Source organism: Callospermophilus lateralis, unplaced genomic scaffold (assembly GCF_048772815.1).
Source record: "Callospermophilus lateralis isolate mCalLat2 unplaced genomic scaffold, mCalLat2.hap1 Scaffold_181, whole genome shotgun sequence".
Taxonomy (NCBI): Eukaryota; Metazoa; Chordata; class Mammalia; order Rodentia; family Sciuridae; genus Callospermophilus; species Callospermophilus lateralis.
The window spans coordinates 2,066,411-2,137,835 of record NW_027512846.1 but is presented as its reverse complement, the minus strand read 5'-3'; the positions used below and the strand labels follow the sequence as shown (position 1 = coordinate 2,137,835).

General features: G+C 44.9%; 2 protein-coding genes across 2 annotated transcripts; both read left to right on the top strand.

Moving 5' to 3' along the window:
- The first annotated feature begins 15,965 nt into the window (after nucleotides 1–15,965).
- Nucleotides 15,966–41,390, top strand: LOC143389322 (palmitoyltransferase ZDHHC19-like). Its single transcript, XM_077108162.1, has 6 exons — nucleotides 15,966–16,096; nucleotides 16,445–16,566; nucleotides 17,113–17,252; nucleotides 18,011–18,183; nucleotides 18,634–18,741; nucleotides 41,345–41,390. Exons 1-6 carry the CDS (start codon nucleotides 15,966–15,968, stop codon nucleotides 41,388–41,390), a joined length of 720 nt encoding a protein of 239 aa, XP_076964277.1.
- Nucleotides 41,391–41,407: 17 nt separating this feature from the next.
- Nucleotides 41,408–52,631, top strand: LOC143388037 (palmitoyltransferase ZDHHC19-like). Its single transcript, XM_077108161.1, has 6 exons — nucleotides 41,408–41,538; nucleotides 41,887–42,008; nucleotides 42,555–42,694; nucleotides 43,453–43,636; nucleotides 44,087–44,157; nucleotides 52,581–52,631. The coding sequence occupies exons 1-6, from the start codon at nucleotides 41,408–41,410 to the stop codon at nucleotides 52,629–52,631; spliced, it is 699 nt and encodes a 232-aa protein (XP_076964276.1).
- The last annotated feature ends 18,794 nt before the right edge of the window (nucleotides 52,632–71,425 follow it).

Here is a 71,425-nt window from a genome sequence, read left to right as displayed (position 1 = left end):
CGCTGGCTGTCCCCCTGCCATCCTGCCTATCCCCCTGCCATCCTGCCTGGTTCAGGTCTGCACTCATTGGCTCCCTGCCTTCAGGTATACAGGGCCTCACTCAGTCTCAGGCAAGGGCCTTTTAAGTCCTAAGCTAGATGTGACACATCTCCTTGACAATCTGGTCCTCAGTTTCCCCACTTGAAAAGGATGTAATTTCCCTCAGATTCTCAAAAGAGGACATGGCCTTTCCAAAGGCAAAGACTTCCTGCTCTGGGATGAAGATTTTAGGTGTGTCCGCGCCCTGCCCCCAGCCTAGGATTCCTAGGATTTCCTTAAGAAAGACCCTTGGATCAGGCTCATTGCTTCTTGAGCATTAAGTGGGACATAGAACATTCCTTCCTTTGACGTCCTCCACCATACCCTCTACCCTAAGCCTTGGGCCAGTCTTGTGACTCCTTGCCAAGTTGAGAGGACCCAACTGGGCTGCACCCCCTTCCCTTTTTGCCCCCTTCTCATTTCTGCTGAATGTGCCCTTGATTCTCAGACATGCCCCACCCAATCCTTGGCCCATGGATAAGGCAAGGGGTGTTATAGGGGACCAGTTATGGGGCCCACTGTCCACCTACCCAGGAAACTCTGCCATCCCTGGGCCAGAGCCAAGAAATGGCCCCCACGCCTGCAGGGCTACCAGGTGCCCACAAGCTCCTAGAACAGTAATGCCAGATTCGTGGGACCCCAATAGACCTCCAGGAGCCGAATCTGATGCAATTACACAAGAGTCTTTATTGCAGGCTCGCGCCTGGACTCTCAACCCTTTGCAATACAGCGGTCCTGAGTAGTGAGTCCCAACCCTTAGTTAGTGAGAATTTATAGGTTTTGGGGGGATACACTATGCATCACAACATCACACAGAAAATCATTTTATACCGCGGGAAAATCAAACAACAATTCTTAACATTGATGAGCACATTCACTGGCCAGAACAAGTTGGGTAAGGGTAGTGGGTGAATTCAAATGGTGGATATATTTGAACTGATTGGTTTAGGCCCGGAAGGGTTGCAAGAGTCTCTATGCCAAACTGCAGGGTTGCCTAATCATGTTATACATCACGGAAACTACTGGGAGGTCACCTGACATTTCAGATATTTTTCCTGTCTCCTGCTGATTGGTGGTTGCTAGGGGGTTGCTATGGGTCCACATCTAGCTTAACTGAGTCAGGGTCACCTAGCACCACAGATCCCTTTTGTTAAACAACTCAGCAGGGTGGGTATGTGCCTAAGAACCTTCTGTGGGTTTTTCCAAGGACAAGAGTCATGCCCCCTCCCTCTGGACAGGCCTTGAGGTAGAAGCTGATTTCTCAAAAATGGAGTCACATCAGTTTCTCAGAACCTGGGATGGAGAGCCTAGCATCTCCAGACCTTTCCTCATGGGCCTCTTGGGAAGTCAGGGCATATAGGATGAGACTCAACCTAGTCACCCAGCTCTGCCGCCAACTAATGTGCCACAGGAGAATCTGTCTTCCCTTTGCTAAAACTTGGAGTCCTCAAGGTAATCATAGATATCACACTGAGGGTCACAGACTCTTAAGTCTTTAGGGAGGGTAGGGACTCAGGGATACCTCATCCAGCTGTCTGGCACCCACAGTTTTGCAGATGGGGCTCTTAGGTCCTGCAGAGGGAAGAGTTTGCCCAAGATAACCTGGTGGCATCAGCCTGATGGCTTTCTCTGGTTCCCAGGGGACCACTCTCATTCCTGCTTCCAGGGCCATTCCAGCAGGGGAAGGGCTTGGACAGTGACCACAGGGCCCCACTCTCTAGGCAAACTTAGAGCTGGCAGTGAAGTTCAGCACAGGGCTGTCTATTGAAAAGGCGGCCAGTTTGAACCCCTCTCCAACCCTGCACTGTGCCCATAGTGCTCCTGCTGCCTCTGGCTCAGCCCTGTCCTGCTCTGGCCTGAGGGCCCCACCCAAGAAGGCCTGCAAGTGGCTGAGGGTGAGGCAAGGCTAGGACCCCTGGGGCAGAGGAGCTGGTTGTCTGAGGAAGTGGGGGTGTCCTGCCCCTTTTACACACTTTAGAATTCCTTTGTTCTCATGCCTTCACTTCCTCACAACCTGCTTACTTGATCTAAAAGATGGAGTGATCCAAGGGTCAGAAGGAAGTGGATCAGGGGTCCTGGCAAGAAGGGAGCAGCCTAGGAGGCATTCATTAACAGCCCCTACAACTCCCTGCAGGGAGGAATAATCCCTGGAGGCTGGTAACCTTGGCAACAGGTGGAAAAGGGGAAGTGCTCTAGAGGTATTAACATTTTATTACTTTTCCTTTCAAACCAGCCTCCATTTTTCTGATCTGACCCATTATTTATTACTTGCACTGTCCTTTTGTCCCCACCAACAACACTTTCTGAATATGTGTCCTATGAAGACAATGAAATTTGATTCCACGGGTACAGACCACTGATTACTTCAATTTTCCTTACTTCCAATCACCTCTCCCCGTACCTTCGACCTCCCTGCTTCGTTATCATAAATATCCCTAAACCTTATGGGGGAGAGATCTGAGACTTGATCTGTCTTCTGGGTTGGCTGCCTCCTAAATAAACCTTTTCTCTTTGCAAAACTGGTCATTTTGAGATAGTAATTTGGGAAGACAGAGAGACATACTAAGTGTCAAAAGCAGCGCAATACACCGCTAAATGTGAAAGGCTCCCTCCAACACTTGCAACTTTGAGGGCAATGTGCAAAGGAGGGTGTAAAATTGTGTAGCTCTACCCTGCCTCCACCTCTAGACCAGCCCCTAGCTATCCTCCCTCTGCAAATACTAACACCCCATACCAACAGGTTGCTGTCTGTCTCTCTGGAGATAGCCTGCTTTTCCCCAAAGGGGTCTCTCTCTTAAGATAAGCCCCCATTCTTCCTTGAATATGTATCTACTTCACAAATAAACCTCTGTCTCTGCCTTTGACTGGTGCATGGTAAAATTCTTTTCTGTCATGTCTGCAAGAACCCTGCTGGCCCTGAGTCAAGTTCTCCCTTTCTCTGGAAACTTCTCAGACCATTCTTCAGAGAAATATCTTCTCCTGTGACAGGTTCAGTGATTGGCATGCCATCTATGGGAGGCGGGTGGCCAGGACCATGCCTAATTCAGTAACTGACTGTCATGGAGAAGAGATCTCTTCCATGAAGGGCAGCAAAGAATTTCAGCATGAGTCTGGCAAAGGCAGAGACAAAGGTTTATTTAGAAAGTAGATACACATTTAAGGGAGAATGCCATCTGTCTCAAGATTGAGAAGCCCCTCCTTGAGTTGGAGGTCCAACATTTGTAGAAGGGCCATAGTCAGGGACAGGACTGAGGTGGAGACAGGGTGGAGCTGCACAATTGTAAGCTCAGTTTTCCCTGAGTTTATGTATTTCCCTCATTTTACAAGGACATGAGCCAAGAGCCTGTCAAGATTTTAACACAGTGACTCCCACTGCTTGCCTGTCCTCAAGCTTGTCTCTTTTGTCTAAAGAAAACACAGAGACCAAGCTAGAATTTCATAGGACCAAGCAAATGGGGAAAGGGCCGAGAAAGGAGTGCAGGTTTGGGGTTTGGGGAGGGAATACTGAGAAGATAGCTCTGGCTGTCTCCCTATTCATTCGTACCTACTCCCTTTCTTGCAGTTTTGGAGAGAATACGGGTATGGGGGGAAGGCTGCAAAAGGGGTGGGGGGAGGCTTTCTTTTTGCCCCAGTGGTATCTGAAGAGCCAAAGTGGGCAGCAGGACAGAAGCTGACTCTCTTGCCTAGCTGACTCACAGTTTTTATTATTTGATTGGTTGTTTTCTTTTGGCTGACTATACCTACCCTCAATTTTGCCTAAACACACACACTGGCTCATTAATTTAGAGGCATATGCTGAATACCCACCAGTGACAAGAGTAAGATGTGACCCCGTGCTCATTGTTCACAGACCTAGAAAGGGAGATGGACACTTAAAGAGTTAGTAAAAAAGATGAAAAGTGCCAAAACAAGTAGGACTGTCTGTGAATGTATTAATCATACCTTTATATTCTGCTTTTTGTTGTTATTGTTGTAGTTTTTAAATAAGGGACTGCTTCTTTGGGGTTATCCATTTCCTAAAGACAGTAAAAAACTGCCTAAGGCACACCTCTTATATGCATACCAACCACTGGGGGTGGGGGCTATACTTCTAACCTCTTCTTTTAGCAAGCTCTTAATGTTCCCTTTACCTAATTGCCCCAGGGCCAGGTACCAGATTGCAAGAGACATTCCTAAATGCTGCAACCTGTTGGAGTTAGCCAAACCAAACAATTCAAAACTTATGCTCCTTTACCCAGTCCTTCCCTTAAAAACCACAATAAAGACTCTGACCTTGTTTTCTGACTGACCTGGTATTTCCCTGTGTGCTCCCCATTCACAGCCTGCAGTGCCTTCTCTTTGTAGGGATCAGTAGTATAAGTCCCTTCTTCCTTCATGACAGTACTTTCTTTGTCTATGTGACTTAACACACATTTCAAACAATCCTGGGATTGGGTATGATGGTGCATACCAGTAATCCCAGCAGTTCAGTAGGCTGAGACAGGAAGATAACAAGTTCAAAGCCACCTCAGCAATTTAGCAAGGCCCTGTCTCAAAATGAAACATAAAAAAAAAGGCTGGGGATGTATGATATACTCAATGATTAAGTGCCCTTGGACTCAATCCATGGTGTCCAAACAACCAAGGGAAAAAAAAAAAAAAAAACAACCACCACCATTTTCTGGTTACACTTAAAACAGTGAATACCTATATCTCCCCTACTATTTTGTTTAGTATAAACAAACATAACTAGATAAGAGTTTGTTCCCCACATGGGTTCTGTTTCATCATTCTCAGAGCAAAGAGTCTACTTATTTGTTTATGAAGTACCTTAGTATTCCTGGGATGCTAAAATAAAAAATAACAAATTTATTCCTCACAGTTCTGGGGACTGGAAAATGTAAGGTCATGGTACCAGCTTTCCTGATTCATAAATAACTTCCTGCTGTGTCCTCACTTACTGAAAGGGGCAGATAAGCCCCCTTGGCTTATTTTGAAGAACACTATCCCATTTTTAATGATAGTAATCTCTGGCAATAGGCATGCACTGTATACAGGAATATAGGGCTCTGCCCTCATGACTTCATCATCTCCCATAGGTCCCACTTCCTGATGCCATCCCCTTGGAGGCTTAGAAATTCAAAATATGAATTTGGGGGTTGGAAGTAGGAATACAAACATTCAGACCATAGCAAGAATTTTTGTTTAAGAAACTGGGTGGGGGCCTGGTGCTGAAGCTCAGTGGTAGAGCGCTTGCCTCACCCGAGTGAGGCACTGGATTTGATCCTCAGCACCACATTAAAAAATAAATTCATAAAAAAAATATTGTGTCCATCAACAACTAAAAAAAAAGAAAGAAAGAAAAAGGGGCTGTGGATGTGGCTCAAGTGGTAGCGTGATCACCTGGCATGCTCGGTGCCCTGGGTTCGATCCTCAGCACCACATACAAATTAAAGATGTTGTGTCCGCTCAAAAAAAAACTATAAAACAAATATCAAAAAATTCTCTCTCTCTCTCTCTCTCTCTCTCTCTCTCTCTCTCTCTCTCTCTCTCTCTCTTTAAAAAAAGAAAGAAAGAAACTGGGTGGGATTTGGAGGCGGTTGCTGGGGAATTTTGAGGAATTAGGAATATCCTATATGTAATGAATTCTTAGTAAGTTTCAAACAAAAACCAGGTAGTCTGACAACTTCTGAATATCAAAGAAAACTATCCATTTCTAGAACTTCAATTGCCAGGCTCCTCTGTGTTTGCAAAGTATCTTTATAGCTAATCTGTCATTACTCACATTACTGATAATAGTTGAGAGATGCTATAAGACTCACTTGGCTTGAAATACCTTGGCCAATAACCTGGGTTTCCTCCTACTCTATTTGGTATAAATTGCCTAGTTATAGCCTCTATCAAAGGGTAATTTAAGTTATCTGGCAGGGGAGAAATGTCTCTCTTTGATGATTTGCAGCTGTTGAAGATTTCTAGTAACTAGCTTGACATAGAAATGTGGGGATGTTTCTCAAGAAATATCAGCTTAGAGGGCTGGGGTTTTGGCTCAGTGGTAAAGTGCTCGCCTAGCATGCAGAAGGCACTGGGTTCCATCTTCAGCACCACATAAGTGTAAAATGAAGATATGGTGTCCACCTAAATCTAAGAAATAAACATTTTTTTTAAAAAAAAAAAGAAATATCAGCTTAGGGTTTAATTCTGCTAATTCTGGGTATTCTTAGATGACCCCTAAAGCTCAAGTGTTGAAGAGTTGGTCCCCAATGCAGCAGTGTTCAAAGATGGGGGTCTTTGAGAACAGATTAAATCACAAGGACTCTGACTTCAACAATGCATTCATTCATTTATGGTTCAGAGTTTACTGGGTTTTGAGTGAGAGGCTTTGTTATAAAAGCAAATTCTCCTTTGCTTCCTAGGCACCACGAGGTCAATAGCTTTGGTCTACCACATGCTCCCTCAGTGATGTTCTGCCTCACTATAGGCCTAAAAGCAACAGAATCAGCTAATCAGAGAATGAAACCTCTGAAACTATAACCCAAATATAAATATTTTCTCTTTTCTAGTTGTATATCTTAAGTATTTTGTCAGTGACACAAAGCTGATCAACAAACTGAATTCCAATCTTTTCCTTGGACATATTACCACAAATCAGTTTGGATAATCACTTTGGCAGACACTGAGACTGACTGGGGCAGGATAGGTGTTCAATAAAATTTATTGCATATTCAGTTGAATGAATGGAAGGTTTACTGCATCAGTTCCAGCTGTGATTTGCATAGAACAGGGACCAACTCTAGTTATACAAAGCAAATAGAGAAATACCTGGAGGGTATCAGGAGTTCATAGAATTAAGGCAGTTATCTGGATTGTGGCAGATTGCAGAATCAAGGCAGTTCCAGGGAGCTGGCACAAATCCACAGGTTCATGAATAATCTGTCCCTAGAATTGCCATTAGCCCCACCTCCAGCATCCCTTCTGATCCAGGATTCAAATTCCTGGGACTTCAATGGTCTAAATTACCTGTTTGAAATAATTAACCCAAAGGAGATAAAAGAAGGGTCTTCAACTCCCAAGATGGGAGGCTGCAATGGAAGACACATACTAAGAATTGTTCCAATAAAGCCTTCACACAATAAGAAAAATTTCAAAAAAGAATATGGTGGTAATAGAAGAGGGGAATTAGATATTGCACTGTGAAGAAAGACAAATGTCATTCACATTGATACTAAAAGAGAGATGGGCTGGGTGGGGGGGGCGGCGGTTACTGGTAAAGTAGGAAATATAAGGGTGTAGTTTCAGAAGAAGAAAAAAGTGACCATCACAGTCCTCATGTAGCTGGCCAGACAGCTACAAGAACCTGGACAATGGGGTACAGAAAATAAGTATTTCATGGAGTTCCCAGGCTAACATAGGAGCTGAACAAATATTTGTTCATTGAATTCACAAGAAAATGGAAACCTAAAACATGCTATTTAGATACAAGGAACTGAGTTTCCTTCTGTTAGCTCAGTGGGGAATGTGTCCCCATAGACAGTGACTCATCCTTAGAACCAGTTGAGACTTCCCATTTACTCTTAGGCCCTTATCAAAGATACTGGGTTATCTTTTGCCTTCTGTGTCAGAAGTATGGGGTCTCCATGAAGTTAGTCTTGGGCTTTCCCAGACTTCAGCTACACTGGAATGACTGCTTGCATGCTCCCAAGAGACATGCTTCTCTTTCTGGGTTTTCAGATAAAGAATCAGCCCTTAACCAGGTGAATGAGAAGTAAAACTCTATTGATACATGTTGTGTCAGAATGCATTCTACTGTCATGTAGAATAGAACAATTTAAAAAAAAAAAAAGAATCAGCCGTTAATTCCTGGCAATTATTTATCTCTTTTTCTATAAGAATCTTTTTTCTAGCCAATCGCAGTGGTGCACAGCCAGTAATCCCAGTGGCTCGGGAGTCTGAGACAGGAGGATCCTGAGTTCAAAGCCAGCCTCAGCAATGGCGAGGTGCTAAGCAACTCGTGAGACCCTGTGTCTAAAGAAAATACAAAAAAGGGCTGGGAATGTGACTCTGCGGTCAAGTGCCCTGAGTTCAATCCACAGACCCCCTCAAAAAAAGAATCTTCTCTGCTGCACGCTGCCCAGTCATCTGGCCCAGCTGACGGTGACCTGTGGACTCTCTGACAGAAGAGTCACCTGGCCCTCGAATGCACCATGTCTTGTTCCTCCAGCGTTGACACTCTGAAGAAGGTGGTTCAGCAGCTCTGGCTGGAGGCCGGACTCAACCACATGAAGGTTTCCCAGGCAGTTGCTGACTTGAAAAAATTTTGTCTGCAGAATGCTCACCATGATCCCCTACTGACTGGAGTATCTTCATGTACAAGTTCCTTCAGACCCCAGAAAGTCTATTCCTTTTTGTAGTCATCTTTCTGAGGTTTCCCAAACCCACTGCTCAAGAACCAGTGAATATTCAAGAGAGCTTAATTTGAAGCCTGTACAAAAAATTTCCCTGTAACACATGTACCAAAATACAATCTTCTACTTTTGTCAATCCTTAACATCTACCTCTCTGAATTTTCATGAATTTCTATTTCACAATGGTAATTATTTTATATACACTGGCAGCAACATACAATAAAATGTTTATTTATTTTTTAGTACCGGGGATTGAACCCAAGGGCATTCAACCACTGAGCCACATCCCCAGCCCTATTTTGTGTTTTTATTTAGAGACAGGATCTCACTGAGTTGTTTAGTGCCTTGCTTTTGCTGAGGCTGGCTTTGAACTCTCGTTCTCCTGTCTCAGTCTCCCCGGCTGCTAGGATTACAGGCACGTGCCAAGACACCTGGCTCAAAATACTTGGTATTAAAAAGAAAACAAAAAAACTTTCTTCTTCCTCTTGCAGAGAAGCCACATAACCCAGATATTGAATCCTGGTGTACTATAAATCTGAATTTCAATCTTAGGTCTTTCCCATATTTGCTGGTTGTCTCATCTTGTTGAATATGACCAGAGCCAGTTCATTACTCTGCAAAACTCCTGTCCTACAGGAATTTTGAGTGAAAATATACTTAAAGTTCCAGACACATAAAATACTGGATTTCTCATGATACCCAGCCATTAGGTCGTGTCCAAAAGATAGACCTATTAAAAATAATGCTCAAGGGCTGGGGATGTACCTCAGTGATAAATTGGTTGCTTGCATGAGGCCCTGGGTTCAATTCCCAGCATTTAAAACAAAAGAAAAGTTCAAGATACCACCTCCCCTCACTCCAAAAGAATATGTTAGACAGGTGTGGTGGCACCTGTGATCCCAGTGGCTTTGGAGGATGAGGCAGGAGAACTGTGGGTTCAAAGCCAGCCTTAGCAACTTAGTGAGGCCTTAAGAAACTCAGTGAGACTCTATCTCTAAATAAAATACAAAAACATGCTGGGGATGTTTCTCAGTGGCTAAGCACCCCTGGGTTCAATTCCCAGTACCAAAAAAAAAAGAAGAAGAATATGTTAGCTGGAACATGAGACTGATCAAATTATGTGCATGCAAGGATATGGTATAATGAATCCCAGTATTATGTAAAATTTTACTAATAAAAATAAATAAATAGATTGCAATTTTTTACTTGGGGGAAAAAAAGCAATGTATTTTCTTATCAACAACCCCAGAGTAAATCTGTAAATCAGATGGCTGGCATCATAAGTGTATCTGGTGGGTACAAATAATCATTTTCTAGAAACCCATTATTTTGTCAAAAAGCAACATTTCATTAGGTACTATCAGAGCTTGAATAAAATTTCCCAGTAAAATCTCTCCATTCTGGTCCAACGGTGTCATTCAGTGATGGAGCAATTGCCTAGCTCATGTGAGGCTCTGGGTTTGATCCACAGCACAGGGATCTCCCAAATCCTTTAAAGAAACAAGTGGTTCGGTACACAAAGATGTTTGTTAGATAGAAGGAAGGTCACCACAGTGTAAAGGTAACGTGTAAAGCTTGAAATTACTACAGAGAATTAAATAAATTATAATATAAATTATAATAATTTGTTATAGATTTTTATGTAGCCGTCGTTAAGAGATTCTGCAGAAATATATTTACTCACAAGTGGCTTTCTGAGGTAGTAGCATGCAGTGAGAGTGGTCTGTCAGAGATTCCACCACGGGTATGGTCAGGCCAAAAGCACAGAAGGCAATGGTGCAGCCCATCACCCTCTTCTTCAGATGCTTGCAAAATAGGTGCCAATTTCACGGGTGGTTCTATGAGCAAATGAATATAATGATAAGAGCTGTATCATTGGTTTTGATGAGTACATGAGCATTGTATCAGATGATGAGAACAGATTTATTTTAAAACAGTCAAGAAAACAACTGGGTTGGATCATACTAAAAGAAGATAATATTGGGCTGGGTACAGTGGCGCCTGCCTGTAATCCCTGCAGCTTGGGAGGCTAAGACAGGAGGATCTCAGATTCAAAGCCAGCCTCAGTAAAATCAAGGTGCTAAGCAACTCAGTGAGACCCTGTCTCTAAAATAAAATACCAAATAGGTCTGGGGATATGGGCTCGTAGTCAAGTGTCATGAGTTCAATCCCCAGTACCCCCCCACCCAGAAAAAGAGATAATATTATTCTGTCACAAAGTGCCTCCAACTAGAAATGATAACTGAAAGGCTGGGACTGTAGCTCAGTGGTAGAGCACCCGAATCACACATGTGAGGCACTGGGTTTGATCCTCAGTACCACATAAAAATAAAGACATTGGGTCCAACTATAACTAAATATATATATATATATATATATATATATATATATATATATATATATATATATATATATACATATATTTGGGGGAAACATTTTTTTCATATAGTTTTTGTTACCTTTTTGATATTATCAGATGACAATGCTGTGGGGTTGAATTTATTTTAAAACGTTCTGGGCCAGGACAGTGGCACATGCCTAAATTCAGGAGGCTGAGACAAGACTATCACAAGTTGAAGGCTAGCCTTAGCAACTTAATAAAAAGTAAAAAGAAATGATCATTGCATCCTTTTTGCCTTGATATTAGCCTCTTCAAGGACCCCATTTTTTGGTACAGGGGATTGAAATAGGGGCTTTCACATGGTAGGCAAGTGCTCTACTAACGATCACCATACCCAGCCAATCCCCCTTGATTTTAGACAGGGTCCACCTGAGTTGCCCAAGCTGGCATCAAATTTGCCATCTTCCTGCCTCAGCCTTTTGCATAGTGGGGATGAGGAGACATGTCCTGCAATGACTGGCTGAGACTAGATTTTTCAAAAAACTTTTTCTCAAGGATATCTCTTAAGAAGATACAGGAACAAAACTGTGTCCAGAAAAACAGTTTAAAATGTATATTGAAGGCATGTCTCCCACATGAGCTTTTGGAGGACACACAATATCAAACCATGATACACTGGGTAGAGGATTATAGGCTGGTGGGTTTTCCTTTCAACACTTCAAAATTTCACTCAACTCTCTTTCTCTAGCACATTTTAGGAGAAGTCCACTAAGAATCTTATCTTGGCTCCTGTATGAGTAAGCTGATTTCTTTAAATACCATCTCTTTGGCTTTGATTTTCAGCAATTTGAAAGATGGTAGGTGTAGATTTTGGGTATTTGCCTTGTTTGATGTTCTCAGAACTCCCTGTATCTATTACTTCATAAAAGTTTTCTGCCATTATTACTCGAAGTCTTTCCTCAACTCTCTTCTATTTTGCTTCTGCTCCTCCTATTCCAACTGCACGTGTGTTTATCTTTTGCAATTGCCCCGTTGTTCTTAAATTTTCTGTTTCAATTTTTCTTTTCTCTTTGCAATTTTGCCTGAGAAATTTCTTCTGACCTATCTGCAAGTTCACTAATATTCTCCCCAGTCATGTCCAGGGTACTAGTGAGCCCATCAAAGGTGTTAAGCATTCATTTTAGTCATTTTATCTCCAGTCTTTCCTTTTTTTTTCTTGTTTACCATTTCCATCATCAGCTTACATTATCTATCTTTTCTTGAATATTCTTGTTCAGCTCTAACCCTCTATAACCCTTAGGATCTCAATCATAGTTGTTTCAAATCCCTGTCTGATAATTCCCACAGCCTCATCATTTGAGGGTCTCATTCGAATGCTTGCTTTATGTCCTTTCTTCTTGCTTTTTAGTATGTATACCTTATAATGATTTTTGATTGAAAGCTAGACAGTGTACTGAATAATAGGAACTGAGGTAAATAGGCCATTTATTTGGTGAGATTTTGTGCTCATCTGTCTAGAAGTTCAGTCATGTTTAGTGTTTTCTGTTGCCAAAGAGGCCAGAAACTTTCAGATTCCTATAATGTGCTTATTTTCATTTCTTGCCCAGAAAGAATTTGTGTCTTCAACTCTTTCATCTCTAATTCTCTAAAGTTGTGCGGAGGCTTTTTTATATAGTGGCACAGTAGAGAGGAAGGAAGGATTCTGTGGTCTATGATTAGATCATGGTGTTGAGTGAGCCTGTATTGCTGGGGTGTGACTTTCACTGGTGTTTCCTACTTTTCCACCACCACTAGCACCTTGCAGGAGATAAAAGCCTGGAGTAGGATAAACGCCTTCCCCCCTTGAGGGACAAGGCTCTGGTGAAATCCTTGTACTTGGAGAGTAGGTTTCTGTTCTGGAGAATGGTTGCTCTTTTCACAATGGTTACCTCCATGTCCAGGATCACTATTCTCAAGGGACCTAAATGTGGTCTGCCCTCTGGGATTCACCAATCAGGGCTCCTTTCCATTATTGGCAGCACCCATCTCAGGCACTGATCCCATGCTCCAACTTCATTCCCTTTCTACTCAGCCCCCTGACTGCAACTCCTCCTGGAGTCACTTGCTTGGTGGTTGGTGGCAAGGACTCTGGAGCCAGACCTCATAAGTCCGAATCACAGCTCTACAACTGTCCAGCAGGGAGACCTTGGGTAGCACTTAGCACCTGGTCACTCAATTTCCCTATCTGTAAAACAAGGAATTGTGGGTTAATTCATGTAAACCACATAGAACAGTGGTTGTGCCACAAAGTGCCCTGTGTGCTGAAGACAGACCACGATATATGCTGATGTAGAAGGGGAAAAGGTACACTCATACACTGCTGGTGAGACTGCAAATTGGTGCAACCCAATCTGGAAAGCAGTATGGATATTCCTTAGAAAACTTGGAATAGAACCACCATTTGACCCAGCTATCCCTCTCTTAGGTCTATACCTAAATGACTTAAAATCAGCATATTACAGGGACACAGTCACATCAATGTTTATAGCAGCTCAATTCACAATTGCTAAACTGTGGAAACAGCCTGGATGCCCGTCAATAGATGAATGGATAGAGAAACTGTGGTATATATACCTAATGGAATATTACTCAGCATTAAAAGAGAATAAAATTACGACATGTAATGAATGGAGTTAGAGAATATCATGCTAAATCAAGTAAGCCAATCCCAAAAATCCAAAGGCTGAATGTTCTCTCTGATAAGGAAAAATGGAGGAACTTTGATGGGGCAAAGGGGAGGCAGAGGTGAGGAGGGGGCATGGGGGTAGGAAAGATGGTGGAATGAGATGGACATCATTACCCTAGGTACATGTATGAATGCACATATGGTGTGAACGCTACATCAGGTACAACCATAGAAATGTAAATTTGTGCTGCAGTTGTGTACAATGAATTAAAATGCATGGTGCTGTCATATATATCTAATGAAAAATACAAAACAAAAAGAGAAACCCTAAGGCTAGCATGGTCTGCTCCAAAGCTCAATAGACCTGGTAGTTATGATTCTAGTACCACTGCTAACCTTTTTCCATGACCCAATGCATGTCATCCCTTCTTCTTGTGCTACAACAGAAATTGACATAAAACTTGGTGGTAGACTGTGACCCAAACATCACTTCATTCTCAGTAGAAACACAACTGACCAAGAGAAATCTGAAAAAAAATATTCAACATTACTAATCACTAGAGAAATGCAATTAAAATCATAATGGGATACCCTCTCGCACCTATTAGAATGGTTATTATCAAAAAGACAAAAGAACCAGTGGCACAGGCCTTAATCTCAGGAACTCAGGAGGCTGTGGCAGGAGGATTATAAATTCAAGGTAAACCTCAGCAACTCAGTGAGACCTGATCTCAAAATAAAAAGTAAAAAGGTCTCCAGATGGCTATCAGGGTTAAAGTCCCCCTGGGTTCAACCCCCATCATAAATAAAAGAAAAAGAAAGACAAAAGACTTTAAGTACTGGTCAGGATGTGGAGAAACTAGAATTCTTGTACTATGTTTGGGGGAATGTAAATTAGTACAGTCATTATGGAAATTAGTATGGGAAGTTTCTTTAAAACTTAAAAATAGAGCTCAGTTGGGAGAGTGCTTGCCTTGCATGGACAAGGCCCTGGGTTCAATCCCCAGCACCAAAAAAAACAAAAACAAAAAACAAAAAACTACCCTATGGTCCAGCCAATAGGTGCATGAATGGATACAGAAAATGTGGTTTAGAAATATACGGGGATACTCTTTAGGCTTTAAAAAAAATATAAGGAAATTCTGTCATTTATGACAAATGAATGAGGCCAAAGGACGTTTTATTGGGGGAAATAGCCACGCAGAGGGCAACAATCACATGATCTCACCTACATGTGGAATCTATAAAAGTTGAACTCATAGAAACAGAGAGCAGAATGGTGACTGCCAGGGGCCCAGGAGTGGCTGGGCTGTGGAGGGGGAAGATGCTGGTCCCAGGAGAACAAATTACACTTAGATGAGAGGGATGAGTTTAAGGGATCTATTGTGCAATATAATGACTACAGTTAATAATAACATACAACAGAATGAGTACAGTTGATAATGTTATCTACACTAAAAATGACTCAAAGAGTAGATTTTAAGGGTCCTCACCACAAATAAGAATATGAAGTAATGTATATGTTAAAAAGCTTGACTCAGATGTTCTTCAATGTAACATTTTTCAAATTATGTTATATGCCATAAATATGTACAAATTATTATTAGTATTGTTATTGTCATCATCATCAGGGATTGAACCTAGGATTGTTTAACCATTGAGTCACATCCCCAGCTCATTTTATTTTTGAGAGAGAATTACATCATAAACCCCACCATGGAAGTGAGTAAACTGGGAAGATATTTAATTGGTAGATTTCTACCTCCTTCCCCAAACTGGAGCTCTGTTACAACAAAAAGGAAGAAGTGGAGCTAGGATGAGCAATGAGCACTGTTGACTCCAATTAGCACTGGGCCTGAAAGGGGGATGACCATCACCAAACTTCTCCCCATGCCATCTTCACATAATTTATGGCCTCTGTATTAGCCTGCTTTCTGTTGCTCTAACAAAATACCCTAGAACAGATAATTTATAAGGAGGTAAGTTTTATTTAACTCAGTATCCAAGATTTGGCAGCTCCTGCAAGTGATCTCTGGTGAGGGTGTTCACCAGATTGTGTGTCAGAAAACAGGGAGGGACCAATCTGGCTCTTTTGATAACAACTCCCTCTTACAGGAACAAATGGGGGCCCATGAGAAGCCATTACTCCCTTGAGAGGGCATCTTGCAGAGTGACTGAGTTACCTCCCACTAGGCCCACCTCTTTCAGGTTCTACCACCTCATCACTGAGGACCAACCCTCCAGCCTTTGAACCTTTGGGATAAACCACATCATATCATCACAAGCTCCAACAAAGCTACCATCATAAGAGCAGGATGTCCCAGTCTACAACATGTGCGTATGTGGGGGTTGGGGAAGGTTGATCTCACAAGTCACTGGAAGCAGCCAGAGCCCCCATTCCAGAACCTCTGTGATGTCACTTCTGTTGTCATGGTAGTCTGGGTGCCAACCCAGAAGAGTTCGTTGGTGGCTTCAGTCTGTGAGACTTGGTGGTCTAGCCATGGCCTCTTCACAGAGTATCACGCCCCCAAATGAACCTCCGATCGAATCCTCATGGCTGAAACCAAGCCTGTTTCCAGCTTTTAATGCAATGCTTCTTATTACAATAAGTGGCATCTTCTTCACCTTTCCGTGAGTCTCCCATGGAAGGTGTCAGTGTCTTAGACACAGAAGAGAAAATAGACAAGGACAGTACAGAGGCAGGGAGGGAAGTGGAGAGAGAGGGTCAGCAGGGGAAGGAGGATATAGAGTTAGAGGGAACCCAATGTGAAAGCACAGAGGTCTGGAGTGCCTGACGCATTTAGGGAACTATGAGAGACTGCTAATGCTGGTGACATTTTGTGGAGTCTCCATGGTCTGTCTCTAACCTGGATATTTAGATCAGTCCTTAAGGCGAGTGAGTCCTACCTCAGGTGAACTAGGCCTTGTGGGGAGCTCTGGGTTTCCCCAGACTAGGACTGAGTCTGGCTCTGGTTTCAGGTGCCGGTGGTTGGCTCAGAATGGGCAGTGGGAATTTGCCGTGGTTTCGGGCCTATTCTTTATACTGTCCTTCAGCAGCCTCATTTTCCTCAACGGGTCAGACCCAGGCATTTTGCACAAAGGTAAGGCCTCAGACCCCTGGAGAAGGAGGTGGTATCCCAAGGGCTGATGCCTATAGGGGTGATTTCAAACATGCTAACCCCCCTCAACCCCACCCCCCGCCCCCGTGGCCTCAGGAGCCCTTCCCTCCATGTCATCATTACTTGGGCCCTGGCACTTCATTTCCCAAGCCACTGAAGTGCGAAAAAACAGAATCCTGGAGGTGTTCCAGCTGCTTTCGAAGCAAGGACTGGGCAGGCTGGCAAGAGAGGCCAGCAGGCCCTTCCAAACCACGCAGTTCACTCCTCCTCCTTCCCATTTTACACACGACTTCAAGCACTGATCACTATTCCAAAAGGGGAGAGCTCTGTATAGAGCTCCTGTGGCTGGACAGCCCTTTCTCTCTGACTGCCGCCCATCTGAGTGGTCAGCTTGCTCAACAGGGACCGGGATTCCCCTGCCCTCCTCCTCCCCACCCTTCTTGTTGCCCAATGATGCTATGGGGCGGCCCCAAGTAGTAGAGTGGTGGAAGGGCCTCCTGCCACTGCCCAAATCTCTTCCCCTGCCAGGCTCCTTAGAAGAGGACCCCAACATTCAATACATAGCACGAGTGAACAACACGGCCTTTCGCCTGCAGTGGTGCTCGAAGTGTTCTTTCCATCGTCCACCCCGGACCCACCACTGTCCCTTCTGTAATATCTGTGTGGAGGTAAGTACTCCTCCTTCCTGTCCACTCACCAACCCATCCCAGGGCACCTGGCCAGGACCAGGAACTTCACATCATATGTGGTCCAGGGGTGGGTATGAGATCATCTTCCCACACTGCTACAAGTGGCTCTCAGCCACTCTTGGTCACTTATATATGTTATTGCCTCCAGTTCTGCACTTGTCCTGAGACGCTGGCCTTGCTTGCACAGGTGCTGACATGCAAAGGGCACCATCTGTGCTGAGCCTGGTGGAGTCAAGGGGAGGAAAGGCAGTGACTGTCCCACTAGCTTGCTGATACTAGATACCCATAACTTTAGGCCGGCTGCTGCCCTGTTCTGGGTATTGTTGCCTGTCCACCTCTGGGTGTCCAATTGAGGGTTTCCTGGGTTCCGAGTGCTCTTCTCTCATGTGCACACCTTGCACGGGTTTCCAAGTACAGAAGGCTGGCTGGGCTAGAAATTCTTCTCATCCTTACCCAGTATCTGAAAAAATACAGCTTCACAGCTTTTCTGTATCCTGCTCAAAGTGACACCAGGCAGGTCTTGTCTCTAGAGACCTCACTCATGACAAACGACCTGATGAGCCATGGCGTCCTAACTGTGCTCTATCCATGGACGTGCTGGTTTCACCCTGGAGATGGGAGCTCACGTGCAGGGCCAAGAGCAGGAGGTCTAGGGGCTGGGTTGAGGGGGGGGCTCAAGATTTTGGGGTATTGGGCTAAGCCAAATAGACCCTCAAGGTCTGCCTTCTCTCCTCTAGGACTTTGACCACCACTGCCTGTGGGTAAACAATTGTGTAGGTCAAAGAAATTTCCGCGTATTCGTGCTGCTGCTGGTGTCCCTGTGCCTTTATCTGGTTGTTCTTCTGGCTACCAGTGTGCTTTTTCTCATTCGTACAAGACACATGCCCTTGTCGCTGGACTCAGCCATGGCGTATCCACCCAGTCCCAAGGGCCCACACTGGGAAGAGAATGGGTTGTGGGCAGGGACGGACAGCCAAGGGGCAGGACAGCCAAGAGGTGGGGTTAACCGAGGGAGGGCTGATGTTGTGGGCAGGGCTAAAGGGAGAAGCTACTTGGGAGGACCTATGAAGGACAGATTGAAGGCGAGTGGGGTCAGGGAGATGGGCGTGGTAGGATGGACTATGGAGTTAAGAATCTAGGGAGGCCAAGAAGTGGGGAAATGAAGGTTGAAAAGGGTCAAGTGGGAGGCCAGCATGGTGGGGTGAGGTTTCTCTTGGGTGTGCTGGATTAATTGTCCAGTCCAGGGAGGCAAAAGTGGGTGGGCGGGGCCAGCCAGGGCGGGGCTAATGAGGGCTGTCGGTCGTTGGGCGGGGCCAGGAGAGAACAGTTTGTCTGTTCTTCTTAGCTTGTGTATGCACAGCATCGCAGTAGCTGTACCCGTCTTGGTACTCCTGCTGCCTGTCATTCTGCTCCTGATGATACAGGCTGTGTCGGTGAGCAAGGTAAGCGAGTACTGCAATACCGGACGGTGCGGAGGCATCTTGCATCTTTGGGAATCCGGCACTTTCGGCTGATCTTCACTGCCCTTGGTCCTGATGGTGCCTCATGAGTCCTTCCAGACCCACCCCTTAAGATGCAGCTCAGATCTTTCCTCCCCCTGGAGCTCAGTGGTCATTCTTCCTCGTGGGTGCATTGCATGGAGAGCCTGTTATTTGAGGGATGGGTGCATCCTGCGCTTGTGTTGATAAGAACCCTGCGATCAGAATAACACCAGCAGACACCTAGGGAAACGCTTGAGACGGGGGTCGGTCCTGAGTGGTGTAGCAGCCTGCAAGAAACTGAGCTTGGCGAGGCCAGCATTGTAGAGGAGGACGTGCCACTCTTCCTGTCCTAGGTGTGATTTTGCAAAGGTGGAAGACAGGAGGGTGTTGTCTGTGAGAGGCACACCTTTGCAAAAAGGCAGAGAAACCCGAATGTAGGATGTTAAGGAAATGAGGAAGGAACGATTCTAAATCAAACCCAAGGTGCCAGATAATTTATAAGGAGGAGTCAAGATTAAAAAGCCCCTAAAAGTTGAGCGTGAAATTTAGTTTTGATGAAGTGGAAACCTGGGAGGCATGGTGGGATTTAAAAAAAAAAACACAACAAAAACTCATTTATTGAGGAATAAATTAAAACTGCAAAATTCACCCTTTTAGTCTAGGATACGGGATTTTGACAACTGGATACTGTCCTGCATTCTCCAGCATGATCAAGATTAGGCAGTTTCTTTACTCCAGAATATCCTTTCATTCACCTGTTGTTGTCAGTCTCTCTCCCTATGTCCTTCTGGTTTTTCTTTTTTTCCAGGATCACATGTAAATGGAGTCATTGCCTTCTTTTCTCTGGCTTTATTTATTTAGGACAATGTATTTGAGATTCATCCACGTTGTCGCTCATATCAGTATTTTATTTCTTTTATTGCTGTGTAGAAGCGTATGGATGCCCTATAGATTGTTTATACATTCATCAAACGAAGGATTTTTTACATTATGTCTAGTTTTTGCCAGTATTTTTGTTTGTTTTGTTTTGTTTGTTTCATACTAGAAATTGAACCGGGGGGTGTTTAATCACTGAGGCACATTCCTAGCACCCCTCAAATTATGTTAATTTTTTTTTTTTTAATTTTGAGACAGGGTCTCACTAAGTTGCTTAGCGCATCACTAAGTTGCTGAGGCTGACTTTGAACTTGCCATCCTCTTGCTTCAGGCTCCCAAGCCTCTGGGATTATAGGTGTGGGCCACAATGCCTAGCTAGTTTGGGGTAGTTATAAATAAAGCTGCCCCAAACATTGATGCACAGGCATGTGAACATAAGTTTTCATTTTTGTTGAATAAATTCTTAAGGGTGGCATTGCTGAGTCATAAGGTAAACACGTGTGGAACTTTGTAGGAAATTGCCAAATTTGTCTTCCAAAACAACTGTAAGGTTTCTAAATTCTACCAGCAATGTTGGGAATTCCAGTTGCTTCACATCCTCACCAACATTTCACACTTTTTTTTTTTCAAATATATTTTAGGTATCAGTTGACCTTTTATTTATTTATATGCAGTGCTAAGAATCGCATTCAGTGCCTCACACACACTAGGCAAGCATTGTACCACTGAGCCACAACCCCAGCCCCTCACACTGTCCTTTGTTATTTTGTTTTGTCTTTTAATCAAACCTGTCTTATTAAATGAGTCGTAGTATTTCATTAAGGTTCCAGGTTGTGTTTTCCTAATGAGTAATGATGTTGAGCCTATTTTCATGTCTGTTTGGCCTTCATTAGGTCTTTGGTAAAATGTTTACTCCTGGCAGGGCACAGTGGCGCACACCTGTAATTCCAGCAGCTTGGGAGGCTGAGACAGGAGGATTCCGAGTTCAAAGCCAGCCTCAGCAAAGCAAGGCACTAAGCAACTCTGTGAGAACCTGTCTCTAATAAAATACACACAAAAAAATGGACTGGGGATGTGGCTCAGTGGTTGAGTGTCCCTATATTCAATCCGTGGTACCCACTCCCCCCAAAAGCGTTTACTCCAATCTTTTGCCCATTTGAAAAAACGGTTGTTTTCTTATTGAGTTTTAAGAGTTTTCTACATCAGATTCAGATCTAGGTTTTGCACATCTCTTCTTGCAATCTGTGACTTGTCATTCCATTTTCTTCATAGCATCTTCCCAAGAGCAGGAGTCCTTAGTGTTGTTTTTCTTGGACTAGGGGTTGAATCAGGGGTGCTCAACCACTGAGTTCTCCCTCAGCATTTTGTGGCTGTTGTACATTCTACATAGAAAATTGTCATCTGTGAAGAACAGTTTCATTACCTTCTTTCCAATCTGTGTATCTTTATTGCTTTTTCTTTTTAGTGTTGAATAGGAATGATAGGGGTGGGCATCTCTGCCCTGGGATTCCTTTAGTATGGCAATCTCTTGACTAAAGGCTCTTTCAGTAAGACTGGTGGGCAGCATCAGTGGTTGAGGGGACGCTGCAGACCCCGAGACAGTGAACAGACAGAGGAGCCTACCTGCTCATCACCTCCCATCCTTTTAGTCCCCAGCCCACCACTGCCATATCTGGTCCTCCTCCCACCTGAGACTCTGTGCTTGGCCCTTATTCATCAGCCCTGTGGTCTGCCTTTACTTTGAGCTTGACCTTTACTGCTTTGTGTACTGAAGGCCTTCAGCCCAGATTTTCCTGGGCCATGTGATTTTTGACTAGGAAACTATGATGTGGCCTCCCCACTGCCCCTGTCCTCCCAGATAGTGAAATTCAGTTAAGGCATAATTTTAGAAAAAAAAATGAGAGGTGGGGAAATGAAGTGGGAGTGGGGTGGTGACATTGTCTTTGGAGCAATTGAGCAGCACAAGGAAGAGTTTAAAAGGTATCTGAAAGGGGCTGTGGTTGTAGCTCAGTGGCAGAGAACTTGCCTAGCATGTGTGAGGCACTGAGTTTGATCCTCAGCACCCCATACAAATTAAAAAAAAATAATAAGGTCTATCAACAACTAAAAAATATTTTTTTTAAAAAAGGGGGGTGTGTGGAAGGATGAGGTAAGAGGACAGGTGTGGCCAATGGAGACAGAACAAGGATCTTGCACAGGGAGGCACAGGATGATGAGGAGCCCTGAGAAGGCAGGAGAAAGGAGTGCAGTGTCAGCACTGTCTGCGGAGAGCTGCTCACAAGTGGGTCAAGGGAGGTCACTCTTCCTAGGAGCATAGGAAGGCAGGAGGCCCTGGGTCACTCTTGGGCTCCCCTGCCCTTAGAATCTTGCTCCAGGCCTGGGCTGAGCCCTGGCTAAGCTGACTGACTTAGGAGGAGTCACTGGGAGATGGCCTTGCCCAGTCCTGCTGATTCTGAGCTCCTCTTCCCATCCCCATCTCCCTCCAGGGCAAATCACTCCGGAACAACAACCCCTTCGACCAGGGCTGTGCCAACAACTGGTATTTGACCATTTGTATGCCAGTGGGACCCAAGTGAGTTGGTAAACTGAAGGCTCAAGTGGTGGATCTCTGGGGCTGGTGGGAGTGGGGTGAGATAAAGCTGGGTTTTCTTCTTTGGTCCCTGACCCCAGCTCCCAGGCCCTGTCACCCATTGTCCTTTCCTTTGGGGTTTTCTCCAGGGCACTCTGGGAGCCTCTGGGAACGTCCCTATTCATTGCCCTTCTAGGTTCTTGCCCTAAGAAATGGAGTAGAGGGGAAATGCAGCCTGGATGAGACTCCTGGCTGGGAACCCTGGGCTCTGTGCTTTCCAAGCTGAGGGTGAGGGTGGTCAGGGGGCCCAGGCCAAGGTGGGTAGTGACTCCCTGCATTTGGTCTATCACGCCCCAGGTACATGTCTGCAGCTACTTGGATGCAGCAGGCGGAAGGCCCGGAGTGGGACCCTGAGCAAGGGGACCCAGTGCACACACGGTTCTCGCCAATATTCCCGTCAACACCGTCCCACAGAGCTCCCTGGGCCCACATCTCCAACACATGGGCAGGGCCCCCCAGGGAGTGGCGAGGCTGCAGCTTTACAGGAGGTGAGGAATAGTGGGTGTGCATTGGGAGAAGGATGTCTGTGGGTCACACATGTGTTGGGGGAGGCTCCTGAGGTTGGGCTGGCCCTGAAGCTGAAGCACATGGAGCTTAAGGAACAGAAATATGAACCTGAGTGTGCGGGTTCCAGGTTTCAGAGTACTCCCAGGTGTTGCTGAATAGACAAAGAGAAAAGACTGCACCACTAATTTGCTAGTTGGCCTTGGCCAGTCCCTTACCTTTCTAGGCCTCAGTTTCCTCAGTTATTAATGAGGACTGAGACTAGTAATTTATGTTTTAAAGGAGATTCTTTTTTGTGGGGGAGGGGGACAGGGAATTGAACTCAGGGCACTCGACCCCTGAGCCACATCCCCAGCCCTATTTTGTATTTTATTTAGAGACAGGTTCTCACTAAGTTACTTAGTGCCTCACTTTTGCTGAGGCTGGCTTTGAACTTGTGATCCTCCTGCCTCAGCCTCCCAGGCCACTAGAATTATAGTCATGTGCCACTGTGCCTGGCTCTTTATTTTTTTTTTTTTATGGAAATTTGTACTTGAAATCCCATGTGAAATGTATGAAGTGGAGCATTAGGAGTGCAGTAGGGTAGATAACCCATGGTGCCCACCAAGGGCCCTTGCATTACTTGGGGTACCAGCCCTCTCCTTTGTCCTGTCTCCTGGGGCCCAGAGCCATGACTGTGAACTGCAGGGTAGAAGCTAGAAAGAACACCCATGTATTGACTTATGTGTTTAGATTTCCATCAGCCCGATGCCGCAGCAAAAAGCCCACAGAGAAGACTTGGCCTCCCATCCACGAGCCTCTCACTCACCCATTCACACTGCTGGATACCAGGACATCTGAACTTCACCTTTTGAGCCTCCATGTGGAGGCCACTCGTAGCTGAGCCCTCAATCACTCCCCTATTGGGAGTGCTAAGACTTCCATTCCTGTTGTATATTTGTAAATAGTTTTTACTTCTTCCTATGGCTGCTCTGTCTGTTTGTTCTAGGTTTAGAGAAGCGGTGTTTCCTGGGGATGTAGGGAGGCTCTGAGGGGTTGGAACAAAGCCCTCTTGGAAGGGAAAGATCCTTGCTCTCTGAGAACCCAAGCTAGGGAACCAACATTGTCTAGCTCATTGACCTTGAGCAAGACACTTGTCATTTCTCTCATCCTGAAAATGTGGCAACAGTAATAATCACAGTGACTGACCTGGCTGGCTTCCTGGCAAGGGCTGGAGATGGGAGGAGAGAAAACCCCCAGCTAGCACTAGGGATGGAGCAAGCCCTGTCCTGCAGCATCCCTGTCTGACTACAGGGGGTGCCAGCTGCCCAGGAATTTGAAAACCAAGTCTGGCCCAGCCCTCTAGTGGGAGGTGAGCCAGCCTGAGTCAGTCTGGAGCCCCTTCCTGGGCGCCTCCTCCCCAGATGTGGGAGGGTGGGGGCATTCATCCTGCATCTCTCCTGCAACTGTGTCCCACCCTGGTCCCTTCCCCCTGGGGTGCATCAGGTGCTGGTTCTGGTCCTGTCCCTGGGGTAGACTCAGGAATTTTGAGTCTGCAGGCCCCAGAGTGTTGGGCAGGGGGCACATCAAACCGTGTGTCTGTTAGTCTCCAGAGTGTGATCTTGGGACTGGGAATAATATCACCTTCGTAGTAGGTTGTTGGAGGAGGAGGTGAGGTGTTTCATCTAGTGCACAGCAGGCAAGCAATGGATGCAGCTGGAATGATTTATGGTTATTTTCTCCACTAGTTGGGCGACCCAACCATGTCAGAATTTCCAGAGTACTATTAGTGGTTGTGGGGCTCTCTGAATTTGTATCAAGGACCCCATATCATCTTGCCACATGAAGTATCAGGACAGACAAACTATACTGCTTCTTTCCATACTAGTATCTGGGTGAAACCATCTTGTGTGATAAAGGTGGAGGCAAAAGGATGTCACCCAAGGGGTCAGATGCATGTCCCTAGGGTGTGTGTGTGTGTGTGTGTGTGTGTGTGTGTGTGTGTGAGAGAGAGAGAGAGAGAGAGAGAGAGAGAGAGTATGCACATGTTTGGTATGAGCTCATCCTCAGGGGTGTGTTCGCCCAGCCCCTTATCCTTTCTGACCAACTTTAGGAGGTCGGTGACCTATGATGCAGGATGTGTCTCCAAGTCTCCAGACCACAAAGTCCCACGACAAGACTGCTCTTCCCTCTTCCTTTCCTCCTCAACCTCTCCTGGGAAGCCCAGGCCCAGCCCCACCCGCCTGCCCTGGCTTGAACTCCAACACTTCTCATCCCCTTTCAGTGTCCCAATATCTATCTCCCTGGGCTCAAGTCCTTTTGGGGCTTAAGGCTTTTCTCAAATCTTATTCCTGCTCACTTCCTCTGTCTGGGAAGCCCGAGTTCATGGGCCCATGGCAGAGAAAGAGGGGAGGAGTCCCTGTGCCCAGGTTTTAGTGCCTGTGAACCTGTGTGTGCAGTAGGGATGGCTCAACCCTGCTGACCAACAGGGGGAAAGGCCGAGTGGGGAAGCCAGAGGCTCCCAAGCTCATTCCCAAAGGACAGCCCTCCCAATAAACTGGATCTGAGTGAGGGAGGAGAGAGGTGGTCCAGGAGCCTGGGTCAAGGCCTGGATGTGCATCATGGAACTGCCTGGGTGGGGGAGTGCTGGAGGGAGTCCAGCTCCAAGCGGGGCCCAGAAGGCCAGGCCCCAGTCTCTGAGGAGTTCATGCTGCCTCCTCCAGCCCCGCTGGCTGTCCCCCTGCCATCCTGCCTATCCCCCTGCCATCCTGCCTGGTTCAGGTCTGCACTCATTGGCTCCCTGCCTTCAGGTATACAGGGACTCACTCAGTCTCAGGCAAGGGCCTTTTAAGTCCTAAGCTAGATGTGACACATCTCCTTGACAATCTGGTCCTCAGTTTCCCCACTAGAAAAGGATGTAATTTCCCTCAGATTCTCAAAAGAGGACATGGCCTTTCCAAAGGCAAAGACTTCCTGCTCTGGGATGAAGATTTTAGGTGTGTCCGCGCCCTGCCCCCAGCCTAGGATTCCTAGGATTTCCTTAAGAAAGACCCTTGGATCAGGCTCATTGCTTCTTGAGCATTAAGTGGGACATAGAACATTCCTTCCTTTGACGTCCTCCACCATACCGTCTACCCTAAGCCTTGGGCCAGTCTTGTGACTCCTTGCCAAGTTGAGAGGACCCAACTGGGCTGCACCCCCTTCCCTTTTTGCCCCCTTCTCATTTCTGCTGAATGTGCCCTTGATTCTCAGACATGCCCCACCCAATCCTTGGCCCATGGATAAGGCAAGGGGTGTTATAGGGGACCAGTTATGGGGCCCACTGTCCACCTACCCAGGAAACTCTGCCATCCCTGGGCCAGAGCCAAGAAATGGCCCCCACGCCTGCAGGGCTACCAGGTGCCCACAAGCTCCTAGAACAGTAATGCCAGATTCGTGGGACCCCAATAGACCTCCAGGAGCCGAATCTGATGCAATTACACAAGAGTCTTTATTGCAGGCTCGCGCCTGGACTCTCAACCCTTTGCAATACAGCGGTCCTGAGTAGTGAGTCCCAACCCTTAGTTAGTGAGAATTTATAGGTTTTGGGGGGATACACTATGCATCACAACATCACACAGAAAATCATTTTATACCGCGGGAAAATCAAACAACAATTCTTAACATTGATGAGCACATTCACTGGCCAGAACAAGTTGGGTAAGGGTAGTGGGTGAATTCAAATGGTGGATATATTTGAACTGATTGGTTTAGGCCCGGAAGGGTTGCAAGAGTCTCTATGCCAAACTGCAGGGTTGCCTAATCATGTTATACATCACGGAAACTACTGGGAGGTCACCTGACATTTCAGATATTTTTCCTGTCTCCTGCTGATTGGTGGTTGCTAGGGGGTTGCTATGGGTCCTCATCTAGCTTAACTGAGTCAGGGTCACCTAGCACCACAGATCCCTTTTGTTAAACAACTCAGCAGGGTGGGTATGTGCCTAAGAACCTTCTGTGGGTTTTTCCAAGGACAAGAGTCATGCCCCCTCCCTCTGGACAGGCCTTGAGGTAGAAGCTGATTTCTCAAAAATGGAGTCACATCAGTTTCTCAGAACCTGGGATGGAGAGCCTAGCATCTCCAGACCTTTCCTCATGGGCCTCTTGGGAAGTCAGGGCATATAGGATGAGACTCAACCTAGTCACCCAGCTCTGCCGCCAACTAATGTGCCACAGGAGAATCTGTCTTCCCTTTGCTAAAACTTGGAGTCCTCAAGGTAATCATAGATATCACACTGAGGGTCACAGACTCTTAAGTCTTTAGGGAGGGTAGGGACTCAGGGATACCTCATCCAGCTGTCTGCCACCCCCAGTTTTGCAGATGGGGCTCTTAGGTCCTGCAGAGGGAAGAGTTTGCCCAAGATAACCTGGTGGCATCAGCCTGATGGCTTTCTCTGGTTCCCAGGGGACCACTCTCATTCCTGCTTCCAGGGCCATTCCAGCAGGGGAAGGGCTTGGACAGTGACCACAGGGCCCCACTCTCGAGGCAAACTTAGAACTGGCAGTGAAGTTCAGCACAGGGCTGTCTACTGAAATGGCGGCCAGTTTGAACCCCTCTCCAACCCTGCACTGTGCCCATAGTGCTCCTGCTGCCTCTGGCTCAGCCCTGTCCTGCTCTGCCCTGAGGGCCCCACCCAAGAAGGCCTGCAAGTGGCTGAGGGTGAGGCAAGGCTAGGACCCCTGGGGCAGAGGAGCTGGTTGTCTGAGGAAGTGGGGGTGTCCTGCCCCTTTTACACACTTTAGAATTCCTTTGTTCTCATGCCTTCACTTCCTCACAACCTGCTTACTTGACCTAAAAGATGGAGTGATCCAAGGGCCAGAAGGAAGTGGATCAGGGGTCCTGGCAAGAAGGGAGCAGCCTAGGAGGCATTCATTAACAGCCCCTACAACTCCCTGCAGGGAGGAATAATCCCTGGAGGCTGGTAACCTTGGCAACAGGTGGAAAAGGGGAAGTGCTCTAGAGGTATTAACATTTTATTACTTTTCCTTTCAAACCAGCCTCCATCTTTCTGATCTGACCCATTATTTATTACTTGCACTGTCCTTTTGTCCCCACCAACAACACATTCTGAATATGTGTCCTATGAAGACAATGAAATTTGATTCCACGTGTACAGACCACTGATTACTTCAATTTTCCTTACTTCCAATCACCTCTCCCCGTACCTTCGACCTCCCTGCTTCGTTATCATAAATATCCCTAAACCTTATGGGGGAGAGATCTGAGACTTGATCTGTCTTCTGGCTTGGCTGCCTCCTAAATAAAACTTTTCTCGTTTGCAAAACTGGTCATTTTGAGAAAGTAATTTGGGAAGACAGAGAGACATACTAAGTGTCAAAAGCAGCGCCATAAACCGCTAAATGTGAAAGGCTCCCTCCAACACTTGCAACTTTGAGGGCAATGTGCAAAGGAGGGTGTAAAATTGTGTAGGTCTACCCTTCCTCCACCTCTAGACCAGCCCCTACCTATCCTCCCTCTGCAAATACTAACACCCCATACCAACAGGTTGCTGTCTGTCTCTCTGGAGATAGCCTGCTTTTCCGCAAAGGGGTCTCTCTCTTAAGATAAGCCCCCATTCTTCCTTGAATATGTATCTACTTCACAAATAAACCTCTGTCTCTGCCTTTGACTGGTGCATGGTAAAATTCTTTTCTGTCATGTCTGCAAGAACCCTGCTGGCCCTGAGTCAAGTTCTCCCTTTCTCTGGAAACTTCTCAGACCATTCTTCAGAGAAATATCTTCTCCTGTGACAGGTTCAGTGATTGGCATGCCATCTATGGGAGGCGGGTGGCCAGGACCATGCCTAATTCAGTAACTGACTGTCATGGAGAAGAGATCTCTTCCAAGAAGGGCAGCAAAGAATTTCAGCATGAGTCTGACAAAGGCAGAGACAAAGGTTTATTTAGAAAGCAGATACACATTTAAGGGAGAATGCCATCTGTCTCAAGAGTGAGAAGCCCCTCCTGGAGTTGGAGGTCCAACATTTGTAGAAGGGCCATAGTCAGGGACAGGACTGAGGTGGAGACAGGGTGGAGCTGCACAATTGTAAGCTCAGTTTTCCCTGAGTTTATGTATTTCCCTCATTTTACAAGGACATGAGCCAAGAGCCTGTCAAGATTTTAACACAGTGACTCCCACTGCTTGCCTGTCCTCAAGCTTGTCTCTTTTGTCTAAAGAAAACACAGAGACCAAGCTAGAATTTCATAGGACCAAGCAAATGGGGAAAGGGCCGAGAAAGGAGTGCAGGTTTGGGGTTTGGGGAAGGAATACTGAGAAGATAGCTCTGGCTGTCTCCCTATTCATTCGTACCTACTCCCTTTCTTGCAGTTTTGGAGAGAATACAGGTATGGGGGAAGGCTGCAAAAGGGGTGGGGGGAGGCTTTCTTTTTGCCCCAGTGGTATCTGAAGAGCCAAAGTGGGCAGCAGGACAGAAGCTGACTCTCTTGCCTAGCTGACTCACAGTTTTTATTATTTGATTGCTTGTTTTCTTTTGGCTGACTATACCTACCCTCAATTTTGCCTAAACACACACACTGGCTCATTAATTTAGAGGCATATGCTGAATACCCACCAGTGACAAGAGTAAGATGTGACCCCGTGCTCATTGTTCACAGACCTAGAAATTGAGATGGACACTTAAAGAGTTAGTAAAAAAGATGAAAAGTGCCAAAACAAGTAGGACTGTCTGTGAATGTATTAATCATACCTTTATATTCTGCTTTTTGTTGTTATTGTTGTAGTTTTTAAATAAGGGACTGCTTCTTTGGGGTTATCCATTTCCTAAAGACAGTAAAAAACTGCCTAAGGCACACCTCTTATATGCATACCAACCACTGGGGGTGGGGGCTATACTTCTAACCTCTTCTTTTAGCAAGCTCTTAATGTTCCCTTTACCTAATTGCCCCAGGGCCAGGTACCAGATTGCAAGAGACATTCCTAAATGCTGCAGCCTGTTGGAGTTAGCCAAACCAAACAATTCAAAACTTATGCTCCTTTACCCAGTCCTTCCCTTAAAAACCACAATAAAGGCTCTGACCTTGTTTTCTGACTGACCTGGTATTTCCCTGTGTGCTCCCCATTCACAGCCTGCAGTGCCTTCTTTTTGTAGGGATCAGTAGTATAAGTCCCTTCTTCCTTCATGACAGTACTTTCTTTGTCTATGTGACTTAACACACATTTCAAACAATCCTGGGATTGGGTATGATGGTGCATACCAGTAATCCCAGCAGTTCAGTAGGCTGAGACAGGAAGATAACAAGTTCAAAGCCACCTCAGCAATTTAGCAAGGCCCTGTCTCAAAATGAAAAATAAAAAAAAGGCTGGGGATGTATGATATACTCAATGATTAAGTGCCCTTGGGCTCAATCCATGGTGTCCAAACAACCAAGGAAAAAAAAAACAACCACCACCATTTCTGGTTACACTTAAAACAGTGAATACCTATATCTCCCCTACTATTTTGTTTAGTATAAACAAACATAACTAGATAAGAGTTTGTTCCCCACATGGGTTCTGTTTCATCATTCTCAGAGCAAAGAGTCTACTTATTTGTTTATGAACTACCTTAGTATTCCTGGGATGCTAAAATAAAAAATAACAAATTTATTCCTCACAGTTCTGGGGACTGGAAAATGTAAGGTCATGGTACCAGCTTTCCTGATTCATAAATAACTTTCTGCTGTGTCCTCACTTACTGAAAGGGGCAGATAAGCCCCCTTGGCTTATTTTGAAGAACACTATCCCATTTTTAAAGATAGTAATCTCTGGCAATAGGCATGCACTGTATACAGGAATATAGGGCTCTGCCCTCATGACTTCATCATCTCCCATAGGTCCCACTTCCTGATGCCATCCCCTTGGAGGCTTAGAAATTCAACATATGAATTTGGGGGTTGGAAGTAGGAATACAAACATTCAGACCATAGCAAGAATTTTTGTTTAAGAAACTGGGTGGGGGCTTGGGGCTGAAGCTCAGTGGTAGAGCGCTGGCCTCACCCGTGTGAGGCACTGGATTTGATCCTCAGCACCACATTAAAAAATAAATTCATAAACAAAAATATTGTCTCCATCAAAACTAAAAAAAAAGAAGGAAAGAAAGAGGGGCTGTGGATGTGGCTCAAGTGGTAGCGTGCTCACCTGGCATGCTCAGTGCCCTGAGTTCGATCCTCAGCACCACATGCAAATTAAAGATGTTGTGTCCGCTCAAAAAAAAACTATAAAATAAATATCAAAAAATTCTCTCTCTCTCTCTCTCTCTCTCTCTCTCTCTCTCTCTCTCTCTCTTTAAAAAAAGAAAGAAAGAACCTGGGTGGGATTTGGAGGCGGTTGCTGGGGAATTTTGAGGAATTAGGAATATCCTATATGTAATGAATTCTTAGTAATTTTCAAACAAAAACCAGGTAGTCTGACAACTTCTGAATATCAAAGAAAACTATCCATTTCTAGAACTTCAATTGCCAGGCTCCTCTGTGTTTGCAAAGTATCTTTATAGCTAATCTGTCATTACTCACATTACTGATAATAGTTGAGAGATGCTATAAGACTCACTTGGCTTGAAATACCTTGGCCAATAACCTGGGTTTCCTCCTACTCTATTTGGTATAAATTGCCTAGTTATAGCCTCTATCAAATGGTAATTTAAGTTATCTGGCAGGGGAGAAATGTCTCTCTTTGATGATTTGCAGCTGTTGAAGATTTCTAGTAACTAGCTTGACATAGAAATGTGGGGATGTTTCTCAAGAAATATAAGCTTAGAGGGCTGAGGTTGTGGCTCAGTGGTAAAGTGCTCGCCTAGCATGCAGAAGGCACTAGGTTCCATCTTCAGCACCACATAAGTGTAAAATGAAGATATTGTGTCCACCTAAAACTAAGAAATAAACATTTTTTTAAAAAAAGAAATATCAGCTTAGGGTTTAATTCTGCTAATTCTGGGTATTCTTAGATGACCCCTAAAGCTCAAGTGTTGAAGAGTTGGTCCCCAATGCAGCAGTGTTCAAAGATGGGGGTCTTTGAGAACAGATTAAATCACAAGGACTCTGACTTCAACAATGCATTCATTCATTTATGGTTCAGAGTTTACTGGGTTTTGAGTGAGAGGCTTTGTTATAAAAGCAAATTCTCCTTTGCTTCCTAGGCACCACGAGGTCAATAGCTTTGGTCTACCACATGCTCCCTCAGTGATGTTCTGCCTCACTATAGGCCTAAAAGCAACAGAATCAGCTAATCATAGAATGAAACCTCTGAAACTATAACCCAAATATAAATATTTTCTCTTTTCTAGTTGTATATCTTAAGTATTTTGTCAGTGACACAAAGCTGATCAACAAACTGAATTCCAATCTTTTCCTTGGACATATTACCACAAATCAGTTTGGATAATCACTTTGGCAGACACTGAGACTGACTGGGGCAGGATAGGTGTTCAATAAAATTTATTGCATATTCAGTTGAATGAATGGAAGCTTTACTGCATCAGTTCCAGCTGTGATTTGCATAGAACAGGGTCCAACTCTAGTTATACAAAGCAAATAGAGAAATTCCTGGAAGGGTATCAGGAGTTCATAGAATTAAGGCAGTTATCTGGATTGTGGCAGATTGCAGAATTAAGGCAGTTCCAGGGAGCCTGCACAAATCCACAGGTTCATGAATAATCTGTCCCTAGAATTGCCATTAGCCCCACCTCTAGCATCCCTTCTGATCCAGGATTCAAATTCCTGGGACTTCAATGGTCTAAATTACCTGTTTGAAATAATTAACCCAAAGGAGATAAAAGAAGGGTCTTCAACTCCCAAGATGGGAGGCTGCAATGGAAGACACATACTAAGAATTGTCCCAATAAAGCCTTCACACAATAAGAAAAATTTCAAAAAAGAATATGGTGGTAATAGAAGAGGGGAATTAGATATTGCACTGTGAAGAAAGACAAATATCATTCACATTGATATTAAAGAGAGATGGGCTTCGTGGGGGGGGCGGCGGTTACTGGTAAAGTAGGAAATATAACGGTGTAGTTTCAGAAGAAGAAAAAAGTGACCATCACAGTCCTCATGTAGCTGGCCAGACAGCTACAAGAACCTGGACAATGGGGTACAGAAAATAAGTATTACATGGAGTTCCCAGGCTAACATAGGAGGTGAACAAATATTTGTTCATTGAATTCACAAGAAAATGGAAACCTAAAACATGCTATTTAGATACAAGGAACTGAGTTTCCTTCTGTTAGCTCAGTGGGGAATGTGTCCCCATAGACAGTGACTCATCCTTAGAACCAGTTGAGACTTCCCATTTACTCTTAGGCCCTTATCAAAGATACTGGGTTATCTTTTGCCTTCTGTGTCAGAAGTATGGGGTCTCCATGAAGTTAGTCTTGGGCTTTCCCAGACTTCAGCTACACTGGAATGACTGCTTGCATGCTCCCAAGAGACATGCTTCTCTTTCTGGGTTTTCAGATAAAGAATCAGCCCTTAACCAGGTGAATAAGAAGTAAAACTCTATTTATACATGTTGTGTCAAAATGCATTCTACTTTCATGTAGAATAGAACAATTAAAAAAAAAAAGAATCAGCCCTTAATTCCTGGCAATTATTTATCTCTTTTTCTATAAGAATCTCTTTTCTAGCCAATCGCAGTGGTGCACAGCCAGTAATCCCAGTGGCTCGGGAGTCTGAGACAGGAGGATCGTGAGTTCAAAGCCAGCCTCAGCAATGGCGAGGTGCTAAGCAACTCGTGAGACCCTGTGTCTAAAGAAAATACAAAAAAGGGCTGGGAATGTGACTCTGTGGTCAAGTGCCTTGAGTTCAATCCACAGACCCCCTCAAAAAAAGAATCTTCTCTGCTGCACGCTGCCCAGTCATCTGGCCCAGCTGACGGTGACCTGTGGACTCTCTGACAGAAGAGTCACCTGGCCCTCGAATGCACCATGTCTTGTTCCTCCAGCGTTGACACTATGAAGAAGGTGGTTCAGCAGCTCTGGCTGGAGGCCGGACTCAACGACATGAAGGTTTCCCAGGCAGTTGCTGACTTGAAAAAATTTTGTCTGCAGAATGCTCACCATGATCCCCTACTGACTGGAGTATCTTCATGTACAAGTTCCTTCAGACCCCAGAAAGTCTATTCCTTTTTGTAGTCATCTTTCTGAGGTTTCCCAAACCCACTGCTCAAGAACCAGTGAATATTCAAGAGAGCTTAATTTGAAGCCTGTACAAAAAATTTCCCTGTAACACATGTACCAAAATACAATCTTCTACTTTTGTCAATCCTTAACATCTACCTCTCTGAATTTTCATGAATTTCTATTTCACAATGGTAATTATTTTATATACACTGGCAGCAACATACAATAAAATATTTATTTATTTTTTAGTACCGGGGATTGAACCCAAGGGCATTCAACCACTGAGCCACATCCCCAGCCCTATTTTGTGTTTTTATTTAGAGACAGGATCTCACTGAGTTGTTTAGTGCCTTGCTTTTGCTGAGGCTGGCTTTGAACTCTCGTTCTCCTGTCTCAGTCTCCCCGGCTCTGCTAGGATTACAGGCACGTGCCACTACACCTGGCTCAAAATACTTGGTATTAAAAAGAAATAAAAAAACAAAAAAAACTTTCTTCTTCCTCTTGCAGAGAAGCCACATAACCCAGATATTGAATCCTGGTGTACTATAAATCTGAATTTCAATCTTAGGTCTTTCCCATATTGGCTGGTTGTCTCATCTTGTTGAATATGACCAGAGCCAGTTCATTACTCTGCGAAACTCCTGTCCTACAGGAATTTTGAGTGAAAATATACTTAAAGTTCCAGACACATAAAATACTGGATTTCTCATGATACCCAGCCATTAGGTCGTGTCCAAAAGATAGACCTATTAAAAATAATGCTCAAGGGCTGGGGATGTACCTCAGTGATAAATTGGTTGCTTGCATGAGGCCCTGGGTTCAATTCCCAGCATTTAAAACAAAAGAAAAGTTCAAGATACCACCTCCCCTCACTCCAAAAGAATATGTTAGACAGGTGAGGTGGCACCTGTGATCCCAGTGGCTTTGGAGGATGAGGCAGGAGAACTGTGGGTTCAAAGCCAGCCTTAGCAACTTAGTGAGGCCTTAAGAAACTCAGTGAGACTCTATCTCTAAATAAAATTCAAAAAACATGCTGGGGATGTTGCTCAGTGGCTAAGCACCCCTGGGTTCAATTCCCAGTACCAAAAAAAAAAAATATGTTAGCTGGAACATGAGACTGATCAAATTATGTGCATGCAAGGATATGGTATAATGAATCCCAGTATTATGTAAAATTTTACTAATAAAAATAAATAAATAGATTGCAATTTTTTACTTGGGGGAAAAAAAAGCAATGTATTTTCTTATCAACAACCCCAGAGTAAATCTGTAAATCAGATGGCTTGCATCATAAGTGTATCTGGTGGGTACAAATAATCATTTTCTAGAAACCCATTATTTTGTCAAAAAGCAACATTTCATTAGGTACTATCAGAGCTTGAATAAAATTTCCCAGTAAAATCTCTCCATTCTGGTCCAACGGTGTCATTCAGTGATGGAGCAATTGCCTAGCTCATGTGAGGCTCTGGGTTTGATCCACAGCACAGGGATCTCCCAAATCCTTTAAAGAAACAAGTGGTTCGGTACACAAAGATGTTTGTTAGATAGAAGGAAGGTCACCACAGTGTAAAGGTAACGTGTAAAGCTTGAAATTACTACAGAGAATTAAATAAATTATAATATAAAATATAATAATTTGTTATAGATTTTTATGTAGCCGTCGTTAAGAGATTCTGCAGAAATATATTTACTCACAAGTGGCTTTCTGAGGTAGTAGCATGCAGTGAGAGTGGTCTGTCAGAGATTCCACCACGGGTATGGTCGGGCCAAAAGCACAGAAGGCAATGGTGCAGCCCATCACCCTCTTCTTCAGATGCTTGCAAAATAGGTGCCAATTTCAGGGGTGGTTCTATGAGCAAATGAATATAATGAGAAGAGCTGTATCATTGGTTTTGATGAGTACATGAGCATTGTATCAGATGATGAGAACAGATTTATTTTAAAACAGTCAAGAAAACAACTGGGTTGGATCATACTAAAAGAAGATAATATTGGGCTGGGTACAGTGGCGCCTGCCTGTAATCCCTGCAGCTTGGGAGGCTAAGACAGGAGGATCTCAGATTCAAAGCCAGCCTCAGTAAAATCAAGGTGCTAAGCAACTCAGTGAGACCCTGTCTCTAAAATAAAATACCAAATAGGTCTGGGGATATGGGCTCAGTGGTCAAGTGTCATGAGTTCAATCCCCAGTACCCCCCCACCCAGAAAAAGAGATAATATTATTCTGTCACAAAGTGCCTCCAACTAGAAATGATAACTGAAAGGCTGGGACTGTAGCTCAGTGGTAGAGCACCCGAATCACACATGTGAGGCACTGGGTTTGATCCTCAGTACCACATAAAAATAAATAAAGACATTGGGTCCAACTACAACTAAATATATATATATATATATATATATATATATATATATATATATATATATATACACATATATTTGGGGGAAACATATTTTTCATATAGTTTTTGTTACCTTTTTGATATTATCAGATGACAATGCTGTGGGGTTGATTTTATTTTAAAAAGTTCTGGGCCAGGACAGTGGCACATGCCTAATTCAGGAGGCTGAGACAAGACTATCACAAGTTGAAGGCTAGCCTTAGCAACTTAATAAAAAGTAAAAAGAAATGATCGTTGCATCCTTTTTGCCTTGATATTAGCCTCTTCAAGAACCCCATTTTTTGGTACAGGGGATTGAAATAGGGGCTTTCACATGCTAGGCAAGTGCTCTACTAACGAGCACCATACCCAGCCAATCCCCCTTGATTTTAGACAGGGTCCACCTGAGTTGCCCAAGCTGGCATCAAATTTGCCATCATCCTGCCTCAGCCTTTTGCGAAGTGGGGATGAGGAGACATGTCCTGCAATGACTGGCTGAGACTAGATTTTTCAAAAAACTTTTTCTCAAGGATATCTCTTAAGAAGATACAGGAACAAAACTGTGTCCAGAAAAACAATTTAAAATGTATATTGAAGGCATGTCTCCCACATGAGCTTTTGGAGGACACACAATATCAAACCATGATACACTGGGTAGAGGATTATAGGCTGGTGGGTTTTCCTTTCAACACTTCAAAATTTTACTCAACTCTCTTTCTCTAGCACATTTTAGGAGAAGTTCACTAAGATTCTTATCTTGGCTCCTGTATGAGTAAGATGATTTCTTTAAATACCATCTCTTTTTCTTTGATTTTCAGAAATTTGAAAGATGGTAGGTGTAGATTTTGGGTATTTGCCTTGTTTGATGTTCTCAGAACTCCCTGTATCTATTACTTCATAAAAGTTTTCTGTCATTATTACTCAAAGTCTTTCCTCAACTCTCTTCTATTTTGCTTCTCCTCCTCCTATTCCAACTGCACGTGTGTTTATCTTTTGCAATTGCCCCGTTGTTCTTAAATTTTCTGTTTCAATTTTTCTTTTCTCTTTGCAATTTTGCCTGAGAAATTTCTTCTGACCTATCTGCAAGTTCACTAATATTCTCCCCAGTCATGTCCAGGGTACTAGTGAGCCCATCAAAGGTGTTAAGCATTCATCTTAGTCATTTTATCTCCAGTCTTTCCTTTTTTTTCTTGTTTACCATTTCCATCATCAGCTTACATTATCTATCTTTTCTTGAATATTCTTGTTCAGCTCTAACCCTCTATAACCCTTAGGATGTCAATCATAGTTGTTTCAAATCCCTGTCTGATAATTCCCACAGCCTCATCATTTGAGGGTCTCATTCGAATGCTTGCTTTATGTCCTTTCTTCTTGCTTTTTAGTATGTATACCTTATAATGATTTTTGATTGAAAGCTAGACAGTGTACTGAATAATAGGAACTGAGGTAAATAGGCCATTTATTTGGTGAGATTTTGTGCTCATCTGTCTAGAAGTTCAGTCATGTTTACTGTTTTCTGTTGCCAAAGAGGCCAGAAACTTTCAGATTCCTATAATGTGCTTATTTTCATTTCTTGCCCAGAAAGAATTTGTGTCTTCAACTCTTTCATCTCTAATTCTCTAAAGTTGTGCGGAGGCTTTTTGGTATAGTGGCACAGTAGAGAGGAAGGAAGGATTCTGTGGTCTATGATTAGATCATGGTGTTGAGTGAGCCTGTATTGCTGAGGTGTGACTTTCACTGGTGTTTCCTACTTTTCCACCACCACTAGCACCTTGCAGGAGATAAGAGCCTGGAGTAGGAGAAACGCCTTCCCCCTTGAGGGACAAGGCTCTGGTGAAATCCTTGTACTTGTAGAGTAGGTTTCTGTTCTGGAGAATGGTTGCTCTTTTCACAATGGTTACCTCCATGTCCAGGATCACTATTCTCAAGGGACCTAAATGTGGTCTGCCCTCTGGGATTCACCAATCAGGGCTCCTTTCCATTATTGGCAGCACCCATCTCAGGCACTGATCCCATGCTCCAACTTCATTCCCTTTCTACTCAGCCCCCTGACTGCAACTCCTCCTGGAGTCACTTGCTTGGTGGTTGGTGGCAAGGACTCTGGAGCCAGACCTCATAAGTCCGAATCACAGCTCTACAACTGTCCAGCAGGGAGACCTTGGGTAGCACTTAGCACCTGGTCACTCAATTTCCCTATCTGTAAAACAAGGAATTGTGGGTTAATTCATGTAAACCACATAGAACAGTGGTTGTGCCACAAATGCCCTGTGTGCTGAAGACAGACCACGATATATGCTGATGTAGAAGGGGAAAAGGTACACTCATACACTGCTGGTGGGACTGCAAATTGATGCAACCCAATCTGGAAAGCAGTATGGGGATTCCTTAGAAAACTTGGAATAGAACCACCATTTGACCCAGCTATCCCTCTCTTAGGTCTATACCTAAATGACTTAAAATCAGCATATTACAGGGACACAGTCACATCAATGTTTATAGCAGCTCAATTCACAATTGCTAAACTGTGGAAACAGCCTGGATGCCCGTCAATAGATGAATGGATAGAGAAACTGTGGTATATATACCTAATGGAATATTACTCAGCATTAAAAGAGAATAAAATTACGACATGTAATGAATGGTGTTAGAGAATATCATGCTAAATCAAGTAAGCCAATCCCAAAAATCCAAGGGCTGAATGTTCTCTCTGATAAGGAAAAATGGAGGAACTTTGATGGGGCAAAGGGGAGGCAGAGGTGAGGAGGGGGCATGGGGGTAGGAAAGATGGTGGAATGAGATGGACATCATTACCCTAGGTACATGTATGAATGCACATATGGTGTGAACGCTACATCAGGTACAACCATAGAAATGTAAATTTGTGCTGCAGTTGTGTACAATGAATTAAAATGCATGGTGCTGTCATATATATCTAATGAAAAATACAAAACAAAAAGAGAAACCCTAAGGCTAGCATGGTCTGCTCCAAAGCTCAATAGACCTGGTAGTTATGATTCTAGTACCACTGCTAACTTGTCCCATGACCCAATGCATGTCATCCCTTCTTCTTGTGCTACAACAGAAATAGACATAAAACTTGGTGGTAGACTGTGACCCAAACATCACTTCATTCTCAGTAGAAACCCAACTGACCAAGAGAAATCTGAAAAAAAAATATTCAACATTACTAATCACTAGAGAAATGCAATTAAAATCATAATGGGATACCCTTTCGCACCTATTAGAATGCTTATTATCAAAAAGACAAAAGAAACAGTGGCACATGCCTTAATCTCAGGAACTCAGGAGGCTGAGGCAGGAGGATTATAAATTCAAGGTAAACCTCAGCAACTCAGTGAGACCTGATCTCAAAATAAAAAGTAAATAGGTCTCCAGATGTCTATCAGGGTTAAAGTCCCCCTGGGTTCAACCCCCATCATAAATAAAAGAAAAAGAAAGACAAAAGATTTTAAGTACTGGTCAGGATGTGGAGAAACTAGAATTCTTGTACTATGTTTGGGGGAATGTAAATTAGTACAGTCATTATGGAAATTAGTATGGGAAGTTTCTTTAAAACTTAAAAATAGAGCTCAGTTGGGAGAGTGCTTGCCTTGCATGGACAAGGCCCTGGGTTCAATCCCCAGCACCAAAAAAAACAAAAACAAAAAACAAAAAACTACCCTATGGTCCAGCCAATCGGTGCATGAATGGATACAGAAAATGTGGTTTAGAAATATAAGGGGATACTCTTTAGTCTTTAAAAAAAATATAAGGAAATTCTGTCATTTATGACAAATGAATGAGGCCAAAGGACGTTTTATTGGGGGAAATAGCCACGCACAGGGCAACAATCACATGATCTCACCTACATGTGGAATCTATAAAAGTTGAACTCATAGAAACAGAGAGCAGAATGGTGACTGCCAGGGGCCCAGGAGTGGCTGGGCTGTGGAGGGGGAAGATGCTGGTCCCAGGAGAACAAATTACACTTAGATGAGAGGGATGAGTTTAAGGGATCTATTGTGCAATATAATGACTACAGTTAATAATAACATACAACAGAATGAGTACAGTTGATAATGTTATCTACACTAAAAATGACTCAAAGAGTAGATTTTAAGGGTCCTCACCACAAATAAGAATATGAAGTAATGTATATGTTAAAAAGCTTGACTCAGACGTTCTTCAATGTAACATTTTTCAAATTATGTTATATGCCATAAATATGTACAAATTATTATTAGTATTGTTATTATCATCATCATCAGGGATTGAACCTAGGATTGTTTAACCATTGAGTCACATCCCCAGCTCATTTTATTTTTGAGAGATAATTACATCATAAATCCCACCATGGAAGTGAGTAAACTGGGAAGATATTTAATTGGTAGATTTCTACCTCCTTCCCCAAACTGGAGCTCTGTTACAAAAAAAGGAAGAAGTGGAGCTAGGATGAGCAATGAGCACTGTTGACTCCAATTAGCACTGGGCCTGAAAGGGGGATGACCATCACCAAACTTCTCCCCATGCCATCTTCACATAATTTATGGCCTCTGTATTAGCCTGCTTTCTGTTGCTCTAACAAAATACCCGAGAACAGATAATTTATAAGGAGGTAAGTTTTATTTAACTCAGTATCCAAGATTTGGCAGCTCCTGCAAGGGATCTCTGGTGAGGGTGTTCACCAGATTGTGTGTCAGAAAACAGGGAGGGACCAATCTGGCTCTTTTGATAACAACTCCCTCTTACAGGAGCAAATGGGGGCCCATGAGAAGTCCATTACTCCCTTGAGAGGGCATCTTGCAGAGTGACTGAGTTACCTCCCACTAGGCCCACCTCTTTCAGGTTCTACCACCTCATCACTGAGGACCAACCCTCCAGCCTTTGAACCTTTGGGACAAACCACATCATATCATCACAAGCTCCAACAAAGCTACCATCATAAGAGCAGGATGTCCCAGTCTACAACATGTGCGTATGTGGGGATGGGGGAAGGTTGATCTCAGAAGTCACTGGAAGCAGCCAGAGCCCCCATTCCAGAACCTCTGCGATGTCACTTCTGTTGTCATGGCAGTCTGGGTGCCAACCCAGAAGAGTTCGTTGGTGGCTTCAGTCTGTGAGACTTGGTGGTCTAGCCATGGCCTCTTCACAGAGTATCACGCCCCCAAATGAACCTCTGATCGAATGCTCATGGCTGAAACCAAGCCTGTTTCCAGCTTTTAATGCAATGCTTCTTATTACAATAAGTGGCATCTTCTTCGTCTTTCCGTGAGTCTCCCATGGAAGGTGTCAGTGTCTTAGACACAGAAGAGAAAATAGACAAGGACAGTACAGAGGCAGGGAGGGAAGTGGAGAGAGAGGGTCAGCAGGGGAAGGACGATATAGAGTTAGAGGGAACCCAATGTGAAAGCACAGAGGTCTGGAGTGCCTGACGCATTTAGGGAACTATGAGAGACTGCTAATGCTGGTGACATTTTGTGGAGTCTCCATGGTCTGTCTCTAACCTGGATATTTAGATCAGTCCTTAAGGCGAGTGAGTCCTACCTCAGGTGAACTAGGCCTTGTGGGGAGCTCTGAGTTTCCCCAGACTAGGACTGAGTCTGGCTCTGGTTTCAGGTGCCGGTGGTTGGCTCAGAATGGGCAGTGGGAATTTGCCGTGGTTTCGGGCCTATTCTTTATACTGTCCTTCTGCAGCCTCATTTTCCTCAACGGGTCAGACCCAGGCATTTTGCACAAAGGTAAGGCCTCAGACCCCTGGAGAAGGAGGTGGTATCCCAAGGGCTGATGCCTATAGGGGTGATTTCAAACATGCTAACCCCCCTCAACCCCACCCCCCGCCCCCGTGGCCTCAGGAGCCCTTCCCTCCATGTCATCATTACTTGGGCCCTGGCACTTCATTTCCCAAGCCACTGAAGTGCGAAAAAACAGAATCCTGGAGGTGTTCCAGCTGCTTTCGAAGCAAGGACTGGGCAGGCTGGCAAGAGAGGCCAGCAGGCCCTTCCAAACCACGCAGTTCACTCCTCCTCCTTCCCATTTTACACACGACTTCAAGCACTGATCACTATTCCAAAAGGGGAGAGCTCTGTATAGAGCTCCTGTGGCTGGACAGCCCTTTCTCTCTGACTGCCGCCCATCTGAGTGGTCAGCTTGCTCAACAGGGACCGGGATTCCCCTGCCCTCCTCCTCCCCACCCTTCTTGTTGCCCAATGATGCCATGGGGCGGCCCCAAGCAGTAGAGTGGTGGAAGGGCCTCCTGCCACTGCCCAAATCTCTTCCCCTGCCAGGCTCCTTAGAAGAGGACCCCAACATTCAATACATAGCACGAGTGAACAACACGGCCTTTCGCCTGCAGTGGTGCTCAAAGTGTTCTTTCCATCGTCCACCCCGGACCCACCACTGTCCCTTCTGTAATATCTGTGTGGAGGTAAGTACTCCTCCTTCCTGTCCACTCACCAACCCATCCCAGGACACCTGGCCAGGACCAGGAACCTCACATCATATGTGGTCCAGGGGTGGGTATGAGATCATCTTCCCACACTGCTACAAGTGGCTCTCAGCCACTCTTGGTCACTTATATATGTTATTGCCTCCAGTTCTGCACTTGTCCTGAGACGCTGGCCTTGCTTGCACAGGTGCTGACATGCAAAGGGCACCATCTGTGCTGAGCCTGGTGGAGTCAAGGGGAGGAAAGGCAGTGACTGTCCCACTAGCTTGCTGATACTAGATACCCATAACTTTAGGCCGGCTGCTGCCCTGTTCTGGGTATTGTTGCCTGTCCACCTCTGGGTGTCCAATTGAGGGTTTCCTGGGTTCCGAGTGCTCTTCTCTCATGTGCACACCTTGCACGGGTTTCCAAGTACAGAACACTGGCTGGGCTAGAAATTCTTCTCATCCTTACCCAGTATCTGAAAAAATACAGCTTCACAGCTTTTCTGTATCCTGCTCAAAGTGACACCAGGCAGGTCTTGTCTGTAAAGACCTCACTCATGACAAACGACCTGATGAGCCATGGCGTCCTAACTGTGCTCTATCCATGGACGTGCTGGTTTCACCCTGGAGATGGGAGCTCACGTGCAGGGCCAAGAGCAGGAGTTCTAGGGGCTGGGTTGAGGGGGGGCCTCAAGATTTGGGGGTATTGGGCTAAGCCAAATAGACCCTCAAGGTCTGCCTTCTCTCCCCTAGGACTTTGACCACCACTGCCTGTGGGTAAACAATTGTGTAGGTCAAAGAAATTTCCGCGTATTCGTGCTGCTGCTGGTGTCCCTGTGCCTTTATCTGGTTGTTCTTCTGGCTACCAGTGTGCTTTTTCTCATTCGTACAAGACACATGCCCTTGTCGCTGGACTCAGCCATGGCATATCCACCCAGTCCCAAGGGCCCACACTGGGAAGAGAATGGGTTGTGGGGAGGGACGGACAGCCAAGGGGCAGGACAGCCAAGAGGTGGGGTTAACCGAGGGAGGGCTGATGTTGTGGGCAGGGCTAAAGGGAGAAGCTACTTGGGAGGACCTATGAAGGACAGATTGAAGGCGAGTGGGGTCAGGGAGATGGGCGTGGTAGGATGGACTATGGAGTTAAGAATCTAGGGAGGCCAAGAAGTGGGGTAATGAAGGTTGAAAAGGGTCAAGTGGGAGGCCAGCATGGTGGGGTGAGGTTTCTCTTGGGTGTGCTGGATTAATTGTCCAGTCCAGGGAGGCAAAAGTGGGTGGGCGGGGCCAGCCAGGGCGGGGCTAATGAGGGCTGTCGGTCGTTGGGCGGGGCCAGGAGAGAACAGTTTGTCTGTTCTTCTTAGCTTGTGTATGCACAGCATCGCAGTAGCTGTACCCGTCTTGGTACTCCTGCTGCCTGTCATTCTGCTCCTGATGATACAGGCTGTGTCGGTGAGCAAGGTAAGCGAGTACTGCAATACCAGACGGTGCGGAGGCATCTTGCATCTTTGGGAATCCGGCACTTTCGGCTGATCTTCACTGCCCTTGGTCCTGATGGTGCCTCATGAGTCCTTCCAGACCCACCCCTTAAGATGCAGCTCAGATCTTTCCTCCCCCTGGAGCTCAGTGGTCATTCTTCCTCGTGGGTGCATTGCATGGAGAGCCTGTTATTTGAGGGATGGGTGCATCCTGCGCTTGTGTTGATAAGAACCCTGCAATCAGAATAACACCAGCAGACACCTAGGGAAACGCTTGAGACGGGGGTCGGTCCTGAGTGGTGTAGCAGCCTGCAAGAAACTGAGTTTGGCGAGGCCAGCATTGTAGAGGAGGACGTGCCACTCTTCCTGTCCTATCTGTGATTTTGCAAAGGTGGAAGACAGGAGGGTGTTGTCTGTGAGAGGCACACCTTTGCAAAAAGGCAGAGAAACCCGAATGTAGGATGTTAAGGAAATGAGGAAGGAACGATTCTAAATCAAACCCAAGGTGCCAGATAATTTATAAGGAGGAGTCAAGATTAAAAAGCCCCTAAAAGTTGAGCGTGAAATTTAGTTTTGATGAAGTGGAAACCTGGGAGCCATGGTGGGATTTAAAAAAAAAAAAAACAACAAAAACTCATTTATTGAGGAATAAATTAAAACTGCCAAATTCACCCTTTTAGTCTAGGATACGGGATTTTGACAACTGGATACTGTCCTGCATTCTCCAGCATGATCAAGTTTAGGCAGTTTCTTTACTCCAGAATATCCTTTCATTGACCTGTTGTTGTCAGTCTCTCTCCCTATGTCCTTCTGGTTTTTCTTTTTTTCCAGGATCACATGTAAATGGAGTCATTGCCTTCTTTTCTCTGGCTTTATTTATTTAGGACAATGTATTTGAGATTCATCCATGTTGTCGCTCATACCAGTATTTTATTTCTTTTATTGCTGTGTAGAAGCGTATGGATGCCCTATAGATTGTTTATACATTCATCAAACCAAGGATTTTTTACATTATGTCTAGTTTTTGCCAGTATTTTTGTTTGTTTTATTTTGTTTGTTTCATACTAGAAATTGAACCGGGGGGTCTTTAATCACTGAGGCACATTCCTAGCACCCCTCAAATTATGTATAATTTTTTTTTTTTTTAATTTTGAGACAGGGTCTCACTAAGTTGCCTAGCGCATCACTAAGTTGCTGAGGCTGACTTTGAACTTGCCATCCTCTTGCTTCAGGCTCCCAAGCCTCTGGGATTATAGGTGTGGTCCACTATGCCTAGCTAGTTTGGGGTAGTTATAAATAAAGCTGCCCCAAACATTGATGCACAGGCATGTGAACATAAGTTTTCATTTTTGTTGAATAAATTCTTAAGGGTGGCATTGCTGAGTCATAAGGTAAACACGTGTGGAACTTTGTAGGAAATTGCCAAATTTGTCTTCCAAAACAACTGTAAGGTTTCTAAATTCTACCAGCAATGTTGGGAACTCCAGTTGCTTCACATCCTCACCAACATTTCACACTTTTTTTTTTTAAATATATTTTAGGTATCAGTTGACCTTTTATTTATTTATATGCAGTGCTAAGAATCGAATTCAGTGCCTCACACACACTAGGCAAGCATTGTACCACTGAGCCACAACCCCAGCCCCTCACACTGTCCTTTGTTATTTTGTTTTGACTTTTAATCAAACCTGTCTTATTAAATGAGTCGTAGTATTTCATTAAGGTTCCAGGTTGTGTTTTCCTAATGAGTAATGATGTTGAGCCTATTTTCATGTCTGTTTGGCCTTCATTAGGTCTTTGGTAAAATGTTTACTCCTGGCAGGGCACAGTGGCGCACACCTGTAATCCCAGCAGCTTGGGATGCTGAGACAGGTGGATTCTGAGTTCAAAGCCAGCCTCAGCAAAGCGAGGCACTAAGCAACTCTGTGAGAACCTGTCTCTAATAAAATACAAAAAATAAAAATGGACTGGGGATGTGGCTCAGGGGTTGAGTGTCCCTATATTCAATCCGTGGTACCCACTCCCCCCAAAAGCGTTTACTCCATTCTTTTGCCCATTTGAAAAAACGGTTGTTTTCTTATTGAGTTTTAAGAGTTTTCTACATCAGATTCAGATCTAGGTTTTGCACATCTCTTCTTGCAATCTGTGTCTTGTCATTCCATTTTCTTCATAGCATCTTCCCAAGAGCAGGAGTCCTTAGTGTTGTTTTTCTAGGACTAGGGGTTGAATCAGGGGTGCTCAACCACTGAGTTCTCCCTCAGCATTTTGTGGCTGTTGTACATTCTACATATAAAATTGTCATCTGTGAAGAACAGTTTCATTACCTTCTTTCCAATCTGTGTATCTTTATTGCTTTTTCTTTTTAGTGTTGAATAGGAATGATAGGGGTGGGCATCTCTGCCCTGGGATTCCTTTAGTATGGCAATCTCTTGACTAAAGGCTCTTTCAGTAAGACTGGTGGGCAGCATCAGTGGGGGAGGGGACGCTGCAGACCCCGAGACAGTGAACAGACAGAGGAGCCTACCTGCTCATCACCTCCCATCCTTTTAGTCCCCAGCCCACCACTGCCATATCTGGTCCTCCTCCCACCTGAGACTCTGTGCTTGGCCCTTATTCATCAGCCCTGTGGTCTGCCTTTACTTTGAGCTTGACCTTTACTGCTTTGTGTACTGAAGGCCTTCAGCCCAGATTTTCCTGGGCCATGTGATTTTTGACTAGGAAACTATGATGGGGCCTCCCCACTGCCCCTGTCCTCCCAGATAGTGAAATTCAGTTAAGGCATAATTTTAGAAAAAAAAATGAGAGGTGGGGAAATGAAGTGGGAGTGGGGTGGTGACATTGTCTTTGGAGCAATTGAGCAGCACAAGGAAGAGTTTAAAAGGTATCTGAAAGGGGCTGTGGTTGTAGCTCAGTGGCAGAGAACTTGCCTAGCATGTGTGAGGCACTGAGTTTGATCCTCAGCACCCCATACAAATTAAAAAAAAATAATAAGGTCTATCAACAACTAAAAAATATTTTTTTTAAAAAGGGGGGTGTGTGGAAGGATGAGATAAGAGGACAGGTGTGGCCAATGGAGACAGAACAAGGATCTTGCACAGGGAGGCACAGGATGATGAGGAGCCCTGAGAAGGCAGGAGAAAGGAGTGCAGTGTCAGCACTGTCTGCGGAGAGCTGCTCACAAGTGGGTCAAGGGAGGTCACTCTTCCTAGGAGCATAGGAAGGCAGGAGGCCCTGGGTCACTCTTGGGCTCCCCTGCCCTTAGAATCTTGCTCCAGGCCTGGGCTGAGCCCTGGCTAAGCTGACTGACTTAGGAGGAGTCACTGGGAGATGGCCTTGCCCAGTCCTGCTGATTCTGAGCTCCTCTTCCCATCCCCATCTCCCTCCAGGGCAAATCACTCCGGAACAACAACCCCTTCGACCAGGGCTGTGCCAACAACTGGTATTTGACCATTTGTATGCCAGTGGGACCCAAGTGAGTTGGTAAACTGAAGGCTCAAGTGGTGGATCTCTGGGGCTGGTGGGAGTGGGGTGAGATAAAGCTGGGTTTTCTTCTTTGGTCCCTGACCCCAGCTCCCAGGCCCTGTCACCCATTGTCCTTTCCTTTGGGGTTTTCTCCAGGGCACTCTGGGAGCCTCTGGGAACGTCCCTATTCATTGCCCTTCTAGGTTCTTGCCCTAAGAAATGGAGTAGAGGGGAAATGCAGCCTGGATGAGACTCCTGGCTGGGAACCCTGGGCTCTGTGCTTTCCAAGCTGAGGGTGAGGGTGGTCAGGGGGCCCAGGCCAAGGTGGGTAGTGACTCCCTGCATTTGGTCTATCACGCCCCAGGTACATGTCTGCAGCTACTTGGATGCAGCAGGCGGAAGGCCCGGAGTGGGACCCTGAGCAAGGGGACCCAGTGCACACACGGTTCTCGCCACAATATTCCCGTCAACACCGTCCCACAGAGCTCCCTGGGCCCACATCTCCAACACATGGGCAGGGCCCCCCAGGGAGTGGCGAGGCTGCAGCTTTACAGGAGGTGAGGAATAGTGGGTGTGCATTGGGAGAAGGATGTCTGTGGGTCACACATGTGTTGGGGGAGGCTCCTGAGGTTGGGCTGGCCCTGAAGCTGAAGCACATGGAGCTTAAGGAACAGAAATATGAACCTGAGTGTGCGGGTTCCAGGTTTCAGAGTACTCCCAGGTGTTGCTGAATAGACAAAGAGAAAAGACTGCACCACTAATTTGCTAGTTGGCCTTGGCCAGTCCCTTACCTTTCTAGGCCTCAGTTTCCTCAGTTATTAATGAGGACTGAGACTAGTAATTTATGTTTTAAAGGAGATTCTTTTTTGTGGGGGAGGGGGACAGGGAATTGAACTCAGGGCACTCGACCCCTGAGCCACATCCCCAGCCCTATTTTGTATTTTATTTAGAGACAGGTTCTCACTAAGTTACTTAGTGCCTCACTTTTGCTGAGGCTGGCTTTGAACTTGTGATCCTCCTGCCTCAGCCTCCCAGGCCACTAGAATTATAGTCATGTGCCACTGTGCCTGGCTCTTTTTTTTTTTTTTTTATGGAAATTTGTACTTGAAATCCCATGTGAAATGTATGAAGTGGAGCATTAGGAGTGCAGTAGGGTAGATAACCCATGGTGCCCACCAAGGGCCCTTGCATTACTTGGGGTACCAGCCCTCTCCTTTGTCCTGTCTCCTGGGGCCCAGAGCCATGACTGTGAACTGCAGGGTAGAAGCTAGAAAGAACACCCATGTATTGACTTATGTGTTTAGATTTCCATCAGCCCGATGCCGCAGCAAAAAGCCCACAGAGAAGACTTGGCCTCCCATCCACGAGCCTCTCACTCACCCATTCACACTGCTGGATACCAGGACATCTGAACTTCACCTTTTGAGCCTCCATGTGGAGGCCTCTCGTAGCTGAGCCCTCAATCACTCCCCTATTGGGAGTGCTAAGACTTCCATTCCTGTTGTACATTTGTAAATAGTTTTTACTTCTTCCTATGGCTGCTCTGTCTGTTTGTTCTAGGTTTAGAGAAGCGGTGTTTCCTGGGGATGTAGGGAGGCTCTGAGGGCTTGGAACAAAGCCCTCTTGGAAGGGAAAGATCCTTGCTCTCTGAGAACCCAAGCTAGGGAACCAACATTGTCTAGCTCATTGACCTTGAGCAAGACACTTGTCATTTCTCTCATCCTTAAAATGTGGCAACAGTAATAATCACAGTGACTGACCTGGCTGGCTTCCTGGCAAGGGCTGGAGATGGGAGGAGAGAAAACCCCCAGCTAGCACTAGGGATGGAGCAATCCCTGTCCTGCAGCATCCCTGTCTGACTACAGGGGGTGCCAGCTGCCCAGGAATTTGAAAACCAAGTCTGGCCCAGCCCTCTAGTGGGAGGTGAGCCAGCCTGAGTCAGTCTGGAGCCCCCTCCTGGGCGCCTCCTCCCCAGATGTGGGAGGGTGGGGGCATTCATCCTGCATCTCTCCTGCAACTGTGTCCCACCCTGGTCCCTTCCCCCTGGGGTGCATCAGGTGCTGGTTCTGGTCCTGTCCCTGGGGTAGACTCAGGAATTTTGAGTCTGCAGGCCCCAGAGTGTTGGGCAGGGGGCACATCAAACCGTGTGTCTGTTAGTCTCCAGAGTGTGATCTTGGGACTGGGAATAATATCACCTTCGTAGTAGGTTGTTGGAGGAGGAGGTGAGGTGTTTCATCTAGTGCACAGCAGGCAAGCAATGGATGCAGCTGGAATGATTTATGGTTATTTTCTCCACTAGTTGGGCGACCCAACCATGTCAGAATTTCCAGAGTACTATTAGTGGTTGTGGGGCTCTCTGAATTTGTATCAAGGACCCCGTATCATCTTGCCACATGAAGCATCAGGACAGACAAACTATACTGCTTCTTTCCATACTAGTATCTGGGTGAAATCATCTTGTGTGATAAAGGTGGAGGCAAAAGGATGTCACCCAAGGGGTCAGATGAATGTCCCTAGGGTGTGTGTGTGTGTGTGTGTGTGTGTGTGTGTGTGAGAGAGAGAGAGAGAGAGAGAGAGAGAGAGAGAGAGAGAGAGAGAGAGAGAGAGAGTATGCACATGTTTGGTATGAGCTCATCCTCAGGGGTGTGTTCGCCCAGCCTCTTATCCTTTCTGACCAACTTTAGGAGGTGGGTGACCTATGATGCAGGATGTGTCTCCAAGTCTCCAGACCACAAAGTCCCACGACAAGACTGCTCTTCCCTCTTCCTTTCCTCCTCAACCTCTCCTGGGAAGCCCAGGCCCAGCCCCACCCACCTGCCCTGGCTTGAACTCCAACACTTCTCATCCCCTTTCCCTGTCCCAATATCTATCTCCCTGGGCTCAAGTCCTTTTGGGGCTTAAGGCTTTTCTCAAATCTTATTCCTCCTCACTTCCTCTGTCTGGGAAGCCCAAGTTCATGGGCACATGGCAGAGAAAGAGGGGAGGAGTCCCTGTGCCCAGGTTTTAGTGCCTGTGAACCTGTGTGTGCAGTAGGGATGACTCAACCCTGCTGACCAACAGGGGGAAAGGCCGAGTGGGGAAGCCAGAGGCTCCCAAGCTCATTCCCAAAGGACAGCCCTCCCAATAAACTGGATCTGAGTGAGGGAGGAGAGAGGTGGTCCAGGAGCCTGGGCCAAGGCCTGGATGTGCATCATGGAACTGCCTGGGTGGGGGAGTGCTGGAGGGAGTCCAGCTCCAAGCGGGGCCCAGAAGGCCAGGCCCCAGTCTCTGAGGAGTTCATGCTGCCTCCTCCAGCCCCGCTGGCTGTCCCCCTGCCATCCTGCCTATCCCCCTGCCATCCTGCCTGGTTCAGGTCTGCACTCATTGGCTCCCTGCCTTCAGGTATACAGGGCCTCACTCAGTCTCAGGCAAGGGCCTTTTAAGTCCTAAGCTAGATGTGACACATCTCCTTGACAATCTGGTCCTCAGTTTCCCCACTAGAAAAGGATGTAATTTCCCTCAGATTCTCAAAAGAGGACATGGCCTTTCCAAAGGCAAAGACTTCCTGCTCTGGGATGAAGATTTTAGGTGTGTCCGCCCCCTGCCCCCAGCCTAGGATTCCTAGGATTTCCTTAAGAAAGACCCTTGGATCAGGCTCATTGCTTCTTGAGCATTAAGTGGGACATAGAACATTCCTTCCTTTGACGTCCTCCACCATACCCTCTACCCTAAGCCTTGGGCCAGTCTTGTGACTCCTTGCCAAGTTGAGAGCACCCAACTGGGCTGCACCCCCTTCCCTTTTTGCCCCCTTCTCATTTCTGCTGAATGTGCCCTTGATTCTCAGACATGCCCCACCCAATCCTTGGCCCATGGATAAGGCAAGGGGTGTCATAGGGGACCAGTTATGGGGCCCACTGTCCACCTACCCAGGAAACTCTGCCATCCCTGGGCCAGAGCCAAGAAATGGCCCCCACACCTGCAGGGCTACCAGGTGCCCACAAGCTCCTAGAACCGTAATGCCAGATTCGTGTTACCCCAATAGACCTCCAGGAGCCGAATCTGATGCAATTACACAAGAGTCTTTATTGCAGGCTCGCACCTGGACTCTCAACCGTTTGCAATACAGCGGTCCTGAGTAGTGAGTCCCAACCCTTAGTTAGTGAGAATTTATAGGTTTTGGGGGGATACACTATGCATCACAACATCACACAGAAAATCATTTTATACCGTGGGAAAATCAAACAACAATTCTTAACATTGATGAGCACATTCACTGGCCGGAACAAGTTGGGTAATGGTAGTGGGTGAATTCAAATGGTGGATATATTTGAACTGATTGGTTTAGGCCCGGAAGGGTTGCAAGAGTCTCTATGCCAAACTGCAGGGTTGCCTAATCATGTTATACATCACGGAAACTACTGGGAGGTCACCTGACATTTCAGATATTTTTCCTGTCTCCTGCTGATTGGTGGTTGCTAGGGGGTTGCTATGGGTCCTCACCTAGCTTAACTGAGTCAGGGTCACCTAGCACCACAGATCCCATTTGTTAAACAACTCAGCAGGGTGGGTATGTGCCTAAGAACCTTCTGTGTGTTTTTCCAAGGACAAGAGTCATGCCCCCTCCCTCTGGACAGGCCTTGAGGTAGAAGCTGATTTCTCAAAAATGGAGTCACATCAGTTTCTCAGAACCTGGGATGGAGAGCCTAGCATCTCCAGACCTTTCCTCATGGGCCTCTTGGGAAGTCAGGGCATATAGGATGAGACTCAACCTAGTCACCCAGCTCTGCCGCCAACTAATGTGCCACAGGAGAATCTGTCTTCCCTTTGCTAAAACTTGGAGTGCTCAAGGTAATCATAGATATCACACTGAGGGTCACAGACTCTTAAGTCTTTAGGAAGGGTAGGGACTCAGGGATACCTCATCCAGCTGTCTGGCACCCCCAGTTTTGCAGATGGGGCTCTTAGGTCCTGCAGAGGAAAGAGTTTGCCCAAGATAACCTGGTGGCATCAGCCTGATGGCTTTCTCTGGTTCCCAGGGGACCACTCTCATTCCTGCTTCCAGGGCCATTCCAGCAGGGGAAGGGCTTGGACAGTGACCACAGGGCCCCACTCTCTAGGCAAACTTAGAGCTGGCAGTGAAGTCAGAACAGGGCTGTCTACTGAAAAGGCGGCCAGTTTGAACCCCTCTCCAACCCTGCACTGTGCCCATAGTGCTCCTGCTGCCTCTGGCTCAGCCCTGTCTCGCTCTGCCCTGAGGGCCCCACCCAAGAAGGCCTGCAAGTGGCTGAGGGTGAGGCAAGGCTAGGACCCCTGGGGCAGAGGAGCTGGTTGTCTGAGGAAGTGGGGGTGTCCTGCCCCTTTTACACACTTTAGAATTCCTTTGTTCTCATGCCTTCACTTCCTCACAACCTGCTTACTTGACCTAAAAGATGGAGTGATCCAAGGGTCAGAAGGAAGTGGATCAGGGGTCCTGGCAAGAAGGGAGCAGCCTAGGAGGCATTCATTAACAGCCCCTACAACTCCCTGCAGGGAGGAATAATCCCTGGAGGCTGGTAACCTTGGCAACAGGTGGAAAAGGGGAAGTGCTCTAGAGGTATTAACATTTTATTACTTTTCCTTTCAAACCAGCCTCCATCTTTCTGATCTGACCCATTATTTATTACTTGCACTGTCCTTTTGTCCCCACCAACAACACTTTCTGAATATGTGTCCTATGAAGACAATGAAATTTGATTCCACGTGTACAGACCACTGATTACTTCAATTTTCCTTACTTCCAATCACCTCTCCCCGTACCTTCGACCTCCCTGCTTCGTTATCATAAATATCCCTAAACCTTATGGGGGAGAGATCTGAGACTTGATCTGTCTTCTGGCTTGGCTGCCTCCTAAATAAACCTTTTCTTGTTTGCAAAACTGGTCATTTTGAGATAGTAATTTGGGAAGACAGAGAGACATACTAAGTGTCAAAAGCAGCGCCATAAACCGCTAAATGTGAAAGGCTCCCTCCAACACTTGCAACTTTGAGGGCAATGTGCAAAGGAGGGTGTAAAATTGTGTAGCTCTACCCTGCCTCCACCTCTAGACCAGCCCCTAGCTATCCTCCCTCTGCAAATACTAACACCCCATACCAACAGGTTGCTGTCTGTCTCTCTGGAGATAGCCTGCTTTTCCCCAAGGGGTCTCTCTCTTAAGATAAGCCCCGATTCTTCCTTGAATATGTATCTACTTCACAAATAAACCTCTGTCTCTGCCTTTGACTGGTGCATGGTAAAATTCTTTTCTGTCATGTCTGCAAGAACCCTGCTGGCCCTGAGTCAAGTTCTCCCTTTCTCTGGAAACTTCTCAGACCATTCTTCAGAGAAATATCTTCTCCTGTGACAGGTTCAGTGATTGGCATGCCATCTATGGGAGGCGGGTGGCCAGGACCATGCCTAATTCAGTAACTGACTGTCATGGAGAAGAGATCTCTTCCAAGAAGCGCAGCAAAGAATTTCAGCATGAGTCTGGCAAAGGCAGAGACAAAGGTTTATTTAGAAAGTAGATACACATTTAAGGGAGAATGCCATCTGTCTCAAGAGTGAGAAGCCCCTCCTTGAGTTGGAGGTCCAACATTTGTAGAAGGGCCATAGTCAGGGACAGGACTGAGGTGGAGACAGGGTGGAGCTGCACAATTGTAAGCTCAGTTTTCCCTGAGTTTATGTATTTCCCTCATTTTACAAGGACATGAGCCAAGAGCCTGTCAAGATTTTAACACAGTGACTCCCACTGCTTGCCTGTCCTCAAGCTTGTCTCTTTTGTCTAAAGAAAACACAGAGACCAAGCTAGAATTTCATAGGACCAAGCAAATGGGGAAAGGGTCGAGAAAGGAGTGCAGGTTTGGGGTTTGGGGAGGGAATACTGAGAAGATAGCTCTGGCTGTCTCCCTATTCATTCGTACCTACTCCCTTTCTTGCAGTTTTGGAGAGAATACAGGTATGGGGGGAAGGCTGCAAAAGGGGTGGGGGGAGGCTTTCTTTTTGCCCCAGTGGTATCTGAAGAGCCAAAGTGGGCAGCAGGACAGAAGCTGACTCTCTTGCCTAGTTGACTCACAGTTTTTATTATTTGATTGCTTGTTTTCTTTTGGCTGACTATACCTACCCTCAATTTTGCCTAAACACACACACTGGCTCATTAATTTAGAGGCATATGCTGAATACCCACCAGTGACAAGAGTAAGATGTGACCCCGTGCTCATTGTTCACAGACCTAGAAAGGGAGATGGACACTTAAAGAGTTAGTAAAAAAGATGAAAAGTGCCAAAACAAGTAGGACTGTCTGTGAATGTATTAATCATACCTTTATATTCTGCTTTTTGTTGTTATTGTTGTAGTTTTTAAATAAGGGACTGCTTCTTTGGGGTTATCCATTTCCTAAAGACAGTAAAAAACTGCCTAAGGCACACCTCTTATATGCATACCAACCACTGGGGGTGGGGGCTATACTTCTAACCTCTTCTTTTAGCAAGCTCTTAATGTTCCCTTTACCTAATTGCCCCAGGGCCAGGTACCAGATTGCAAGAGACATTCCTAAATGCTGCAGCCTGTTGGAGTTAGCCAAACCAAACAATTCAAAACTTATGCTCCTTTACCCAGTCCTTCCCTTAAAAACCACAATAAAGGCTCTGACCTTGTTTTCTGACTGACCTGGTATTTCCCTGTGTGCTCCCCATTCACAGCCTGCAGTGCCTTCTCTTTGTAGGGATCAGTAGTATAAGTCCCTTCTTCCTTCATGACAGTACTTTCTTTGTCTATGTGACTTAACACACATTTCAAACAATCCTGGGATTGGGTATGATGGTGCATACCAGTAATCCCAGCAGTTCAGTAGGCTGAGACAGGAAGATAACAAGTTCAAAGCCACCTCAGCAATTTAGCAAGGCCCTGTCTCAAAATGAAAAATAAAAAAAAAAGGCTGGGGATGTATGATATACTCAATGATTAAGTGCCCTTGGGCTCAATCCATGGTGTCCAAACAACCAAGGGAAAAAAAAAAAAAAAACAACCACCACCATTTCTGGTTACACTTAAAACAGTGAATACCTATATCTCCCCTACTATTTTGTTTAGTATAAACAAACATAACTAGATAAGAGTTTGTTCCCCACATGGGTTCTGTTTCATCATTCTCAGAGCAAAGAGTCTACTTATTGGTTTATGAACTACCTTAGTATTCCTGGGATGCTAAAATAAAAAATAACAAATTTATTCCTCACAGTTCTGGGGACTGGAAAATGTAAGGTCATGGTACCAGCTTTCCTGACTCAGAAATAACTTCCTGCTGTGTCCTCACTTACTGAAAGGGGCAGATAAGCCCCCTTGGCTTATTTTGAAGAACACTATCCCATTTTTAAAGATAGTAATCTCTGGCAATAGGCATGCACTGTATACAGGAATATAGGGCTCTGCCCTCATGACTTCATCATCTCCCATAGGTCCCACTTCCTGATGCCATGCCCTTGGAGGCTTAGAAATTCAACATATGAATTTGGGGGTTGGAAGTAGGAATACAAACATTCAGACCATAGCAAGAATTTTTGTTTAAGAAACTGGGTGGGGGCCTGGGGCTGAAGCTCAGTGGTAGAGCGCTTGCCTCACCCGTGTGAGGCACTGGATTTGATCCTCAGCACCACATTAAAAAATATATTCATAAACAAAAATATTGTCTCCATCAACAACTAAAAAAAAAGAAAGAAAGAAAGAGGGGCTGTGGATGTGGCTCAAGTGGTAGCGTGCTCACCTGGCATGCTCGGTGCCCTGGGTTTGATCCTCAGCACCACATGCAAATTAAAGATGTTGTGTCCGCTCAAAAAAAAAAGTATAAAATAAATATCAAAAAATTCTCTCTCTCTCTCTCTCTCTCTCTCTCTCTCTCTCTCTTTAAAAAAAGAAAGAAAGAAACTGGGTGGGATTTGGAGGCGGTTGCTGGGGAATTTTGAGGAATTAGGAATATCCTATATGTAATGAATTCTTAGTAAGTTCAAACAAAAACCAGGTAGTCTGACAACTTCTGAATATCAAAGAAAACTATCCATTTCTAGAACTTCAATTGCCAGGCTCCTCTGTGTTTGCAAAGTATCTTTATAGCTAATCTGTCATTACTCACATTACTGATAATAGTTGAGAGATGCTATAAGACTCACTTGGCTTGAAATACCTTGGCCAATAACCTGGGTTTCCTCCTACTCTATTTGGTATAAATTGCCTAGTTATAGCCTCTATCAAAGGGTAATTTAAGTTATCTTTCAAGGGAGAAATGTCTCTCTTTGATGATTTGCAGCTGTTGAAGATTTCTAGTAACTAGCTTGACATAGAAATGTGGGGATGTTTCTCTAGAAATATCATCTTAGAGGGCTGGGGTTGTGGCTCAGTGTAAAGTGCTCACCTAGCATGCAGAAGGCACTGGGTTCCATCTTCAGCACCACATAAGTGTAAAATGAAGATATTGTGTCCACTTAAAACTAAGAAATAAACATTTTTTTTTAAAAAAAGAAATATCAGCTTAGGGTTTAATTCTGCTAATTCTGGGTATTCTTAGATGACCCCTAAAGCTCAAGTGTTGGAGAGTTGGTCCCCAATGCAGCAGTGTTCAAAGATGGGGGTCTTTGAGAACAGATTAAATCACAAGGACTCTGACTTCAACAATGCATTCATTCATTTATGGTTCAGAGTTTACTGGGTTTTGAGTGAGAGGCTTTGTTATAAAAGCAAATTCTCCTTTGCTTCCTAGGCACCACGAGGTCAATAGCTTTGGTCTACCACATGCTCCCTCAGTGATGTTCTGCCTCACTATAGGCCTAAAAGCAACAGAATCAGCTAATCAGAGAATGAAACCTCTGAAACTATAACCCAAATATAAATATTTTCTCTTTTCTAGTTGTATATCTTAAGTATTTTGTCAGTGACACAAAGCTGATCAACAAACTGAATTCCAATCTTTTCCTTGGACATATTAAAACAAATCAGTTTGGATAATCACTTTGGCAGTCACTGAGACTGTCTGGGGCAGGATAGGTGTTCAATAAAATTTATTGCATATTCAGTTGAATGAATGGAAGGTTTACTGCATCAGTTCCAGCTGTGATTTGCATAGAACAGGGTCCAACTCTAGTTATACAAAGCAAATAGAGAAATTCCTGGAAGGGTATCAGGAGTTCATAGAATTAAGGCAGTTATCTGGATTGTGGCAGATTGCAGAATCAAGGCAGTTCCAGGGAGCTGGCACAAATCCACAGGTTCATGAATAATCTGTCCCTAGAATTGCCATTAGCCCCACCTCCAGCATCCCTTCTGATCCAGGATTCAAATTCCTGGGACTTCAATGGTCTAAATTACCTGTTTGAAATAATTAACCCAAAGGAGATAAAAGAAGGGTCTTCAACTCCCAAGATGGGAGGCTGCAATGAAGACACATACTAAGAATTGTTCCAATAAAGCCTTCACACAATAAGAAAAATTTCAAAAAAGAATATGGTGGTAATAGAAGAGGGGAATTAGATATTGCACTGTGAAGAAAGACAAATGTCATTCACATTGATACTAAAAGAGAGATGGGCTGGGTGGGGGGGGGCGGCAGTTACTGGTAAAGTAGGAAATATAAGGGTGTAGTTTCAGAAGTAGAAAAAAGTGACCATCACAGTCCTCATGTAGCTGGCCAGACAGCTACAAGAACCTGGACAATGGGGTACAGAAAATAAGTATTTCATGGAGTTCCCAGGCTAACATAGGAGCTGAACAAATATTTGTTCATTGAATTCACAAGAAAATGGAAACCTAAAACATGCTATTTAGATACAAGGAACTGAGTTTCCTTCTGTTAGCTCAGTGGGGAATGTGTCCCCATAGACAGTGACTCATCCTTAGAACCAGTTGAGACTTCCCATTTACTCTTAGGCCCTTATCAAAGATACTGGGTTATCTTTTGCCTTCTGTGTCAGAAGTATGGGGTCTCCATGAAGTTAGTCTTGGGCTTTCCCAGACTTCAGCTACACTGGAATGACTGCTTGCATGCTCCCAAGAGACATGCTTCTCTTTCTGGGTTTTCAGATAAAGAATCAGCCCTTAACCAGGTGAATGAGAATTAAAACTCTATTTATACATGTTGTGTCAAAATGCATTCTACTTTCATGTAGAATAGAACAATTAAAAAAAAAAAGAATCAGCCCTTAATTCCTGGCAATTATTTATCTCTTTTTCTATAAGAATCTCTTTTCTAGCCAATCGCAGTGGTGCACAGCCAGTAATCCCAGTGGCTCGGGAGTCTGAGACAGGAGGATCGTGAGTTCAAAGCCAGCCTCAGCAATGGCGAGGTGCTAAGCAACTCGTGAGACCCTGTGTCTAAAGAAAATACAAAAAAGGGCTGGGAATGTGACTCTGTGGTCAAGTGCCCTGAGTTCAATCCACAGACCCCCTCAAAAAAAGAATCTTCTCTGCTGCACGCTGCCCAGTCATCTGGCCCAGCTGACGGTGACCTGTGGACTCTCTGACAGAAGAGTCACCTGGCCCTCGATTGCACCATGTCTTGTTCCTCCAGCGTTGACACTATGAAGAAGGTGGTTCAGCAGCTCTGGCTGGAGGCCGGACTCAACGACATGAAGGTTTCCCAGGCAGTTGCTGACTTGAAAAAATTTTGTCTGCAGAATGCTCACCATGATCCCCTACTGACTGGAGTATCTTCATGTACAAGTTCCTTCAGACCCCAGAAAGTCTATTCCTTTTTGTAGTCATCTTTCTGAGGTTTCCCAAACCCACTGCTCAAGAACCAGTGAATATTCAAGAGAGCTTAATTTGAAGCCTGTACAAAAAATTTCCCTGTAACACATGTACCAAAATACAATGTTCTACTTTTGTCAATCCTTAACATCTACCTCTCTGAATTTTCATGAATTTCTATTTCACAATGGTAATTATTTTATATACACTGGCAGCAACATACAATAAAATATTTATTTATTTTTTTAATACCCGGGATTGAACCCAAGGGCATTCAACCACTGAGCCACATCCCCAGCCCTATTTTGTGTTTTTATTTAGAGACAGGATCTCACTGAGTTGTTTAGTGCCTTGCTTTTGCTGAGGCTGGCTTTGAACTCTCGTTCTCCTGTCTCAGTCTCCCCGGCTCTGCTAGGATTACAGGCACGTGCCACTACACCTGGCTCAAAATACTTGGTATTAAAAAGAAATAAAAAAACAAAAAAAACTTTCTTCTTCCTCTTGCAGAGAAGCCACATAACCCAGATATTGAATCCTGGTGTACTATAAATCTGAATTTCAATCTTAGGTCTTTCCCATATTGGCTGGTTGTCTCATCTTGTTGAATATGACCAGAGCCAGTTCATTACTCTGCGAAACTCCTGTCCTACAGGAATTTTGAGTGAAAATATACTTAAAGTTCCAGACACATAAAATACTGGATTTCTCATGATACCCAGCCATTAGGTCGTGTCCAAAAGATAGACCTATTAAAAATAATGCTCAAGGGCTGGGGATGTACCTCAGTGATAAATTGGTTGCTTGCATGAGGCCCTGGGTTCAATTCCCAGCATTTAAAACAAAAGAAAAGTTCAAGATACCACCTCCCCTCACTCCAAAAGAATATGTTAGACAGGTGAGGTGGCACCTGTGATCCCAGTGGCTTTGGAGGATGAGGCAGGAGAACTGTGGGTTCAAAGCCAGCCTTAGCAACTTAGTGAGGCCTTAAGAAACTCAGTGAGACTCTATCTCTAAATAAAATTCAAAAAACATGCTGGGGATGTTGCTCAGTGGCTAAGCACCCCTGGGTTCAATTCCCAGTACCAAAAAAAAAAAATATGTTAGCTGGAACATGAGACTGATCAAATTATGTGCATGCAAGGATATGGTATAATGAATCCCAGTATTATGTAAAATTTTACTAATAAAAATAAATAAATAGATTGCAATTTTTTACTTGGGGGAAAAAAAAGCAATGTATTTTCTTATCAACAACCCCAGAGTAAATCTGTAAATCAGATGGCTTGCATCATAAGTGTATCTGGTGGGTACAAATAATCATTTTCTAGAAACCCATTATTTTGTCAAAAAGCAACATTTCATTAGGTACTATCAGAGCTTGAATAAAATTTCCCAGTAAAATCTCTCCATTCTGGTCCAACGGTGTCATTCAGTGATGGAGCAATTGCCTAGCTCATGTGAGGCTCTGGGTTTGATCCACAGCACAGGGATCTCCCAAATCCTTTAAAGAAACAAGTGGTTCGGTACACAAAGATGTTTGTTAGATAGAAGGAAGGTCACCACAGTGTAAAGGTAACGTGTAAAGCTTGAAATTACTACAGAGAATTAAATAAATTATAATATAAAATATAATAATTTGTTATAGATTTTTATGTAGCCGTCGTTAAGAGATTCTGCAGAAATATATTTACTCACAAGTGGCTTTCTGAGGTAGTAGCATGCAGTGAGAGTGGTCTGTCAGAGATTCCACCACGGGTATGGTCGGGCCAAAAGCACAGAAGGCAATGGTGCAGCCCATCACCCTCTTCTTCAGATGCTTGCAAAATAGGTGCCAATTTCAGGGGTGGTTCTATGAGCAAATGAATATAATGAGAAGAGCTGTATCATTGGTTTTGATGAGTACATGAGCATTGTATCAGATGATGAGAACAGATTTATTTTAAAACAGTCAAGAAAACAACTGGGTTGGATCATACTAAAAGAAGATAATATTGGGCTGGGTACAGTGGCGCCTGCCTGTAATCCCTGCAGCTTGGGAGGCTAAGACAGGAGGATCTCAGATTCAAAGCCAGCCTCAGTAAAATCAAGGTGCTAAGCAACTCAGTGAGACCCTGTCTCTAAAATAAAATACCAAATAGGTCTGGGGATATGGGCTCAGTGGTCAAGTGTCATGAGTTCAATCCCCAGTACCCCCCCACCCAGAAAAAGAGATAATATTATTCTGTCACAACGTGCCTCCAACTAGAAATGATAACTGAAAGGCTGGGACTGTAGCTCAGTGGTAGAGCACCCGAATCACACATGTGAGGCACTGGGTTTGATCCTCAGTACCACATAAAAATAAATAAAGACATTGGGTCCAACTACAACTAAATATATATATATATATATATATATATATATATATATATATATATATATATATACACATATATTTGGGGGAAACATATTTTTCATATAGTTTTTGTTACCTTTTTGATATTATCAGATGACAATGCTGTGGGGTTGATTTTATTTTAAAAAGTTCTGGGCCAGGACAGTGGCACATGCCTAATTCAGGAGGCTGAGACAAGACTATCACAAGTTGAAGGCTAGCCTTAGCAACTTAATAAAAAGTAAAAAGAAATGATCGTTGCATCCTTTTTGCCTTGATATTAGCCTCTTCAAGAACCCCATTTTTTGGTACAGGGGATTGAAATAGGGGCTTTCACATGCTAGGCAAGTGCTCTACTAACGAGCACCATACCCAGCCAATCCCCCTTGATTTTAGACAGGGTCCACCTGAGTTGCCCAAGCTGGCATCAAATTTGCCATCATCCTGCCTCAGCCTTTTGCGAAGTGGGGATGAGGAGACATGTCCTGCAATGACTGGCTGAGACTAGATTTTTCAAAAAACTTTTTCTCAAGGATATCTCTTAAGAAGATACAGGAACAAAACTGTGTCCAGAAAAACAATTTAAAATCTATATTGAAGGCATGTCTCCCACATGAGCTTTTGGAGGACACACAATATCAAACCATGATACACTGGGTAGAGGATTATAGGCTGGTGGGTTTTCCTTTCAACACTTCAAAATTTCACTCAACTCTCTTTCTCTAGCACATTTTAGGAGAAGTCCACTAAGATTCTTATCTTGGCTCCTGTATGAGTAAGATGATTTCTTTAAATACCATCTCTTTTTCTTTGATTTTCAGAAATTTGAAAGATGGTAGGTGTAGATTTTGGGTATTTGCCTTGTTTGATGTTCTCAGAACTCCCTGTATCTATTACTTCATAAAAGTTTTCTGTCATTATTACTCAAAGTCTTTCCTCAACTCTCTTCTATTTTGCTTCTCCTCCTCCTATTCCAACTGCACGTGTGTTTATCTTTTGCAATTGCCCCGTTGTTCTTAAATTTTCTGTTTCAATTTTTCTGTTCTCTTTGCAATTTTGCCTGAGAAATTTCTTCTGACCTATCTGCAAGTTCACTAATATTCTCCCCAGTCATGTCCAGGGTACTAGTGAGCCCATCAAAGGTGTTAAGCATTCATCTTAGTCATTTTATCTCCAGTCTTTCCTTTTTTTTCTTGTTTACCATTTCCATCATCAGCTTACATTATCTATCTTTTCTTGAATATTCTTGTTCAGCTCTAACCCTCTATAACCCTTAGGATGTCAATCATAGTTGTTTCAAATCCCTGTCTGATAATTCCCACAGCCTCATCATTTGAGGGTCTCATTCGAATGCTTGCTTTATGTCCTTTCTTCTTGCTTTTTAGTATGTATACCTTATAATGATTTTTGATTGAAAGCTAGACAGTGTACTGAATAATAGGAACTGAGGTAAATAGGCCATTTATTTGGTGAGATTTTGTGCTCATCTGTCTAGAAGTTCAGTCATGTTTACTGTTTTCTGTTGCCAAAGAGGCCAGAAACTTTCAGATTCCTATAATGTGCTTATTTTCATTTCTTGCCCAGAAAGAATTTGTGTCTTCAACTCTTTCATCTCTAATTCTCTAAAGTTGTGCGGAGGCTTTTTGGTATAGTGGCACAGTAGAGAGGAAGGAAGGATTCTGTGGTCTATGATTAGATCATGGTGTTGAGTGAGCCTGTATTGCTGAGGTGTGACTTTCACTGGTGTTTCCTACTTTTCCACCACCACTAGCACCTTGCAGGAGATAAGAGCCTGGAGTAGGAGAAACGCCTTCCCCCTTGAGGGACAAGGCTCTGGTGAAATCCTTGTACTTGTAGAGTAGGTTTCTGTTCTGGAGAATGGTTGCTCTTTTCACAATGGTTACCTCCATGTCCAGGATCACTATTCTCAAGGGACCTAAATGTGGTCTGCCCTCTGGGATTCACCAATCAGGGCTCCTTTCCATTATTGGCAGCACCCATCTCAGGCACTGATCCCATGCTCCAACTTCATTCCCTTTCTACTCAGCCCCCTGACTGCAACTCCTCCTGGAGTCACTTGCTTGGTGGTTGGTGGCAAGGACTCTGGAGCCAGACCTCATAAGTCCGAATCACAGCTCTACAACTGTCCAGCAGGGAGACCTTGGGTAGCACTTAGCACCTGGTCACTCAATTTCCCTATCTGTAAAACAAGGAATTGTGGGTTAATTCATGTAAACCACATAGAACAGTGGTTGTGCCACAAATGCCCTGTGTGCTGAAGACAGACCACGATATATGCTGATGTAGAAGGGGAAAAGGTACACTCATACACTGCTGGTGGGACTGCAAATTGATGCAACCCAATCTGGAAAGCAGTATGGGGATTCCTTAGAAAACTTGGAATAGAACCACCATTTGACCCAGCTATCCCTCTCTTAGGTCTATACCTAAATGACTTAAAATCAGCATATTACAGGGACACAGTCACATCAATGTTTATAGCAGCTCAATTCACAATTGCTAAACTGTGGAAACAGCCTGGATGCCCGTCAATAGATGAATGGATAGAGAAACTGTGGTATATATACCTAATGGAATATTACTCAGCATTAAAAGAGAATAAAATTACGACATGTAATGAATGGAGTTAGAGAATATCATGCTAAATCAAGTAAGCCAATCCCAAAAATCCAAGGGCTGAATGTTCTCTCTGATAAGGAAAAATGGAGGAACTTTGATGGGGCAAAGGGGAGGCAGAGGTGAGGAGGGGGCATGGGGGTAGGAAAGATGGTGGAATGAGATGGACATCATTACCCTAGGTACATGTATGAATGCACATATGGTGTGAACGCTACATCAGGTACAACCATAGAAATGTAAATTTGTGCTGCAGTTGTGTACAATGAATTAAAATGCATGGTGCTGTCATATATATCTAATGAAAAATACAAAACAAAAAGAGAAACCCTAAGGCTAGCATGGTCTGCTCCAAAGCTCAATAGACCTGGTAGTTATGATTCTAGTACCACTGCTAACTTGTCCCATGACCCAATGCATGTCATCCCTTCTTCTTGTGCTACAACAGAAATAGACATAAAACTTGGTGGTAGACTGTGACCCAAACATCACTTCATTCTCAGTAGAAACCCAACTGACCAAGAGAAATCTGAAAAAAAATATTCAACATTACTAATCACTAGAGAAATGCAATTAAAATCATAATGGGATACCCTTTCGCACCTATTAGAATGGTTATTATCAAAAAGACAAAAGAAACAGTGGCACATGCCTTAATCTCAGGAACTCAGGAGGCTGAGGCAGGAGGATTATAAATTCAAGGTAAACCTCAGCAACTCAGTGAGACCTGATCTCAAAATAAAAAGTAAATAGGTCTCCAGATGGCTATCAGGGTTAAAGTCCCCCTGGGTTCAACCCCCATCATAAATAAAAGAAAAAGAAAGACAAAAGATTTTAAGTACTGGTCAGGATGTGGAGAAACTAGAATTCTTGTACTATGTTTGGGGGAATGTAAATTAGTACAGTCATTATGGAAATTAGTATGGGAAGTTTCTTTAAAACTTAAAAATAGAGCTCAGTTGGGAGAGTGCTTGCCTTGCATGGACAAGGCCCTGGGTTCAATCCCCAGCACCAAAAATAACAAAAACAAAAAACAAAAAACTACCCTATGGTCCAGCCAATCGGTGCATGAATGGATACAGAAAATGTGGTTTAGAAATATAAGGGGATACTCTTTAGTCTTTAAAAAAAATATAAGGAAATTCTGTCATTTATGACAAATGAATGAGGCCAAAGGACGTTTTATTGGGGGAAATAGCCACGCACAGGGCAACAATCACATGATCTCACCTACATGTGGAATCTATAAAAGTTGAACTCATAGAAACAGAGAGCAGAATGGTGACTGCCAGGGGCCCAGGAGTGGCTGGGCTGTGGAGGGGGAAGATGCTGGTCCCAGGAGAACAAATTACACTTAGATGAGAGGGATGAGTTTAAGGGATCTATTGTGCAATATAATGACTACAGTTAATAATAACATACAACAGAATGAGTACAGTTGATAATGTTATCTACACTAAAAATGACTCAAAGAGTAGATTTTAAGGGTCCTCACCACAAATAAGAATATGAAGTAATGTATATGTTAAAAAGCTTGACTCAGACGTTCTTCAATGTAACATTTTTCAAATTATGTTATATGCCATAAATATGTACAAATTATTATTAGTATTGTTATTATCATCATCATCAGGGATTGAACCTAGGATTGTTTAACCATTGAGTCACATCCCCAGCTCATTTTATTTTTGAGAGATAATTACATCATAAATCCCACCATGGAAGTGAGTAAACTGGGAAGATATTTAATTGGTAGATTTCTACCTCCTTCCCCAAACTGGAGCTCTGTTACAAAAAAAGGAAGAAGTGGAGCTAGGATGAGCAATGAGCACTGTTGACTCCAATTAGCACTGGGCCTGAAAGGGGGATGACCATCACCAAACTTCTCCCCATGCCATCTTCACATAATTTATGGCCTCTGTATTAGCCTGCTTTCTGTTGCTCTAACAAAATACCCGAGAACAGATAATTTATAAGGAGGTAAGTTTTATTTAACTCAGTATCCAAGATTTGGCAGCTCCTGCAAGGGATCTCTGGTGAGGGTGTTCACCAGATTGTGTGTCAGAAAACAGGGAGGGACCAATCTGGCTCTTTTGATAACAACTCCCTCTTACAGGAGCAAATGGGGGCCCATGAGAAGTCCATTACTCCCTTGAGAGGGCATCTTGCAGAGTGACTGAGTTACCTCCCACTAGGCCCACCTCTTTCAGGTTCTACCACCTCATCACTGAGGACCAACCCTCCAGCCTTTGAACCTTTGGGACAAACCACATCATATCATCACAAGCTCCAACAAAGCTACCATCATAAGAGCAGGATGTCCCAGTCTACAACATGTGCGTATGTGGGGGTTGGGGAAGTTTGATCTCACAAGTCACTGGAAGCAGCCAGAGCCCCCATTCCAGAACCTCTGTGATGTCACTTCTGTTGTCATGGCAGTCTGGGTGCCAACCCAGAAGAGTTCGTTGGTGGCTTCAGTCTGTGAGACTTGGTGGTCTAGCCATGGCCTCTTCACAGAGTATCACGCCCCCAAATGAACCTCCGATGGAATCCTCATGGCTGAAACCAAGCCTGTTTCCAGCTTTTAATGCAATGCTTCTTATTACAATAAGTGGCATCTTCTTCGCCTTTCCGTGAGTCTCCCATGGAAGGTGTCAGTGTCTTAGACACAGAAGAGAAAATAGACAAGGACAGTACAGAGGCAGGGAGGGAAGTGGAGAGAGAGGGTCAGCAGGGGAAGGAGGATATAGAGTTAGAGGGAACCCAATGTGAAAGCACAGAGGTCTGGAGTGCCTGACGCATTTAGGGAACTATGAGAGACTGCTAATGCTGGTGACATTTTGTGGAGTCTCCATGGTCTGTCTCTAACCTGGATATTTAGATCAGTCCTTAAGGCGAGTGAGTCCTACCTCAGGTGAACTAGGCCTTGTGGGGAGCTCTGGGTTTCCCCAGACTAGGACTGAGTCTGGCTCTGGTTTCAGGTGCCGGTGGTTGGCTCAGAATGGGCAGTGGGAATTTGCCGTGGTTTCGGGCCTATTCTTTATACTGTCCTTCTGCAGCCTCATTTTCCTCAACGGGTCAGACCCAGGCATTTTGCACAAAGGTAAGGCCTCAGACCCCTGGAGAAGGAGGTGGTATCCCAAGGGCTGATGCCTATAGGGGTGATTTCAAACATGCTAACCCCCCTCAACCCCACCCCCCGCCCCCGTGGCCTCAGGAGCCCTTCCCTCCATGTCATCATTACTTGGGCCCTGGCACTTCATTTCCCAAGCCACTGAAGTGCGAAAAAACAGAATCCTGGAGGTGTTCCAGCTGCTTTCGAAGCAAGGACTGGGCAGGCTGGCAAGAGAGGCCAGCAGGCCCTTCCAAACCACGCAGTTCACTCCTCCTCCTTCCCATTTTACACACGACTTCAAGCACTGATCACTATTCCAAAAGGGGAGAGCTCTGTATAGAGCTCCTGTGGCTGGACAGCCCTTTCTCTCTGACTGCCGCCCATCTGAGTGGTCAGCTTGCTCAACAGGGACCGGGATTCCCCTGCCCTCCTCCTCCCCACCCTTCTTGTTGCCCAATGATGCCATGGGGCGGCCCCAAGCAGTAGAGTGGTGGAAGGGCCTCCTGCCACTGCCCAAATCTCTTCCCCTGCCAGGCTCCTTAGAAGAGGACCCCAACATTCAATACATAGCACGAGTGAACAACACGGCCTTTCGCCTGCAGTGGTGCTCAAAGTGTTCTTTCCATCGTCCACCCCGGACCCACCACTGTCCCTTCTGTAATATCTGTGTGGAGGTAAGTACTCCTCCTTCCTGTCCACTCACCAACCCATCCCAGGACACCTGGCCAGGACCAGGAACCTCACATCATATGTGGTCCAGGGGTGGGTATGAGATCATCTTCCCACACTGCTACAAGTGGCTCTCAGCCACTCTTGGTCACTTATATATGTTATTGCCTCCAGTTCTGCACTTGTCCTGAGATGCTGGCCTTGCTTGCACAGGTGCTGACATGCAAAGGGCACCATCTGTGCTGAGCCTGGTGGAGTCAAGGGGAGGAAAGGCAGTGACTGTCCCACTAGCTTGCTGATACTAGATACCCATAACTTTAGGCCGGCTGCTGCCCTGTTCTGGGTATTGTTGCCTGTCCACCTCTGGGTGTCCAATTGAGGGTTTCCTGGGTTCCGAGTGCTCTTCTCTCATGTGCACACCTTGCACGGGTTTCCAAGTACAGAACACTGGCTGGGCTAGAAATTCTTCTCATCCTTACCCAGTATCTGAAAAAATACAGCTTCACAGCTTTTCTGTATCCTGCTCAAAGTGACACCAGGCAGGTCTTGTCTGTAAAGACCTCACTCATGACAAACGACCTGATGAGCCATGGCGTCCTAACTGTGCTCTATCCATGGACGTGCTGGTTTCACCCTGGAGATGGGAGCTCACGTGCAGGGCCAAGAGCAGGAGTTCTAGGGGCTGGGTTGAGGGGGGGCCTCAAGATTTGGGGGTATTGGGCTAAGCCAAATAGACCCTCAAGGTCTGCCTTCTCTCCCCTAGGACTTTGACCACCACTGCCTGTGGGTAAACAATTGTGTAGGTCAAAGAAATTTCCACGTATTCGTGCTGCTGCTGGTGTCCCTGTGCCTTTATCTGGTTGTTCTTCTGGCTACCAGTGTGCTTTTTCTCATTCGTACAAGACACATGCCCTTGTCGCTGGACTCAGCCATGGCATATCCACCCAGTCCCAAGGGCCCACACTGGGAAGAGAATGGGTTGTGGGGAGGGACGGACAGCCAAGGGGCAGGACAGCCAAGAGGTGGGGTTAACCGAGGGAGGGCTGATGTTGTGGGCAGGGCTAAAGGGAGAAGCTACTTGGGAGGACCTATGAAGGACAGATTGAAGGCGAGTGGGGTCAGGGAGATGGGCGTGGTAGGATGGACTATGGAGTTAAGAATCTAGGGAGGCCAAGAAGTGGGGTAATGAAGGTTGAAAAGGGTCAAGTGGGAGGCCAGCATGGTGGGGTGAGGTTTCTCTTGGGTGTGCTGGATTAATTGTCCAGTCCAGGGAGGCAAAAGTGGGTGGGCGGGGCCAGCCAGGGCGGGGCTAATGAGGGCTGTCGGTCGTTGGGCGGGGCCAGGAGAGAACAGTTTGTCTGTTCTTCTTAGCTTGTGTATGCACAGCATCGCAGTAGCTGTACCCGTCTTGGTACTCCTGCTGCCTGTCATTCTGCTCCTGATGATACAGGCTGTGTCGGTGAGCAAGGTAAGCGAGTACTGCAATACCAGACGGTGCGGAGGCATCTTGCATCTTTGGGAATCCGGCACTTTCGGCTGATCTTCACTGCCCTTGGTCCTGATGGTGCCTCATGAGTCCTTCCAGACCCACCCCTTAAGATGCAGCTCAGATCTTTCCTCCCCCTGGAGCTCAGTGGTCATTCTTCCTCGTGGGTGCATTGCATGGAGAGCCTGTTATTTGAGGGATGGGTGCATCCTGCGCTTGTGTTGATAAGAACCCTGCGATCAGAATAACACCAGCAGACACCTAGGGAAACGCTTGAGACGGGGGTCGGTCCTGAGTGGTGTAGCAGCCTGCAAGAAACTGAGTTTGGCGAGGCCAGCATTGTAGAGGAGGACGTGCCACTCTTCCTGTCCTAGGTGTGATTTTGCAAAGGTGGAAGACAGGAGGGTGTTGTCTGTGAGAGGCACACCTTTGCAAAAAGGCAGAGAAACCCGAATGTAGGATGTTAAGGAAATGAGGAAGGAACGATTCTAAATCAAACCCAAGGTGCCAGATAATTTATAAGGAGGAGTCAAGATTAAAAAGCCCCTAAAAGTTGAGCGTGAAATTTAGTTTTGATGAAGTGGAAACCTGGGAGCCATGGTGGGATTTAAAAAAAAAAAAAACAACAAAAACTCATTTATTGAGGAATAAATTAAAACTGCCAAATTCACCCTTTTAGTCTAGGATACGGGATTTTGACAACTGGATACTGTCCTGCATTCTCCAGCATGATCAAGTTTAGGCAGTTTCTTTACTCCAGAATATCCTTTCATTGACCTGTTGTTGTCAGTCTCTCTCCCTATGTCCTTCTGGTTTTTCTTTTTTTCCAGGATCACATGTAAATGGAGTCATTGCCTTCTTTTCTCTGGCTTTATTTATTTAGGACAATGTATTTGAGATTCATCCATGTTGTCGCTCATACCAGTATTTTATTTCTTTTATTGCTGTGTAGAAGCGTATGGATGCCCTATAGATTGTTTATACATTCATCAAACCAAGGATTTTTTACATTATGTCTAGTTTTTGCCAGTATTTTTGTTTGTTTTATTTTGTTTGTTTCATACTAGAAATTGAACCGGGGGGTGTTTAATCACTGAGGCACATTCCTAGCACCCCTCAAATTATGTATAATTTTTTTTTTTTTTAATTTTGAGACAGGGTCTCACTAAGTTGCCTAGCGCATCACTAAGTTGCTGAGGCTGACTTTGAACTTGCCATCCTCTTGCTTCAGGCTCCCAAGCCTCTGGGATTATAGGTGTGGTCCACTATGCCTAGCTAGTTTGGGGTAGTTATAAATAAAGCTGCCCCAAACATTGATGCACAGGCATGTGAACATAAGTTTTCATTTTTGTTGAATAAATTCTTAAGGGTGGCATTGCTGAGTCATAAGGTAAACACGTGTGGAACTTTGTAGGAAATTGCCAAATTTGTCTTCCAAAACAACTGTAAGGTTTCTAAATTCTACCAGCAATGTTGGGAACTCCAGTTGCTTCACATCCTCACCAACATTTCACACTTTTTTTTTTTAAATATATTTTAGGTATCAGTTGACCTTTTATTTATTTATATGCAGTGATAAGAATCGAATTCAGTGCCTCACACACACTAGGCAAGCATTGTACCACTGAGCCACAACCCCAGCCCCTCACACTGTCCTTTGTTATTTTGTTTTGACTTTTAATCAAACCTGTCTTATTAAATGAGTCGTAGTATTTCATTAAGGTTCCAGGTTGTGTTTTCCTAATGAGTAATGATGTTGAGCCTATTTTCATGTCTGTTT

Excerpts from the sequence above, each read along its gene's own strand:
- LOC143388037 (XM_077108161.1), top strand. The coding sequence starts at position 41,408 with ATGGCCTCTTCACAGAGTATCACGCCCCCAAATGAACCTCTGATCGAA. Across the intron at positions 43,637-44,086 it reads AGCCATGGCATATCCACCCA|CTGTACCCGTCTTGGTACTC; the intron begins GTCCCAAGGGCC and ends GCATCGCAGTAG. Across the intron at positions 44,158-52,580 it reads AGGCTGTGTCGGTGAGCAAG|GTCCTGCAGAGGAAAGAGTT; the intron begins GTAAGCGAGTAC and ends TGGGGCTCTTAG.
- LOC143389322 (XM_077108162.1), top strand. The coding sequence starts at position 15,966 with ATGGCCTCTTCACAGAGTATCACGCCCCCAAATGAACCTCCGATCGAA. Across the intron at positions 17,253-18,010 it reads TCTGTAATATCTGTGTGGAG|GACTTTGACCACCACTGCCT; the intron begins GTAAGTACTCCT and ends TCTCTCCTCTAG. Across the intron at positions 18,184-18,633 it reads TCGCTGGACTCAGCCATGGC|CATCGCAGTAGCTGTACCCG; the intron begins GTATCCACCCAG and ends GTGTATGCACAG.